Genomic DNA, 65,584 nt, shown 5'->3' with positions numbered 1-65,584 from the left:
GCTAGTCTAGTCTTACCTACCATGTGAAAGGGATATTTGAATCATTGGAACAGTTGAGCCCAAATTGACCATTGTGGCAATAAAAGATTAAGGGCATGTTAGGTTGGGAAAGTTAAACTCTAAAATGAAAATGGAATAAATAACTCCTATTCTAGTTGTTTGGTTGGAGAAAGTTCCGTTTCTATTTGGAGAGAGGGGAATGAGCTCTAATTCTCCCAAAATCTGATTCTAATTCCAGTTTCGATTTCGATCGTAAACCAAATGTGTTGAGGGATATGGACATTCTTATTTACACTCCAATCCATTTTGATTCTGATTCTGATTTTGATTCGGGCTGTGAACCAAATACATCTTAAAAGCTTTTCAATGATGGTATAAAAATAGTTATCTTGCCGGATCTAATTGTATATATAGGATCGTTAAATTCACATGCATTTCTCAAGCTATATGCATACACGTAGCGGTTGGCCTAGGCAACCACAATGGAACAAACAAATGCCATGAGAATTTCGCAAACTTTAAAATCAACCATTACATCCTTTTGATAACCAAAAAAAAAAAAACCGCCACATCATTTTTTGAATTGTTTTTGGTTTATTAAAGCAATCAGGAGATAGAAAGGGTGAGCGAGGGCGGGGGAACGGAAAAAAACTCCCACTAGTTGATGCACCATGGAAGGTCAATGCAAACAGGAGAAGCCTTTAAACCCAATTAAGACCAATAATCAAGTGTTACAAAGCATTGGCCTGTAACCCTGGTCTCCAACCCTAGTCACCAATATTGACTAAAACATTTACCTTCCAATCCTTGAGTCCATAACCCTAACAATCAATGTCTAGTAGTTCTATCTTATCCTATTTCTTTTTCTTCTTCTTCCTCCTCCTCGATGGTGACTTACAGTCAATATGAAGAAAATGTTATATTGTGATACGTTCTATCATGAGTCTAACTTGGCCTTAATCATTATTAAAGTTGCTAAAACACTTGGTAGAATAAATTTGATGAACACACAAAGACGCATATTCTAAACTTAGAACTTGTCTAAAATGATTGTGATGACCATGTATCTAAATTGTTGATTATAATACCATAACATGTCTACTTAGTTCATCATCCATTATAGTGGTCCTGGTTTCATATAACACTAATAGACTTCAATGCCGTGCTAAAATATTTTATTGAGCATCCCAGATACTGTTACTTAGTATCAATAATAGTCTGAAAAAATATCTAAAAAGATAAACTTTTAAATATTTTCTCCATGCATTTCTTCAGACAAAGATTCCATCTTTTCCGCTTTCTAGATGGTAAATATTTATTAAAACATAGGTGTAAATCAAACTCATATTTGAATTGAAATCGAGATACTAATACATGTTCTTCCATTCCAAATTAGATTGTTGCATATCTAAAAGAGGCTATAATAAGTTCTTTCAAAATCGACTACTTTTTTCAATACTTTGCTAGTGCCCATAAGCACTGATGAGATTATTGATAGTGTTTTTCTTAAGAATGCCAATAAATTCCAATATTCATTTCATCATCTAGTAATTAAAATAGTTTTTTTGGACCACTACCATAGCAGCTCTTTTGCTAGGAATTGAAGCAATATTATCTAATAATAAAGCTATAACTTTAGATTATTTTAAAACCAATTTAGCAATAATCTGCGTGTCTTGTGAGGATTCACTGTAAAGCAACTATTCTATGGGAAAATAATTTTATTATGATTCATGAGAAAAAGAAAGTAGAAACAATTCCTGCGGTAGTAGCAGGGAGTAAAATGGGAGTTCCCTATAAATCATTTAATAGGATTGTGGGAAAGCAATACAAGCATGGTGCTGTTAATGAAATAATGGAATGTTGCGCCATAGACGATGAAAGTCTAATAATCGACAACGTCACCTATGCTTTAACATATAGACTTTCAATGTCATTCTAAGATATGTTATATGGCATCCGACTTATGGATGGCTGACATTTCTGGCATTCATCAACAGGCTCAAACAAACTTTTATGTTTTAATGTGCTTCTCAAAATACGCCCCAACCCACTTGTCCTTTAGCCATGTTGATTAGTTTTTTAGAAAATGGTGACGATTTCGTACAAATAAAATGTACTCAAACAAGAAAAAAAATCAAGGAAAAAAAGAAAGAAAAGAGAAGACAAATAAAAAGTAACAAGAGGGAAACAGCAAACGCGAGCCAAAGCGAGAACCTACGACTCAAACCAGCCCAAGAGTCTGAAACATTTGTCGGTTGATACCCGCGCCTGATAACTGGCCCTTCTATTAGTATGACCATTTTGGAGCGTTTTATTTAGCACGGCCGGTGTACCTCGAAAGATGGTTTATTCAGAAATCGAAAGTTTAGATTTATTTATTTTTTAATAAAAAAATATTTTTTTGGATTTCAAAAAAAAGATCGTCAACAAGCATGATCCCTAATCGTGAAATTGGGACTTTCGCTCCTTTTCTGCCTCAGGCAGGATCAAAACTCTCCAATCTAGTTAATCAGCTCGGTCCAGTCGCAACGGACGCCAAACTTAGTCAAAGCCGCTGGTCCAAGTAATATTAGTTGTTAAAAAAAAATTAAACTATATATATTTTTATTAAAAAATATATATAATGTCAAGAAAACTTTATTTGGTTTGCGGAGAGAATTTTTTTTTACTGAAATAATTTTTTCTGCAAAATTATTGCTGGAAAAGTAGTTTTTTTCATATTTGATTGGCTATAAAAAATTGCACATTAAAAGTGACTTATATTTAGTTAAATATCTAAAAATTATGTAAAATACTTGCTATACTTTTAATAAAATTTATTTTATATTTTATTTAAAAGTTTAAAGAAATTTTTGGAAAAAAAATTAATTTTTAACCTCTAGAAATTGAACTTTTTTCCGTCTCATATGGATTTTGCTTTACCATAAAATTATTTTTTATTTTTTTAAAAAATCTAACTAAATATAAAATATTTTTTATTTTTTATTAATTATACATGTATATATAATTTCCAGCCAAACGAGTCCGAAAAGTGATTCAGAGCGGAGCGGTTAATGCGCCATAGCATCAACCATTTGTAATAATATAAGTTGGGTGAAGGACCGTCCCCCCAGTCTATTGAACACAGTGGACAGTGGTTGACTGGTGGAAGGGCCAACGTGAGGCCCCATAACCATCGAAAAAATACCCACTTTGATTCGCAGCACACCAAGCAGTACTTACGCACACCACCAACACCTTTGCCTCGCATGGTAACTTTTTTTTTTTTTTTCCTGCTTATGCGGGCGTCTCACAGTATGCGAGTATCGAAACGTGTAATAAAATCAGAAAACACTATATCACGGAGAGCCATAGGCAACTCTCCCTCATACATCCATATAGTGTCATCTGAGTGACTGGCCATATAAGAGGCCACCGAATCAACGGCCCCATTAGCCTCCTTATAAGCATGCTTAGCTAGAAAGACGTCCCCATCTCGACCCATAGCCCAAATATCTCGGAGTAGGGGATAATCCCACCCCGACACTTTCGGACCCTCCTGGATGCACCCTATAATAGTGGCCAAGTTGCCATCCATAATAATGGAGTGGGCCTGCAATACTCGCCGCGCATATCGAAGGCCCTCCCATGCAGCTTTCAGCTCGGCGCTGGGAACCGAGGTTTCTACTAGCTGACAGCTGCCAGCTGCCAGTATACAAGAGCTCGAGTCCCTAATGACAAACCCAGCGCTCCCTCTGCATCCACCATCCTGCACCGATCCGTCAAAGTTAACCTTGAGGAAGCTCGGGGGTAGGAGCTCCCAGATGAAGAACACCAAACAAGACACCGTGTGAGCGCAATGGGAGTCCCAGATATCTCGAACTGTGAAAGATCTATCTGACAAGATCCTATAACTAAGCTCCTCTGCCTGTACAGAAGCATACTCTATCACATATTTCGGCGACATACGGTGTCCGCATGGTAACTTTCAATTGTGCCCTTGTGGTTCAAACAATCCAATAATTCCTTCTCCTTCCACCTAGGCTTTGTAATTCCAACGAAGAATAGGGAATAAGTTAGTGAAGCTTTGGCTCAGAAAAAGTACATATTTGGATGGATAGAAAATGCTTGAGCTACTGGAAGCAAAGACATCCCTATTATCTTATTGCATTAGAGTGTATAAAGTAAACCATGTGGCTAAGAAGACAAGACATGCAAGCACTAAATCCCAGCAGCGAGAACTAAAGTGCTTCTAAAGGCAAAAGAAGGTGTACTTAGTGCCTATTTAAGAACTTAGTGCGTAGGTATGCGGATGAATAATTGGTAATTGTGAGTCCAAAGGACAATTCTACTTTTATGGGCCTGGCCCATCAACGTCAAAAGAATCATAAAAAAATCATGATGACGTACAGGTCGTACACAAGTCCTTGTCGAATTATTATCCAAGCTCTCGAATGGTTTCAATCAGGGAGGACGCAAAGAGTACTCCACAATCTAGGAATACTTTGGGAACAGGTGGGCGAATCCAAAAACTTTTTTTTGATACTAAAATCCAAAAACTTCAACAACACCCAGGTCTCCTCCGGAACCACTAATAACCACTGTTATTGATCCTGTCCAATCTTATTTTATTTTAATTATCTAAATAAGAGTCTTAAGACAGCTGCTGGTGGCTGTTACACTAATAATAGCTGTAATAATATAATTTATAATTGATTGCACCAAGTTTAATCGACTTTATCAAATTTTACCTTTATAATTGATTCTGACCATATATTTTGATTTTGATTATCTAAATAAGAGTCATATAACAGTTGCCAGTGGTTGTTATAGTAACAAGAATTAACTGGCTGCAATAATTTGTTGTATATGGACTAAAGAGATATTTTTTGAATTAATTTTTTAAATACATATTATTTTGTTGGGCAACCAGTAATCGAGTTTCATTCGTTAAAACGAGATAGCAGCTAACTATTTGCGACCATATGTTTTCATTTCTTTTTTTATTTTTTTTGATGAAACGATGTTGTTGATCACTAGCTTTTATTAATCGGCAAAGCAAGAAAGGTGATGGAATTAGATGCTCCAAAGCATCCCTCCCACCTCATTTGTTCTTTTCTTTAGAGTCGACTTGGAGGGACTTCACGGTGGTGCCATCGACCAATGCAGGCACAGAGCGGAAAGTGAATCGCACGTATGCATCACACTCCAGTCCGCCGTTGTGCACGATCTGGGAGACATCACACTTTCAGTAGCCACCGAATGTCTTCCAGAATTAGGTGGTCGAGCACTCCCGGCCACTCCTATAGAATTCATTCAATCATTTCTGCAGAGTCACCCTCTAGAATGATGCTTTAGGCCTCCAGAACTTGTCTTGTATAGAAGACTCCCTCCTAAAAGGCTTTGAACTCTATCGTGAAAACTGATGACTCAAAGGTGCGGCCCCCTCCTGCTGCAAACAATCTGAACTCATGATTTCTGATCACAAAGGCAATACCCATATATCCACCATCATCTAACAAACTATCATCAAAATTTACTTAAGATGGCCAGAAGTAGGGGTTCTCAAAGAATATACTTGGGCACTATAAAATTACTTTTTCGCAGAAAGAAAAAAACATGATGGGAAACCTACTCACATTCTCAGTGACCGCGGTCAAACGTGCGGCATGGAGCGGTGGGTAGACCTCGCACGTAACTCGAGCGATCCACGTTAAATCCTCTTTACAGCCCCCTCCCCGGGAAATAGGCAGTTTCCGCGCAAAACAATAGCAGAAGATCAAAGCGAAAACAAACGGGGAAAGCGGGTTGGCCGACGAGGTCGAAGGCGGTGGGACCGGGGAGCAGTTTCGATATATTGGGGTCAGGCCGGTGGCAGTTCCGTCCTCCTTGCCCGGTTCCATAAAATTTCAAAAATAAAGGGGGAATACCATACCACCGGGGGGCTTCACGGGGGAGCTTTTCTCCCTGCCTCTTCTGCACTCCCCTGCGGCATCTCTCACTCTTTTCCTTTCCTTCTCTTTCCTCTCTCTCTCTCTCTCTTTCTCCTTCCCTTTGGCAATCCTCTTTCTCTATCTCTCTTTTCTCACTGTCCACCTCTCTCTCTCTCTCGCTCTCTCCCACCCCCTTTTGTTTTGTGGTGGTGGAGGTGCCTGAGTAATGGCAGACATAAGCCACTTACCAATGGAGCAGCTCCAAGACCTGGAGTACTGCATAGACTCCAACCCGCCTTGGAGTAAGTTCTTCTGCATGTTCTCTCTCTTTCCTGCTTTGTACTTGCATTCTTTTGAAGCATCATGTTGGTTATGATTTCCTGTCAAGAAATGATTGGGAAACGAGAATGCTTTTTATCGGGTCTCCAGGTTGTTGTGTCTTGAATTGCTTTTGAATATATAGTTTTAATTCCAGTTTTAACTCACAAGAAAAAGAAAACAATCTATTATTTTTTTTTGTTTATTTATTTATTTTTTTCCTTTTTTTGGGTGGGGAGGGGAGGCACTAGATTGATACTTGAAGATTATTTATGAAAATTGTTAGTTTCTGGCTATTGGGTTGGGTGTGATCATTGATGGGTTTTCTATTGTATGTTGGGGGTTTGTACTTTTGTGAGGGTGCTTAGTGGCAGGTCTTTTGAATTTATCTTGTCCTTTTTGTGAAATCCTTTTTGTGCTACTATTAGGCTAGATTGATCCATGAGATTCAAGTTACTACCCTTTTGGAGGGAAAACTCAACAGCCTCTCAATCTTTCCTCCCTCTTCTTTGGTCAATTTCACATGGAGACAGGACAAGTTTTTATCTTCAGCTTATGTATGATCCTTTATATAACTAGGGAGGCACTTTTAAGATTGGAGCCTTGGGAAAGTAGGAAGTAAAAGTTTATAACTAGATAGCTTGGACGACTTGAGTTTTTGGTTTGGTTTGGGAACATTTCTTTCAAATTTTTAAATAATCTGTTATTTTGTAAATTTCCTTCCAATAACTTCACAGATGGCACGAGATTGTTGGATGAGTTATTTTTCTTTAGGTAGCGACTATTTTTTCATCTCGAGGGCAAAACCACACATATCAGTTTAAACAAAAAAAAAAAAAATCAACCTTGTGAATAATGAATCACTCATAAAAAAATACATTGCCAATGTGTCATAGCAGAACCTACATATATACATCTGTTACCCTAACGAATCGTTTACCTTGAAATTGTAAAGTAACATATGTATGTCTCTGTTTGCACGTACATGGCAACCACAATTTACATTTTCTTTCTCTTGCTTAGGTCCATTATGGCTTTATGAATTTGGGTTGTATTTTTCGTGTGCAGTTGAAACTATTTTGCTGGGATTTCAAAACTACGTCCTGATGCTTGGCACTACTGTGATGATTCCTTCACTTCTTGTTCCTCTGATGGGTGGAAATGATGTAAGTCTAAAAATTCATTTGAATTATGAAATTTATTTCATTGTATCATGTGGCATTTTCAGCTGGCTCTTTTTGTTTTATTGATATGCTGTTGTCATGTTCTCTTAATTATCCAACATAGGGTGAAAGGATCTGGGTCATACAAACGTCATTGTTTGTGTCTGGCATCAACACGCTTTTACAATCACTATTCGGCACACGTTTGCCAACTGTCATGGGTGGTTCTTTTGCTTATGTTATACCAATCCTTTATATAATGCGCGACTCATCACTGCAACGAATTCCTGATCCACATGAAGTGAGTTTCTATGATTTTATGTTTAAAATCTTGATCCAGGGTGAACTTTTTTTTTTTTTTGCCTCTTTAACATTGTATTAGTTAGTTATTTAATTGATCATAAAGATGGAAATGACAAGATAGGGCATTCCATCCAAATGTTTATTCAACTTTCAGAGATTCCTACATACCATGCGAGCTATTCAAGGAGCACTTATCTTAGCATCGACTTTGCAAATAATACTTGGCTACAGCCAGTTGTGGGGACTCTTTTCAAGGTATTCTTGCTATCATTTATTGAGATAATAACTGCACAGCACATCATTTGTGCGAGGATCTATGTGGGCATGTGTTTAGTCCCATAGTAGTTGTGCACTTAGGAGATCTTGGGTACTTATACAGGACCAATGAACCCGAACAATACCTTTCTTGTTAATCTTTTTGGGGGACGTCCTTAGTCGTTATAGTTATGTGCCATTTTTTGTTATTAAGTTTATCTCTGCAGGTTCTTCAGTCCTCTTGGTATGGCACCTGTGATTGGATTGGTTGGTTTGGGGCTGTTTGAACGAGGTTTTCCTGCGGTATGTCAGTTATGTTTTTAATTGTTTAATCTCTATGATAATTGTAGCAGCAGTTTTTGGGGGAAAAGGCATGTTGATATTGTTTGTCATTAGGTAGGAAACTGCGTGGAAATTGGTATACCGATGCTTCTAATGCTTGTTGGACTGTCACAGGTTCTTTTCTTTCCCTTCTATTACGATGTTACTGCCCTCACCCCTGGTCTTCTTTTTCTTTTTGATGTTCCATGAACTAAAAACTAACATTCTTATATGCAGTATTTGAAGCATTTTAGGCCATTCCGGGACATTCCCATCTTTGAGCGCTTACCAGTTCTTATATGTGTCACAGTCATTTGGATATATTCTCTTATTCTAACAGCAGGGGGTGCGTACAACCATAGACCCATCAAAACTCAAGACAGTTGTCGCACTGACAGAGCAAATTTCATATCATCTGCCCCTTGGTAGAGTATTGAGAATGCATGCTCTCCCATTGATTTGATCTTATAAATGACACACCTTCCTTACTATAAACTGATTCTACTTAGGTTCAAGTTTCCATATCCCTTACAGTGGGGGGCACCAACATTTGATGCTGGTCATACAGTTGCCATGATGGCTGCTATATTAGTGTCAGTTGCAGAGGTATGAGTTTATGATACTTTCTCCTATTCTTGAAAGTTCTTTTTGCACTCATATTTTTATTTAATCTTCAGTCAACTGGTGCATACAAGGCTGCCTCACGCCTAGCTATTGCCACTCCTCCTCCTGCTTATGTTTTGAGCCGAGGCATTGGCTGGCAGGTGAGCGGGTAATTTGTTTTGGTAAGCTGATGTTTCCATTTTGGTTTTTTGAGTTCTATAGCTTTAATTGTATCCTAGCACTGCGCTACTCTCTCTTTTGAGAGGGAGCCATAGTATCTGGCATTCTTGAATTAAAACAGTAAACTAAATGACCAACGCACACAGCATGCAAGCTGTTTGTAAGTCTCAAGTAAACTTCTACGAATAGTTAATAGAAAAGTAGTTTTTTGAGAAATTAGTTCTCCATTCAATTGGAGCAACAAACCATCGTAAGCATAAGCTCTATTCTAACAGGAAATTAAGCTAAGAGGCTTATGGAAAGCATGCTAGAGGGTTGAGGAAGGGTAGGAATTAATGTTCAAGAAGGTAGTGCCAACAAAGAAAACTAGCTATATACGTCAGCACACCTGTCATGCTTTCCTTACATTTCACTATTGGCAGTTTGAATAGCAAACTGGTTTGTAGAGAGGAGCTACATGAACAGGTAAAACTTTTTGTTGCTTCGTGTGCAAAGCCATTTTTGCTTGCAGAACCGTGTCATGATATTCCAGCATTCAGAAGAAGAATATCATCCTTTTAGCTTTTCCAAAACAAAATGTGGATATCAAGGAAGACACAATAGCAAGCTTGGTTTATATTTTTCATTTTGGTACTTTAAAGAACAAGCAATTACATAACTTGTTAGTTTGGAATCTAGGGGTTCACTTTTGTTTGACATATATGTGGAACCAGATGGTTTCAAAACAAAGTTGAAATCAATAGAACCAAACTCTGTAACTAAAATTGAATGCAGCTGGTGACTTGATAGGTAAACTTGATTTTCTGCATTGCGGCTACAAGGCTACAATTTCAGCTTTTTGACTTTTGACTAAAATTTTGCACCCCTTCAGCTAATTTTGACTGGCACTGAAGCTGAAACCTTAAACATTACTAGTAATAGAGAGATTTATGTGTTCCGTCTAATGATAGAGTAACTATGGACACGGAGAAGCAATAACTGCAAGGTGCCTGAGTGACTTAACATTGAAAAATAATGAAGAGGGTTCACTAGACTGCTGTTTACAAATTAGATGAGAATCATTGACTTAACCTTGACGTAATGCATGATCATCTGCCTACATGCTTAAGTATCTATACATATGGCACCATCATGTTTTTTATTCATAAGTATTTGGCCAGGTTGCATGGCTAAAAATTAAAAAAGGTGAAAATAGTTTGTAAGACTGACCATAAGGAACTCAACAAAGACTGCACAACCTGGTGATAAAATGTGGCATAGAGAGAATCCATTCTTTTCATCTGAGATAAACGACTGGGAACTGCCTCCAGATCACCATGGAAAGAAAGCCGATTATTCAAGTTTGGCACATAGAGAATCCAGTCTGTTCAGCTGAGATAAAATAAACAATGAACAGTGGTAAAGTTGCAGTAAGAGAAACTTTGTATAACGAGTCTGATGCTTATGACTAAGGCTGCATCTCTATGTTGTTCGGGTGAATTACCATAGTGAGACTTGGATCTAAAAGATTACTTATAATAGGAGCTAATATAATTGGCTCAAAAAATCAGTCTGATTTAGTTTACAAGCAACAAGATCCCTAGACATGGCATCAAAACCTGAGCAAAAATGATGTTCTTATGGTAACTCTAGGCCTCTTGATTTAGATGAGTATGTGCAAGAAACTTTTGTAGCTGAAAGAAAGGAATCAACTATGAGAATGCCTATAATGGAGGGAGGTGGGCCAAGAGTAGACAATATTAAGGAATCAATCTAACTCTGGTGAGAATGCCTATAAGGAATCAATGACAATGTTATAATCAATTTAACTCCGGTGTTCAGATACATCAGTGGTTTGGCTTTGGGAAGGGACATGCACAAGATGAGGTTGAATAAAGAGCATCTTAGGATAGGGCAAGATGGCAAATTAATATGATATCCGAAAGATCAGATTTGAAGTTAATAGCTTGTCCTTTTATATTAAAATAGCCTTTTTGTTATGGATTATTATGTCTAAAATTCTTGACAAAATCTCAAAATTGGTTTTTGTAAGAGCTTTGTTGGGAACCATGGTCTAGGTTGGATTAAATTCAAACATGCAGATCCCCATATCCACTTGCAATAATGACATGGTCCTATGCTTGAAAATATGGATCCTGACCAGCCTCCAAATGAATCGGAGATTATTATTGTAATAAAAAAGGAAAGTATTTTTTATGAAAATTTTGAATACGTCTCACATGTTTGTCTCCATTGAGCTTGGAAAATAATGATCTGCTGGATTAGCAGGTAGCCTAAGATGTGCCCTGATGTAATGCCATAAAGAGTTGTAGCACTTAGGCGGTAAGATCAAAATTATACAACATAAATGAGTAAGGCATAGAATGTTCTGATTCAACTTGTTGGATTGCTTATGCTTTTTGCTCGTCAAACTTTTAGAAATTCTTGATGCTTTAGTTTTCTACAGCGAACTTAGGAAATGTGGTTGAAACTGGCGCCAAAATTGTAACATGTCAGCACTAAAGGAATGAGAACTGAATAGGTTACTGGCAGCATGTCGTGAGTAAGGAAAAAAAAATGCAATGCAAGTGTGACAAGAAGTGAATAGATGCCATAGAGACTATCCAGTGATCTGATACAAGGTAATTTCGGTAATTTCAGCCGTGGCCATTATGCATTGATTTCACTTTGATGTCAGACACATGACCCACCTAACTACATACCAGTAATGGCTTCTATGTAGCTTTAGATTTGCATAAATTGTCCTCTCAAAATTTTCATGGTTCCTTCCATTTATAGATCCTAAACCTGTCTGCTTAAATATTTAGCCAGTTTTACTTTATATCTTATTTTTCAGTTTTACAGTTAATTATCTTGTAATTTCACAAGTCTCATGGTTTTGGTCACTGAAGTGTTTGTAATTGTTCGACCTATGAAGGGGATAGGTGTGCTGCTGGATGGTTTATTTGGAACAGGGACAGGCACTACTGTTTCTGTGTAAGAACTTCTGTTTCTAGCTTGCAGCTAGTGTATGAGCAACATGCTATCATTATATATAGATCTTCTTTATAACTGCATAAGCTTGAACATGTAAACAGTGAACAATGTGCATCTTACAGCTCCCTTGAGTCATGTGGGTCCCGCACCATGGGTCAGGTGGGATACACCTCCAAGGGGGCGTTTGGTAACCCCAACTGGATCACCACGGTGATCTAAGATCCCTAGTGATCCGAATGCTGGGGTGATTTGATCTCTGGTGATCTAAGATCAATGTGTTTGGTAGGCCATGGTCCAGTGATTAAAAATCTCCGGATATCCATGAGTAACTTATTTGGTATGGTACAGGGATCCAAGATCACTGACCACATAATACCACAAATACCCTTGATATATTTTAGATGGATTTTTTTATGTATTTTTAATTCTCATGAATTAAAAATGTAAGTCAATATACTAATTCCTATAATAGCTCCATAATTTTGTCACATATTCTATTTTTAGTAGCCCTTATCATATATTTATTAATCATATAAAATATATTATAATAAAATATTAATATATTTGTCAATATATTAATTATTAATATATTCTGTAAAAATATATTTATTACTCCTATAAATTATTAATATTATAAAAATATGTTATTTTTCATTATAAAATTAATATTTTTATTTATACTTATAATAGATTTTTTTAATACTAATAATTATTTTGATTAGAAAAATAAGGTAAATAAGAGTAATATAGTAATATATTAAATATTTTCATTATATAAATATAAAATATAATAATATATTTCTACTAGAATTTAAAATTATCCTTCAATAATAATAGGATAATAATATGATTAGTAATATATTATAATATAATATATATCATTAATATAATATATAATATCAACATAATAACTATATATATATATATATATATATAACATTGACATAATATATTGATGGTATATTGATATATCAATTTTTCTGCTAACTTGAGGGGTATTTTTGTCTTTAATTTTCAACCCAGGATCACTGCCCTAGGGTGATCTTGGATTTCCGACCTCAAGGACGGGTATTCCATCACCGAGTTGGGGGGTGATTTGAGGAGTGGAGGTGATTTAAGATCACTGCCACGTAGGATCACCGTGGTGCAACCAAACGCGGTGATCTCATCACCTCCACCCACATCACCTTTGATCCTAGGACGATCACCCCATACCAAACACCCCCCAAAGGGGGTCTGTGCGGTCCACAACATGTGTAGCTCCAATATACCTTTATATTATCTAGGATTCTAGATAATGATGGCAATGACGATGACAGCAATTGGTGTCAAATTTAAGGGAGAACGTGGGGCTTCTTGGACTAACTCGAGTTGGCAGCCGCAGAGTTGTTCAGATATCAGCTGGATTCATGATATTTTTTTCCACTTTAGGTATGTTATTTTACGGCACTGGCAGTGCTCGTGCTTTTCAGTTTGCTTGGCAAGAACAACTAATTGATATCATATTCTGTATTTTCAGGGAAGTTTGGAGCTGTCTTTGCATCAATTCCGTTCCCTATATTTGCTGCTCTGTATTGTGTACTTTTTGGCCTTGTCGGTATGTCTTCACTGTGATGGAAATGGTTGTCTCTTGCTTTGTCACTCCTAATTCACTGTCTTTCTGGATTTCTGCAGCATCTGTTGGGATATCATTTCTTCAGTTCACCAATATGAACTCTATGAGAAACCTCATCATTACTGGGCTCTCGCTTTTCCTTGGGATATCTGTTCCCCAGTATTTCAATGACACTCTGCTTTCTTCTGGACATGGCCCAGTACATACACGTGCAGGATGGGTTAGTTTATGTATCTTGAATCTTGTAGGATCTTCAAAGAATACAATCAGTCATCTGGGAACAAATAAGTCAGACTTTCAGTTGACCACTTGTAGGGAATAGTGTAACCTAATGGTTATCAGAATTTCCCAAGCCATATTCATTGGTCTATCTGTGATGATAGTGAGGTTTGCCACATCTGCTTATGGGCTATGGGCATAGAATGTGTGCTATTGGTGTCTACGTAATGCACTTGTGCATATGCATAATAATATGTACAGTATATGTTAGAGAAACTTTGTTAGGTCTTCATGTTAATTAATTTCTTCTATTCAATTTTTATAAAAATATCAAAGGATTTTCTCCTAACATCCCAACAACTGAGAAATCCCAAAACGTTTTCAGAAGATACTCATTTGATTAACCTGTTGGATGATATAAACTAGATATTTTTGCTGTAATGTCATGCTATCAAATTTATACTTATGGATCAATTTCTAATTTTCCTCTGACTTAATTCTTCTTTCAATTTCCGTGAAATTTTGGCATATAAATTCTAAGGCTTATTTTATCTATATATATGACTATGTGCAATTTACAGAAGCTGTAACGTACTCTGGTTAGGCAGAAGATGGTTACTTGTAGTTTAATATAATTTCTTTATGCATATGCTTCAAGAATTGAAGATTGTAAACAACTTATGATGACATATTACCTAGTTTTTTATTTTATTTTCATAAGTTGCTGATATAAAGTAGTCGGCAGAGTGCATTTAGATCCTGTGTATTTTTTTTTGTGCTGACAGTCAGGCATGATAAAGATATGTAATTGACAATTGGTTTGTCTGCCCTTGATGCTTGCTGCCCATGTATCATTCTTATTTTAATGATTCTGATTTATGCATTTCTTGTTTGTTCTTAAATAATATGAAGTCTGAAGAAATGGTATAGTATTGAGGATAATTTTTTGATTAATCAATTCGTTTGATATGTGAATCCAGACCAACAAGACATGGCATGCTGGGGGCATTTAAAATTTTGCTATTGTATAGACAGATTTTCTGTATTGAGGGCTCAACCCACCATCAAACTATGCATGAAGTACATTAATCATAAATGCTAATCTATCTTGGGATCATCTATTGGATGGCTTGCATCCACCACAATCACTTGAATATAGTTTAGAGAATGTGTATCTTACATTCCACCACACTCTCTTTGTTAGAATTGCTTGCTGTTTTCTTTTCAAGAAACAAAATTGCTTATCTTTTTCATGTTTGCAGTTCAATGAATTCTTGAATACCATATTTTTGTCACCGCCGACTGTGGGGTTGATTGTTAGTGTATTTTTGGACAACACATTGGAAGTTGAGAAGTATAAGAAGGATAGAGGTATGCCATGGTGGGTAAAATTCAGAACATTCAGAGGGGACAACCGGAATGAGGAGTTCTATACGCTTCCATTCAATCTCAACAAGTTCTTTCCTCCTACCTAGCAAGAGCTCGGCACTATTGGAAACTCTTAAGTCACTTCATTTTTGTGATGTAAAAATGAGCACCAGCATATTCCTCATCAACTAAGGCAGCTCATGATCCTCTTTTTTTTTTTGTTTGAGTCCCAAAGGTGGGGCCCAATGTATGTCTTGGATGCCTTCTTGGTTGGTATTATGCTGCACTAATCATCCTGCTTATGCAGCCAGCATTTGTCGTGCTTGTGGTATATGTATTGTCAGAACGACGATGTTGTAGGTCTTGATGTAATAAGATAGGGTGATAACACCGTTTCATATTTAAAATTCTTTCTTGTCACTTTCTTTTATTCTGTGATGTGGCTAAATTGAACTTCTATTTCAGCAAGCACAATAGCAAAATTTTTATAGTGGTGCTTACTTTGGTTGTGATAATTTGTAAGACTTTCTCCCAACATCTTCTGTCTTTTTCTCCACCATCTCTAAGATTCTTCCAAAAATTTTCCTCTTATTAGTGCTGCTTTTTTTTTTTTTCTATTTTTAATTTTGCAGATGGTTGGTGACAAATTAAAGTTGATTAGCTTCAATATTTGTGGAAATGTATAATTTCATGAATCTGGCTTTATTATTTCTGTACTATATGCGCCCTTTATTCCCAAACATATCTCTGAGGTTACCGCAGGAAAATCAATGTACCCCGTTTCAATTGTTCCATCTCAAGCTTTACTCACTGAAAATGCATTACGACCTGAAAAATTTTGTTGAATTGCAAACTTTATGGCTTATATATCTTATGGCCAGCAATTGCAGGCTTACTCTATCATGCCACGCTTTCTCTATTACTACTGGATGAGGATTAAAATTCCAACCAAGATTAAGACTTAAGAGTGTACTCATGAAGTTGTTTACACAGGATGCCCAGTGGCCACCTGGGGCATCCTGCGTCTCTAGCATTAGTGCATGGTAGACGGCCATCACACACAAACAGAATATACAGACACACACACACACACACACACACACACACACACACACACACACACACACACACACATATATATATATATATATATATATATATGATTGGACTGGTCATGATAACATTTGTGAGCATATGTCCCATTAAAAATGAATGCTGCAATTGCATTATTGCGGGATATTTGTATACAAAAAATTAATAAGTGCAAACAAATAAATGATCAGAAATCTTACCTATTCGCATGGCACCACCGCCTCGATTATTTTCTAAAGAGAGGCGGGTTCAAGGAGGTTGCGGATTGAGCGACTGTCTATATGGCTAGCTATGCTGGAAGCATCATATAGGACAGAAAGAACTAGCTGTTTCGAGCACTTTACGATTTTTTTATTTTCTAATTTTATTAAATATATTTTTGTACATACGAAATAGAAAAAAAAAAAACAAAAACAAAAACAAAAACAAAACAAACAGCAGCGAGGTGGGCTCAGGAGCCATCGAGGCATCGAGCTGGTTCTCTCTCTCCACCCGATGAACATTCTAGAATCTCTATTAGGGTTACGCTACAGAGGCCGCAACAGGGCTCCAGAACTTTTCCCACTAAACCCCTTCCGCCTCCGCCTCCATCCTGCATCTCCGTTTCTAAACGCCAATTCAACCCTCCTCTTCCTCATTACTCATCGAATTGCGACGAAAGAATTCGTCATAAAGAGGCTATACACTGCTCGCTTTTCTTTTCTCTTCTCTCTCTCATACACTTTGTGGATTGGAATTGTGGTGGACTCTCTTGTTAGTTAGGAGAAAGAATGGGGAAATCCGGTGGCCGGAAGAAGAAAGGCGGAGGTAATCCGGCCACCGGACAGCCCTCGCCCGCGGGAACGACCCCCGCGGCCGCGCCCAACGGCGGCGGTGCCCATGTTCCGGACGCGCCTGCCCTGCTGCGGCGCGCGCACGAGCTCAAGGAGGAAGGGAATCGGCTCTTCCAGGCGCGGGACTACGTGGGGGCGGTTCAGCAGTACGACCTGGCTCTGAAGCTGACACCGCGCGGCCACCCGGACCGTGCCATCTTCCACAGCAACCGGGCGGCGTGCCTCATGCAGATGCGGCCCGTCGACCACGAGGCCGTCGCCGCCGAGTGCTCCCTCGCCCTCCAGGCCCAGCCACGCTTCCCGCGCGCCCTCCTCCGCCGCGCCCGCGCCCTCGATGCCCTTCGCCGCCCCGAGCTCGCCCTCCAGGACGTCCAGACCCTCCTTGAGGTCGATCCCTCCAACAGCGACGCCCTCGACCTCGCCCGCCGCCTCCGCCCCGCCCTCTCCTCAGCCTCCGCCTCCGCCTCCCTTCCCCCCGACCTCCTCAGCCGCCCCTCCCCCGCCGCCCTCGGCGCCTCCGCCGTTCGCACCGCCGCTCCCATCGCCGGCCTCGGCCCCTGCCTCCCCGCCCGCCCAGTCCCCAAGAAGTCCTCCCCGCCCCCGACCCCCGCTAGACCCCCCGTCACGCCTTCTAATAACCACCACCAGCAGCAGCAGCGGCCGCCAAGCTCCTTGCTACTCCCCAATGGTCCTCGGCCCAAATCGCCTCCTAAGCCTGCTGCTGCTACAGAAGCCTCATCGGGTCTTGATAATAATTCAGGATCGCAGAAGCAGCTGCAGCGGAGCGTCGGGAAGGAGTCTTCTTTGGATTCAGCTGGTACTGCAGCAGCGGTGCTCACTCGCTGGAGGCCTCTGAAGCTTGTCTATGACCACGACATAAGGCTGGCCCGGATGCCAGCCAAGTGCAGCTTCAAGACATTGAGAGAAGTCGTGGCAAATCGGTTCCCGTCATCCAAATCGGTGCTGATCAAGTATAAGGATGCCGAAGGTGATCTTGTTACTATTACTAGCTCTGTAGAGCTTAGATTGGCTGAATCTTGTGCCGATCAGCTTGCTCCTCCAAAAGATAGCAAGGAAAGCCCTGAAATAAATAAGGATGAGAAGCTTCAGGCGTTGAGGCTTCACATTGTGGATGTGATCCCCGAGCAAGAACCTTCACTGCCACAAGAAGAAGATGAAGAAGAAGAAGAGAAGCCGGTGGAGGATGAGGGGTTGACAAAGGTGGATGAGAGCTTGTCTCATTCTTCCGCAGGGGATTCTGGGTTGGATGGTGTGGACAATGAGGTCATGAAGACGGACCAAGAGAAAGAGCTTCCAAAAGAAAGCGGTTTGGATGGAAAGAAGGAATGTGATCATGCTGAGTGCAAGGAAGTTGAGATTGATGATTGGTTGTTTGATTTTGCTCAGCTGTTCCGCAATCAGGTTGGCATTGATCCAGATGCTCATTTGGACTTGCATGAGCTTGGGATGGAGCTGTGTTCTGAGGCACTCGAGGAAACGGTGACGAGTGAGGAAGCACAACGCCTCTTTGAGATGGCTGCTGCTAAGTTCCAGGAGGTGGCTGCACTGGCTTTCTTCAATTGGGGGAATGTTCACATGTGTGCTGCAAGGAAACGCATCCCTCTGGATGAGTCTTCACCCAAAGAAGTCTTGGCGGCTCAGCTACAAACAGCTTATGATTGGGTCCGGGAGAGGTATGCTCTTGCTGGGCAGAAGTATGAGGAGGCCCTTCGAATCAAGCCTGACTTCTATGAAGGGTTGCTTGCCTTGGGGCAGCAGCATTTTGAGACTGCAAAGCTCCACTGGTCCTTTGCATTGGCTAATAAGATTGATCTGTCGACATGGGACCCTGGGGAGACAATCAATCTATTTAATAGTGCAGAAGAGAAGATGAAGGCTGCGACTGAGATGTGGGAGAAGGTGGAAGAGCAAAGGATTATTGAGCTTAAAGACCCTGGGATGAGCAAGAAAGATGAGCTGCTGAAGAGGAGGAAGAAACAAGGGGTGCTGGATGGCCAGGGGGAGTTGTCAGCTGATGAGGCAGCGGAGCAAGCTGCAGTAATGAGATCTCAGATACATTTGTTTTGGGGTAACATGCTTTTCGAGCGCTCGCAAGTGGAATTCAAGCTTGGGGTTGGTGATTGGAAGAAGAATCTTGATGCAGCTGTTGAGCGCTTTAAGCTAGCCGGGGCTTCAGAAGCTGAAATCTCTGTGGTTCTGAAAAACCATTCATCCAATGTAGCTGGTGTGGAGTCTGATGAAGGGAAAGGAAGAATATCGAGCAATGGTGCTTCTGAGACAAATGTCAAGGATGAAGATAATAGTGTGCTTGAAAATTAACTTGAAACAAGTTTCCATGTGGGCTGAGTACCGGAAAGCTCATTTGATGTGGTAAATCTTCTTGGCTTGAATGAATTTGTAACCATGGAACTGTGGAAGACCTGCCGTTTTGAGCAGCTCATCTGAGTTGCTAGGGCTGCAATGTAGACCTTTCCTTGTGCTTCAATTGTTCCTTTGTGTGGAAGACTCTTGGTGCTTTGTTGACCCAGGTGTGTATTTTCTGAAATATTTTACATCAAACAATTTCTTGAGCAACTTTGAAGGAGAAGTTTTGATATAAACTTGTCCAATGTCTTTGATGATTTCAATATGCGCATTTCTAATTTAATCCCATGTGTTGCTCTTTCTTATGGTGCAAAGTCAAAAAATTGATGATTTTTAATATTACAAAGAGGTGCACTTATGATGGAAATGGCTATTCGTTATATCCTGCTGCATGTGTTGGTGGTATTCCATGATTGTAGTGATGATAGTGCTTGTTACTGAAGACCTTTTTTATGCTTCTGATAATGTTACTTGTAATCTGGCTTATTGAATCACTCTTTCTATCCTAATTTAGTTGAAGATGTTCACTCTGAGCTGCAACACAAATTTGGTTTCACGATTCCCCTTATTATATTTTGTACACTATAATTCTCATGACTTTTCTGTTTAGTAACAGTCATATAAACTGATACATATGAATTGAGACATCTCCTAACTCCATCTTTCTGCCTCATATATTTTGTAAGTGATGCATATGTTCATAGTATTGCTTGACATAGTTTCTATGTTGCATATCCTAAGTATGAAAAATACAAATAAGGATTGATAGTGGCACAAAAACCTTGTAAATTTTTCTGCAACGTGCACCAAATCTCTTTTGTCACATAACCATTTTTTCTCACTCAAATGGTACATAATTCATCTTCCAAACCCTTCATGCCTTGGGTATGGTAATAGTTGTGTATGCGCTCAGTTGATTACCTTTTTCTCGTTCTCCATCCATTAAAGTTGTTATGCCTCGAATCCGACACGTAGGTCGACCACGTGATACAGCCACATGAACCTTAGAGTGATGCTCTAGAGATTATGTTAGGCCTATAAAATGAGCAAAATCTACAATAATACAGGAATAATCATATCAATCATAAAATTCAACTATATTAATCTAACTAAATAGATCCATCATTATTGAATAATAGAGCTTGCTAAATTACAAAATTCAAATGTTCATTTGGTATCGAAAAATCAATTATTTAATCAGTAACTCTATTGAACGAACTCAATGCCGAACCCATCCGAAACTACGCATCTTTTGACTTTGGAAAAAAATTGCAACAAATGGATATGAGCTTTCCAACCCAGTAAGAATCTCCAACCGCCACACCAATATAAATAAAATAAAATTTATGATAAAGATAATCAGATAAATAATATTGGATGAAATAAATACCAAAACAGTATTCATAATGCTCATTCAAAACAACATATACATATGCAATCAATACCTATCTTATCAAAAGAAATATATATCATAAATACCAACAAATTATGCTGTTTATTCAGCAATAATTCATGTCTTATCAATTCCAGTTTGATAACAATTTTTTTTTCTGCTTTAGACTATCCAAGATCATGCCCCCCTTCATGATTGAGAAATAAAATTTTCACGTGTAAACCTGTGGCGGCTATCCTATGTGTAAGCATGTGGCAGCTATCCTACATGTAAGCCTGTGAAGGCTATTCCATGAGTAAGCTTGTAGAGGCTACCCCATGCATAAGCCCATTGAGGCTATCTACATGACGAGGTTATTCCAAACCATTTTTTATCTATCTGATTATTATAGATTATTCTTGTCAAATTGATTCCAAATAATTAGTGTACTCCTTGCAATTTCAAGATAAATAGAATTATAGTTCATAATATTTTCAATAGTGGATCCCCGCATAAATATGCTCATACCAAAAATCATATAAAACCATATCATCTCATGCAAAATCGAATCCATCGATACAAATCTCATGATATAGATCCAGTGGTACAAATCAATAAACATATATATACTAGTGATCGAGTACATGAATTCTTACCTCTATTGAGGACAGACACAACACAGTAGGTATAATCCCACATCGTGATCTACAATCTAGGATGTTGTGTACCTTGCTCAAAGCCTTCTTGCGTAGATGACTTCTCCCCTACATAATCAAATCCAATCATCAAAAGAAAATCATTGTGGATTTTAAAAACCTAGACCTTCTACCAGTGTCCACCAGGGGTCCATCACTAGGTCCCTCGAATCTCTTCTACCAATCACTTGGATCAACTAGAGAGAGAAAAGAGAGAGAAAGGAAGAGTGAGAGTAAAGAGGAGAGAGAAAAGAGAAAAATGGTGGAGAGAGGAGAGAGAGGAAACAAGAGAGCTTTGAAAGCTCTTTCTTCCTCAAAATAGAAGCAGGCACAGCAGCCAAGGGCGAGACAGTCCAAGTGGCAGCGGTAGGGCTGGAAGTGGGCTCGGGCCGGCCCGAAGCCCATCGGGTCGGACCGCCCGCGGGCCGGGCTATGGGCTAGGCTCACTGCATTTCGGGCCAGGCTCGGGCTTCATCATTCAGCCCATTTCTATTTCGGGCCAGGCTCAGGTATTTCATTGGCCCGGCCCGGGCCCGTCCAAGCCCGAGCCCATTTCCAAGCCCGAGCCCATCAGTCTGCCGAATGCCTTAATGGCCCGAATCGCGGCCGAGTAACCCGAGTTGCCATTAGGGATTTGCAGCCCGAGGGATTTGCAGAGGCGTCGCGGACGAGCGGTGGAGGCAACGAGGCGTGGTTCGCCTGGAGCTAGGGTTTCTCCGGTCGTCGTCGACGTCGACCGTCCAAGCTCGGCGAAGTGGTGAAGAGGAGTCCTGACCACCCTATTGTCGGCGAAGCTAGGTTTTGAGGTACGATTACGAATGATCTTCTTCGTTTTGGTTCGGATTTGCAGAGGCGCAGGGCGGACGAGCGGCGGAGGCGTGGAGCAGCTGGAGCTAGGGTTTCTCCGCTTCTTCTTGTAGGCTCGTCGCCGGTCGCCAGCCGTCGTCGTCAACCGTCCAAACTCAGCGAAGCGGTGAAACCCTAGATCTGAGGGCTCTTCGACCGTCCAAGCTCGTCGACCGACGACCATACTCGACCGTTCTCACCCATTTTAGATCTGAGCTAGAAGATTTTTTTTACTTTTTAATTCAACAAATATTTATCCTTGGCTTCAGATGTGTAATGCACGGTTTGTCTGCTGCCTATTTGCACATAGTTTGATAGTATTGATATGAATCCAGTCCATTTTTGCATTTGGATATGTCAACAAGTATTTCTATTTGAACTTACATTGCTACTGGTTCTTTTAGTGGTGACTCCTTTTTGTTGCATCATATTATCTGTATGTCTCTTTACTTTGTTTAGAGAACTAAAGATTTTCAGCGAGGAGAAATGACTTATAACTGCTGGGTAGAAGACCTGGTTGGAGTTCATGACTTTGAAGATGATTAATATCATTAAACTTCTTATCCCTTGCAAGTTAGGTATGCGGGTCCTGAGGAGACACCAGCAATTTGCTCATGGAAAGAGAGGTTTAATGCAAGGGCTGGCCCAAACGGGCTCGGGCCTCGTTCCTTTAAAATTGTTCGGGCCTCAGCCCGGAAAAAAATTTCGGGCCGGGCTTGTGTAGGGGTGTGGCCCGGCCCGGCCCGGCCCACTTCCAGCCCTAGGCAGCGGCCAACGGCAGCTCAGCCATGGGCATCATCGGGCGATGGCGGTTGGCCGGTGTAGAGAAGATGAGAGGAAGAACAAGAAGAAAATAAGGGATGAATGAAAATCATCCTTGCTAATAGCCAGCTCAATGATCGACGACCAATATATTGCCATGCGGCCAAGGAGCAATGAGGGGGTAGTGGTGGCTGCGACAACAAGTAGCGATCACTGATGGTGGAAATAACAAAAGAAAAATTGGGAATATAAGCCGAAACAGTGGAGCCCTATTCAACAATATTATGGCGACTCACCGGTTCACATTAGCGGGCAATAGCAGCATTGGAATCAAGAAAATGGAGAAGGTATAAGAATGATTAGCTCGGTCCAGCAAGGTCTTAAAGGCCACATCTCGAGAAGGCTTACCAGAAAGGAAAACTCAAGGAAACAACGGAAACTAGTGGCAATTGCTCAGGGATTAATGGTGGAGTTTGTAGGAGGAAGAGGGAGCTCTTTAAATAGATGAGATCTTAGGGTTTAGCCTAAATTTAATTTGCCCTAGGACTCTCGAAGTTCGTTGGAGTCGGGAGGGAAGAAAACTCCCAGCCGGAGTCTTCTCCACCCAGCACGTGCAAGGCACATGCATCAAAAGGGGGTCCAAGCCCAATTAACTTGGGCTCGAACCGGTTCTAGTTAGGCCGAGTCTTTACAAAAACACTCGTCAATCGTGATAAGAAATGTTAATATAAAACTAAACATAGTAAGGTTTGTCGAATCAATGGGTTCCGGGATACCGAATACCGAATTGGACTGGTCGAGGACTAGCACTGTTCAGGCCAAGGTCAGAGGAAGCAGTACCGGATCTCCGGCGGAACGGCTCGATACGGGCCCGTGTCGGGCCCGTACTGACACAGCAAATAGACATGCGGGGGAGAGGCCAATCAAGAGAGGAAAAGAGAGAGAGAGAGAGAGAGAGAGAGAGAGAGAGAGAGAGCAGGGGAGGGAAGGAGAGGACGTCGGTAGAGGACCGGCGGAGGATGTGAGGGGCCCGACATCCCTCGCCGCTCTCTCTCTCTCTCTCTTTCTCTCTCGTTCTGCCTCTCCCAGGGTTCCTTCTTCCTCGGCGCTGGCCCCCTCGCAGCCTCCGTCGGGTTGCACTGGCCCTCCGCTGGTGTCCTCTCCCTCTCTCTCCTAGGGATGGCATCCCGTTTTCTGAGTCGGAACCGTACTGGTGAACTAGGAGTACAGTTTCGCCAATGTTGGTTCAGGCAATTAATCAAGATGGCCTGCTCACGAGTCAATTCCCTCCCCCACCCTCTACCCCTGCTTGTGTTCGAGGGTCAAGTAAATCCCTCCCCCTCCCTCCCTCTTTCTCTCACTCGGGTTAGGATTAGTGTTTCCCTCATCCCCCCCCTTCCTCTGTACTTCCCTCTCTCTCTCTCTCTCTCTCTCTCTCCCCCCTTGGTTAAGGTTAGGTTTTACTTCACCCTCCCTCCTCTCACTCGGGTTAGGGTTTCTCTCAACCTTCCCTCTTCCTCCCTCTCCCCATCCCTCCCTATTTCTCTCTTCCTCCTCCTTTTCTCTCCCTCCCTCCTTTTCTCTCCCTCCCCCTCCCGCATTATCTCTCTCTGTTTCGGTATGTCCCAGAACGACACATAATGATCTGTATTGTGGCAAACCGCTCACTGGCCGGTATGCCCTCCAGTACCAGTTCAACGAACCTTGAAATATAGATATATGAAATTGATTAATTCCGAAAGAAATGCCTTTCTCTTTCTCTCTCCTCGCTTGACCTTAACCATCAATGCAATTACACTAGTCATTGATCATACTTGTGGTGCAAATTCCTATTCCTTTCCTCTTTAGCTGATCTTAGTCATGAGGGGTGGCAGTTGGGTCTGGTCGGACAAGGTCTGTGTCGGGTTGGTATTGATAAATCAAAAATATGTCAATCCAAACTTGATACTTTTATTAAGTGGGTGAAAAATTCAAACTTGAACTTGATCATTTTATTAAATAGGTAACCTAATCTACAATGGGTTGAATGGGCGAAGCATTGCCGCCCCTGTAACTTGATTGGATCAATACTCACAACTGTAGTGCCTATTCCTAGGAGCATGACATGTAAGACCTGCCCGATGATCTAGGAGAATCATGTGGATCATGGGAGGATCAGTTGGACTACTTTGGGCAGGTTTGGATTAGGTGTAGGATGAAACACACAAGCACACAGTCAACACTCTATGATGAACTAAAACTTTTTAGGGATGAACTTCCTCATGTATCATTTCTTTTTGATGATCCAGGTGTCAAAACATGTTAACAAGCATTACAGTAGTTCCAGCTTGGCATATTTGAATGCATTTGTTGCCTTGAAATGACCAATCAATTAAACTTGCGATATAAAGTAAATTTGGTTTTAGTAATCCATGAGTCAAATGGGATAAATAGTCACATTTGTAATACACATGCCAAAATAAGAACTAAATAACATGGTTCGCCTAGTGAGTTCAGATTTGGTAAGATTGCCTGGGCTATTGTGGATTGGGTGGACCACTTTTGGCAAGGGTTGGATTAGGTTCAGGAGCAATATGTGATGTATTTCGTGCTTAACCTCATTTTAGAATCTTATGGATCTTAAGGTATATATTCAACAGTCTCAATGTCAAAATATTAGGCTGGATGAGCACTATGATTGCAACCAGGCTCTACGTCCTTGAGCACCATTTTTTCCATAATTTGTCTTCATGTCCACTAATTTACCATGGAAATAAAGTTTGTCCGTCATATTTTTCCACCTAGAAGGAATCTAAGAGTGCCACTATGGCGGATTGGATGCCGACATTTGTCTAGCTTTGAAGTTGATTTCTGCTTGTTACTGTACTTCTTACCATTTGTAGCAAATCTGACTCTTTTGACTGCAAGAGGATTCAGACTCTTATTACAGTTAGCTCTTAATAATATAAGAAACCAGAGTCTAAGCAATGGTTGGCATGGTCAATATGGGCATAATTCATACCATGCCAGTGCCTTATCCGCATGCAGCAACATCATGGTATCAGCCACACTGTGGTGCTAGTGTGTGCCATGTACTGGCATGATAAGGCATGGTATGTATGATGCCAGGGCTGCCTGACACCACACTGGAACGCAGTACCTTAATACTTGAGAAAAGTGCATCGCAGATTAGAGGGTTTGAGAAAATGAAAACAGGGGAATTCTGTTTTGGTTTCCTCTGAAAATCTTATAATTATTATTTTTTAATTGCAGTTGATTGCTAGAAATTCAAGTCGAACAGGTTGGAGATAAATGGCCTCTTTTATAATCTGATCATCTGATCTTTCAGACTTTCACAGCCTACATGTGTCTGTTCTCTCGATCAAATCACAGCCATAATCCTCAAGACTTTTTTGTGTGGATCGCCTTAGAACTGGACTTAAACTGAAAATGCATTAATATAAACTTGAGTCCGGCACTGTTATAAGATGACCGTCTCGGTACCGGACTCTATACCAGTACCACACTAGTATAGTATCGGTACGGTACTGTATGAAATTTTTTTGACGTACCGAGTGTCGGTACAATACATTCCGTATTGCCTAGTTCGGGCTGGTATGGTATACCTTGTATAAGATTGTTTTGGACTGGAGGATCCGGTTCAATCATGGCCGGGTGTTAGATGGATTGGAAGGTATCCAACTCTATATCAGATTCGTAGATGCTGTCACCTTAGGGCCGTTTCTCTTAAAGTTGGATTTGTAAAGGGTATTTAGTGCTGCACCATCCAGTGATGGATATATCTCATTTGGACATGGGAGTTAATTTGAAACAGATCTCCTTGAGTTGGCCGTTGCCAAACCTGACGACAATATCCAATTCCGCAGGTGGATCCATCAGATCATTCTGATGAAGTCTCCACGTACATTGGATCCTCGAGCCCAACTAGCGGGCCTGTAGGTATATTTGGCGGCAGAAGGACGAGTCTGAGGTCCTGCTAGTGCATTTTGTGGCCTCGAGCAAGTGCTTGTTGTGCGCCTGCTTGTGTGCTGTGGTTCCATTTAGGTATAGGCAGCAGAAACTTGTTTTAGAATACAACTGCATCCGATATTGGTATGCATAATTTTGGCATGCTTAAAGAACTTGATCCTTATTTCTGTAATACTAGGAGCTTGCTCGTTGGAAAAGAAATGTTTCTAATGGACAAGGGACTCGTTTTGTATAGGGCACAAGATTGGTTCTTCAAAAATGATATATCATCTGGTTAATGATTCATGTTCTTTTATTTTGGGAGTGTCATATGTCTTGAAGCTTTACTGCAAGTTGTAAGCAAGGGAATGAGAATGCTGATTAATGGAGCCCTATGATTTATATGTTTTTTTTTGGTACTTGCCTGTGGAGGCTTATATTCCCATAATCATCTTGATCAAGGAAGTAGAAACCGTTTTTGTGGTTTTTTCTCTTTCTTCATGGTCACTCATGTCTTCTTTCTAGTTTCAAATAGCATGCATACAGTTGAATATAGATGAAAAGAGGGCTGTCGAATAAAGGTGCACTAGATGCTGTATAATGAGTCACATGCATGACACCGTTAATTTCACCCAATAGATCATTGCCTAGGACAGTCTCTTTCCTAAGGCAACTATATATTATTGTTATACCTACAATATGCTTATATTAAATCAATACATTGCACTGCACCATATCAACATCATCGCATGAACTAGGCCATTTCCAAAACATTTTCCTCTAGATTATTAACATCTGTATGTCAATCACACCTTACCATTTTTCGCATAGAAGTTGACTGGTTTATTTGGCATCAATAATAGAACAAAAATATATGTTAGGGCCAGCTTCTTCTGACCATTCAACCATGTTATGTGGGTGTGTTCATTTCATTTTCTTGTTTAGCTTTTTCCACCAAATTGTATGCAGCATAAATGATGCTTCATCCAGAATATCTTAGATTATTTCCCCCATTTGGTTACCAAACTGAACTGGAAGACAGAGCAGTAATGCCTTTGCCTCTGTTTTTGTAGGGTATCTAGACAAAACCAGCCTTGTTTTTCCGATGAGAACTTGGTTTTCAGTGATAATGAGAGAAACTTAATGATAGGTATATCTGTCATGGCCTGGTAATCATAGTCCTCTGCTGCAAAGTAATGTCAATAGCTGCGATTGTAGTTAGTGTGGCATATAACTTTTAATTGATGAAGTGCACGCTACCTTGATTGAGTATATAAATAGTCAAGGTACACATAAGCGCTAACAATCTTATGCATGAACATGCCTTAAAGTATCCTTCTTCTATCTAAATATCCAATGATATCCAAGGAATTATTTTAAGCATAAATATTTTCTGCATGTTTAATCTGGCAGGTTAGGGATATATGAACTGAAATTCTTAGATTTTGATCTCTAACAGTACAAAATGTGTGAGTATTAAAACCTTATGCTTAGTTTAGCTATTCAAAATTGATGATGTCCAACGATGACACTAAAACTATTGCTTATTTTATATGTTTCTCTCTTAGTCAGCTCTTTGTTGATTTGCTGTAAATAGAAAAAGAGAACAAGCTTAGGATGGAGGGAATGAATGATGGAGATTTGATTTCATTAGGTGGGTAAGTCTAGAACTGGCTTTTGGTTGAAACGGGAATTTGAAACAAATTGAGGTCACAACTTCTTAGGATGGTCATGTACCTCGTGCTCTTTAGATTGATCCTTCAGTTTATTGGTAAACCCTCTACCCATATTCTCTTTCTCTCGAAAGAATACAATCAAAAGTAAGACTTTTATATTACCTTCAAGCTCTTTTTGCTAACTTGTCATACGTAAAAACTATGCTGTTCCTATTCTGCAGAAATCCAAAAAGACTGACCTGTAATGATACAGAGTACCACTAGTTCCCCTTTCCCTTCCAATTCCTCCAGACTCTAACCATCCCAATTCATTAACCCAACCCCATCTTGGATTACATGATAAAGTGGTACCAGTTCCTGTTCATTCCTGCTTGTAGCAGTTCATACTATCCACACGTAACGCAACAATTCGAAAAATCTTTAGAGACGACGAGGCAAAAGGATTAAATCTTGAAGAACCTCCATGTGTGCACCACCATGCTTGTATTTGCAGTCTTAAGGTGCATCTTGCCGGAACTGGGGTCAGTTGTTTTTTCCCCATGCCCTCTCCATTGTGTTCTGATCAGAATTTAGGGAATGGAAAACTGTTCATCGAGAGCAAGAAATGGGTACTTCTCCTGTGGATAAAGTTTTAAACATGATATTTTAGAATTTCATTGCATGAGACCCTGACATAAATTCATAAAACACCAAGGTGGGGGAGTACACTTTAACTTCTACTGTTGATTAACGTATCCAGTCCATGCTGGCTAAGAAAGCGCCCTACAGATTGGTGGCATATATGCAGGACTCTGGAAACATGTTCTAAAGGTATGCCTTGTTATTTGAAGAAATCCTTTTGCTTGCTTTATGGTGACAGGTGAATGTCCTTTGAACACGCAAGCATGAAAGTTGATGTGTGCAATCCAGTCTAAAAGCTTGTTTAGTCTCAGTTTTATGCTAAAAGCTTGTTCGAGATCATATCAAAAACCTTAAAACAATAGAAGAACTTGGCAGTTTTTTTAATTTTGTCAACCACATTAGCCCGGTTAAGGCTCGTATGCAGCCCATTTACTAGGCTTGGGCCAGCGGGTTGGAGCAGATCCATTATGATCCAAGCGTGCCCATTGGCACCTCCATCCCCCCAAGTCTTATATTACTGCTAGCGCGGCACACGGCGGAACAAGGATGCGTGGCTTTAACTCGCCGGATTCAGTAATTTTTCTGCACTTCTCTTTTCAATGTACGTATAGAGCTATACAAGAATGAACAACTCCATCGAAACAAGAAAAAGAATGAGCAATCCAGCAGCCCAGTAAAGTTACACCTCGCTTCTATAGCTAACCAACCATATATCTAAAGAGATAAATGGAACTACGGACTGGATGGCTTAACATGGGCCAATCACTCTAAAGGCATCATTGAATTGGGGAGGGAGAGTTACCTCGGAATTTGTTGTTTTCTCACTTTATTATTTATATTTGAATTTGATTTTTATGTATCATCCATTTTAGCAAAAAAAAAAAAAAGGTTTTAGCTTCATACGGTAATAAATTCTGAGTAATTGCCTGGAAAAGTTACAAATAGTTTACTGTCATTTTGAAATAAAATTTTCCTTTTGTATTTTTCTGCACTTCTCTTTTCAATATACGTATAGAGCTATACAAGAATGAACAACTTCTCCATGGAAACAAGAAAAAGAATGAACAATCAAGCACCCCATGTTCAGACTGTAAAGTTTGCATAGTTGGCAGACATCTCGCTTCTAAGGCTAACTATATATTCAAAGAGATAAACGGAACTGCGGACTAGATAGCTTCGTATGAAGCAGTCCCTCTCAAAGCATCCTTGAATTAGAAAGGGAGAGTTACCAAAACTACTTCGAAACTTCTTGTCTTCTGACCTTATTATTTATATATGTATTTGATTTTTATGCATCATTCATTTTAGCAAAAAAAAAAAAAAAAAAGCCTTAGCTTCGTACGGTAATAAATTCCGAGCAATTGCTCGAAAAAGTTACAAATAGTTTACCGTCATTTTGAAATAAAATTTTCCTTTTGAATTTTATATGATGTGGTTGTTCCCTGCCACGTTCGGGCTCGTGCATTCCAAAGTTGAACTGTTCATGAGCATTACTTTGGTACTTACTTTGTCGGCTCGTACGTTGCCGCGCTGTCGATGCATCGTAGTTTGGTGGGATTGGCCCCTACTTGGGGAATTCGAGCTATGAGTGATCTGAATCCGTGAAGAAACAGTACTTAGTCATCGCCTGTCAGATGTGAAGATCTACTTCTTGTGCTATGGTTCTCAAAGGACGTCTAAATGGATCGATTATTGAAGAAAAAGTGGTCGGGAAAGGAAGAAACGAACCTATTAAATATTGTGCCTAGTGTCAATAATTGTGACAATCCAATTTCTTTTAGTTTGGGCCAGGTCCGGCTGGGTTGGGCCGGACCAGCCATTGGGCCGCAAGCACGTGCCTTGCACGTGGTGACGGGGAAGAATAACTCTCACTCTCTTTCCCGACACCGGCGAACTCCGGGTGTCCTAGGGTCAGGAGCGGCCCAATGTATTTGGGGGCCTAAGGCCATTTTGTCTTTGAGGCCTTTTCTACAGTGGGCCGGCCTAAGGCGAATTCACAAGGGGCCTTTTTTTTCATTTTATCTTTGAGGCATTTTCTACGGTGGGCCTTTTTTGGGCTGGGGCCTTAGGCGACCGCCTCAGTTGCCTAAGGGTTGAGCCGCCCCTGCCTAGGGTAAGTCAAAATCGGCCTAAAACCCTAGCATCTCGTCTATAAAAAGGCGTCCACCACCTCCTATGAGCTCGACCGTTGAAGATCTGAGCAATCGCCGCCGGTTTCCGTCGATTTCTTGAGTTTTATTTTTGTTGATCCTTCTCCAGGCTTGAATTTTTAAGACCTCGCCGGACCGAGGTAATCCTCCTTATAACTTCTTCTCCTTGTTCCGATTCCAGTCGATGTGTCGGTGGATGTGAACCCACAAGCCGCCGGAAAGACCAGTTGAAACTGTTTTGGTCCCTTTTCCTTGTTCATTACTGCGGGCAGCTGGTTGGCGCCGGTCTCCGCCAGTCTGCGCTATTGTCCGAAGCTCCTGAAGCCTCTCATCGAGGTAGTGGCGGCCGACCGTGCACTTAAAGGAAAGGGAAGGAGGAGAAGAATCGAACCCTTTCTATTTTGTTTCGTGTTCTTCCTCTCAACTTCCGTACGCCGGCCGGCCACCGTCGCCGCTGATGCCGCAGTTGAAGGCCGCCGTCACGGGACTGGGCCGCCTTGACCGCCGCCACCCTTGATCCGACGAAGGAACGAGAGATGAACTCTCCCTATTTTGGGGAAAAAAAAATCTCTCTCATCTCTGGATTTTTCTCTCCCTAGTTGAACCAGAGGGCTGGGGGGTAGGGATTCACGAGATTCAATGGTCGACCCCTCGTGAACCCTAGTAAAAGGTTCTAGACACTTGTTTTTTATTTTATGGCTTTAATTTGGATGTTGGATTTGACATTATAGGAGACCACTTCTTTGGGCAAGAAGATGTCACGGGCGCATCACGGACAAGTGATTAACGATTAAGATAAGTAAGATATTTTGATCATAGTATGATAGACGCATATATTAGTGTGACAGTTATTTATATAATTGAATTAATGAATATGGTACTCTGAACTAACAAGTAATAATGTACTATAGATTGCTTTGTCATGGACGAAAATTGTGGCACTTATTGATTGCCCCGTTACGAGTGAGAAATATTACCGTGATTAGTCTAAATCTAAAAATAAAGATTGAAATGAACCTATGTGGACTCTGAGCTAATTTCGTTACTATCGATTGCTCCATCACGAACGGGCGAAAAACTTGGCGGTTATAAATTGTTCCATCATGAGCAAGCAATGTGACTGGAATTTGGCCTAAAGTCAAAAAATATGGAGCTTGGACCAGAATCAGATTGCAAATTATTTATTTTGAATACTATTGATAATTGGAGCATGATTTTGTAATATTTATATTTATTTCGATAATATTTTTTGTTATTTTTAAAATTTATATTATTATAGTGGTGTAGGTGTGTATGAAGATTTTTACTAGGCTATATAGCTCATATCCATCTATTGCATTTTTTTTGGAATCATAACATGCATAGTTTTGGATTGCTAGTTTATTTTTTTGGTACCAATAAAGTTGAAAATTTTGTAATTGAATGAATCAATTATTTAATTGTAGTAATTTATTTAGTTATATCATTTTAGTTATTAACTATTAATTCAATTTATAGAAATACCAGAATTCGTTCGTCTTAAGCCTCGATATTTAGGGCACTGTTTTAGAGTTTATGCGACTGTATCAGATCCGACAACAAAAGCGACTCATGATTAATACTCGCAGTATCATTTCTTAAACCAAGAAAGCATGGACGAACATCATATATTCTTGGGAACCTTCAAGCCAGGACCTGAAACACTCACGAGTCCTACGCTACTTAGAGCAAATAGCACCCGTCCTGCAAAACATAAAACTACAGCCTCTCTACGTACGGACACCAGATGAGAAGTCTCTTGTGAAGAGACATGTAGTTATACCGGTTCAAGTTCTTGGGAGGTGCGGATAGGAAAGGCTTTCATGGCTTCAAACCTGGGCTCCTTGGCCTGAAACTTGTGTCTCACATACAGCTTCATGTAATCCTCAAACACAAACTTGGGGTAAACCTCACTCTTCTTCTTCTCTGCCTCTTTCCCCAGCAAGGAAGGTGCTGGAAAGATGACAGCGTCGCTTCCGGGGTTGTAGAAGGAGGCGATCGACATCCTATTCCCATCCGTCCGAGCCAACACCCGGTGCATCACGCTCTTGTACTTGCCGTTGGTAATGACCTGCACGCATGGATTAGCAACACAAGAAAGTGCGAGAAGTAATGTTAGAGTTAGGAGATCATCGCACGGACCTCGAGCTGATCTCCGAGGTTGACGACGATGGAGTGGCGCAGAGGCGGCACGTCGAGCCACTGCCCGTCCTTGAGCAACTGGAGGCCACTGACGCGATCATCCTGGAAGAGAAGGATGATGCCGCCGGCGTCGGTGTGCGCCCTCAGGCCCTTGATCAGCTCCGGGCGCGGGCAGGGTGGGTAGCTGCTGATTTTGGTGCCGAAGGTCGGTCCCTTGGACCCGCAGAAGGCCTTCTTCAGGTACCCCTTCTCGAGCCCCAGATTCTCACAGAGCAAATCTAATAACCTCTCCGCCAGTTTCTCTATCTCTGCTGCGAATTCCTTCATCGCCTTCCTGCGTTGCTCATTATGGTAAGATTCCAATTAGTATTTCGAGGAGCTAGCCGAGCCCGGCTGGTTATGGTCATGTTGTTTCTTTCTTTTAAGAATTCGTAGTCGCCATGCAGGATGAGGATATATACCGGTATTGGTCGTCCATGTCGGGGATCTCGGACATGTTGGACTCGGGGAGATGGCGAAGGAAAAAGGTGCTCTCCCAGTCGATGTTGTTGGCGGCGTCAGATTGTTTCCCTTCCTCGAGGGCTTTGCTCGCGAATTCCTTGAACCTTTGCTCCTTGCATTGCCTGTAATGGCCTTTGGTTAGCCGCTCCACCTCGTCCATGAGCTCATGGGAGATTCCGTGGTTCAGCAGCTGCATTTGTAAACCAGCGAAGTTCGTATTACAATATTTCTCATAACAAATTAAGAACAGAAAAAAAGAAATAAATTTCTATCATAGTAAGGATGCTGATACGGAGAGTTGAAGACGACACCTCAAAGAAACCACAGTTCTCGCAAGCATCTCGCAGTAGCTCCATCGTCTCTCCCCTCTCCTCTCCCTTCAGTTTCTCCATGCTGATAACCGGGAAGGAGTTCTCCATCTCTCTCTCTCTCTCTCTCTCGCTTGTCTTCCTCTCTGATTTGCGGTTATTGAGCGGCGTTCTATTTATAGCAGAGAATGTAATTGGAGCCCTGTCCCTCTTGGGACATTTCGGCAAGGAGCCACTGAGCCTGCTCCCTATCTTTTCTACCAAGCGTCGTGGGCGGGGCCGCGGGGGGCCGGGTGGCCGGGTGCTTTCTCTAGCGTTGCTTTCTTTTGACGAGACTTTACCGTGGATGTGACCATTAATGCGATTGGTCTGCTGTTGGAACTTGATAGGTATGCGATAGCCATGGTTCATTTGACATTGCCCGGAAGCTTCCTATGTCATGAGGGGTCATGGCGGTGCAAGAAAACAAACAGGAAAACAATGAAACGCATAAACCAGGAATGGAGGAGCAGAGATCTTGCAGTCGTAGCTGGATGGATAATCTCCGTCATTAGATTTTGCTCAGATTTCCTGCAATGAAAGCTGTCTCGCTCCATTATGAGAGACTGAAGATAAAGGCAGGAGAACACCAGAAATTTTCCTCCCTCTTTAGGGAGGTCTTGTTATTTGATCACTGGCAAAGAAGTATAAGTATATCCAAACATTTGATTTGTTGGGACAGGGCAACGTACACATATGGAGCCCAGGTGGTCTATTTAACTTTGTTCGCACAGAAGGTTCTTATGAAAGCATCAAAGGGTGAAGTGGAGTAGATTAAGTGCTCGTCTTGCCTTTTTGCTGATATGATACCCTGGTGGTCGCACATCACACATCAAGATGCGAGGCCTGTGCTGCATCCGAACATCAAGATGGTTAGACGAAAATCAAACCTTACTACAATACCAAATACTCTCACTTATAAGCTGAATGTGATTAGGTGTGCAACTAATGGTATTAGCACTTGATTCCTGTATTTTTTTTACTGAATGTGATTGGGTTCTTAAGAACTCATTTTAAAATCCATTAGTGATCAGTCTGTGGCATAAGGTGAAGGGGTCCTGAGAGATTCAGTGGAGTAGATATTGTTTTGAGATGAGAAATGAACTCATTTCTCCATAAATTTTATCAAGGTGCGTGGCTGTTCAATAGATATCGAATTTTTTTAAGAATAATTTCATGAGTAATTTAGATTTCTTGTATCTCAGGATTTAGGTATGTTTTCTGATCTCCTTATTAACCTATAATATACGTACGTATTTGAATAATAGTGCTGTTCTCAGGCATTCTCACGAGGTGTTCCAAGTGGACGTGGTTGGCTCATTTGGACCACCATTCCAAGGAGGAGATGATTTTTCTGTTTAGAGTCTCGGAGATGTAGCTACATAAGGTGGAATTTGGATGTTGTGTTGGATAATGAAGAGGATGACTTCTCACTTCATTCTCAGAGAATGTTTTTTTTTTTTTGACAGTCATAAGTATTAGGCCATGCAATGAGGGATAGCTTTTACCAGAATATCTAGACCCTGGTGAAGGTGGGATTTGATTCTGTATGACTTTGGAACCATCGATGCATCTCGTTGGATAATTGAAAGAAAAATATTGGCAATTTGGCTACTGCAATCTAAACTAGATTCTATGACTTCTCTCTTGATTCTCAGAGAATGTTTTGTTTTTTGTTTTTTGACAGTCATAAGTATTGGGCCAAACAATGAGGGATAGCTTTTCCCAGAATATCTAGACCCTGGTGAAGGTGGGATTTGATTCTGTATGACTTTGGAACCATCGATGCATCTCGTTGGAGAATTGAAAGAAAAATATTGGCAATTTGGTTACTGCAATCTAAACTAGATTTTATGTTCGGTATTGCTTAGAAAATGTACTTTGACTCTGAACCATTTTTTTTTAAAAAAAGACTAAGTGTCTAGTAATAATGTCTAAAAGGTATTTCTACAAGAAGAAAATCATAAAGTTTGTTTTAGGAGAAGCTAAAGTTCTAACTTCCAATTGTTACAAGGCAGAGGCAATACCAAATTCGCTCTAGTTTAAACCATAGTACCATCTATAGGATGCTGATTTTAATGGCTAAAATGATAGTCCAATATGGTAGCAAAGCCTAGTGATGTTAGGCAGATTGATCCAAGTTGGGCACTGAGCAACCAATAGGTGGTTGTTTCATCAAGACTCAAGACCTAATGCCTGGTTGTACCTTAAAAATAACATATATATATATATATATATATAAAGATAACATTGATTAAGTACCTAGATGCTTAGATTATATACATACATATATATATATTGGAAAAAGGAAGAGGTACTATTTGCATAGAATGCTTAATTAATAGTTCTATTTGAGAGTTCTTTAGGCTAAAACTAAGACTACTTGCTTAATTTTTGCTTGAGCACAGATCGATGCAACCAATTCAAGACGAGTATTGTGTAGATAACAATGATCAGATCACAGACCATGCACTCGAATGATGTGCAAAAAATAAGTATTTTTAATACCTCACTTGATGAATGGATGATGCAAGTGGAAGGAATAATTCGTTGTTACCTGTGATGCCTGCATCGGTCAATAATATGTAACGCAATTTTTTTTCTCCTTTTTTTCCTCTTATTTTTGAGAAAAGGGTGGATTAGTTGAGATAATGAAGGAGAGATTAGTTGGCAAACGCGTAATCTTATGGGTATTGCGTGCTTATTTGGTCCATGACAACCTTGGCACAATCCAATGCTTTTTAAATGCAGGTATTTGAGCTTATAACAGTATGCATGGCTTTTCGCTTATATTTCCAGCTGGGCTCCCCAGGTGCAAATGGCATGCATCCATTGGACCATATCCCATCTCTTCGATATATCATTTCTTTTCAGTAGATAAATAAATGAGGAATTCAAGCCAAGGCCCCTATTAAAAGATATTTCTTTTCCTACAACAATCAGGGATTCTATTTTGCTGTAGGAAAAAAAATTTCTTGTGGATATGAATTGTCGCTGGAAAGTGGACCCAGGTGACCGCTCGGCTGAGAAGGAGTTCCGGCGGGCGGCGTGGTGCGTCGGTGCACTGCGTCCTTCGGAGGACCTGCAAAAAGTTGGTGGCCGGGGTTTCCGGCGCCGGCCCTCCGATGCTTAAGTCAGAGGGGGCTAAGGAAGAGAATGGCCAGTATATTGACCCTGGAAATTGACGAGGGGAAGAAGACCTTTTTTAGGGGAGAGAAGTCCTCCTTTTATAGGTGGATATGGAGTTACCTGAGATGTGACTGGGCGAGTTACCGTTATAGATCCGCATGATCGTGTGCATTAATGAGTTGCCGTGTATGGCCTGAGATTTTGAGTAGGTCGGAGGTCTACAGAGCTCGTGTGCATTAATTGTTGAGTAAGCCGAAAATCTGCAGAGGCCATGTACATTGATTATTGAGTAAGCCGAAGATCTGCAGGGGCTATGCACATTAATTGCTGACAGTCGCTCAGGGCATGATCCCTGATACGTCGTAGCATGGTCGGCGGGTGGAGCGTGACGTGGTGAGGTCGTCGCAGGGTGTGGCCTCAGCGTGTAAACGGCCAGATCGGTTTTCTGAGGTCGGCTCGGTGTTTTAAAGTCGGAGACACCGAGATCGGGCTCCTTCAGGTCGGCCACCTTCAGGTCGGGCGCCTTTGTCACGGGCCGGCGATGCGATCATGTGTTTTAGGGCAATCCATTTTTTCTCCAACACTACCTTCCGATTTCCGAGTCCAAGCCGCTTACGAGCTCGGGCAAAGGAAGTAGTTACATTTATTATGCTAGCGGGGCCAGGTGGCTTTGGATTATTCCGTTGTTTTGCGCGCTTCGGGGCACCTTTAATGAGAGGAGATGGGGCGATGCTTTTTCGCCTTTCGAGGCTGCTTCGCGTTGTGGGCTCATGACTGGGCTTCGGGATCCGATGGGACGCCGCCCTGATTCTGTATTCAAAGCGTCGATCCAGACTAGTGGTCGCTTCGATTCTTGGGGCCGACACGTGGCAGAATCTGGGCGGAGGGCGGGGTCTGAACCTGCCGATCTGGGCCGTTGGGAGGTTCTATGTAAACCCCCTGAGTTACCCTAGAAAGATTTTGTTTAGCCGTTGCAGTTGCTGTTTTTCTCTCTTCCCTTTGTTTCCTTTCTTCTTCCATTGTCGCGACCGAGCCTTCCCGACGGTGCCCTGAGACGATTCCCGGCGACTCCACAGTAGGTTATTTTCCCATGTTGGCTCGGGGGACCCTTCTTCTTCTTCTTCTTTTCCTTTATTCCTTGTTTTCTCCTTCATTTTTCTTGTTCTGGGATGGGTCGTGGTCTTGGTGAGGTCGGGTCTACCCTGACCGAAGAGGAACTGGAGTTAGTCCGTTTCCGATTTTTCTTCCGGCCCGGGTTTCATCTCGAGCTCGCGGGTTCGGAGGACCGGATGACGAAACCTCCTCCAGATCGGATCGGGGTGTACATTGAGACACTCTGGGCCGGTTTGCGGTTTCCTCTTCACGAGTTCATGAACGAGTTGCTGGTAGAGTACCAGCTCGTCCCAGCCCAACTCGCTCCGAACTCATAGAGGACCATCATCAGGTTCCTATCCCTTTGCCTTGCGCACGGAATTCCGACCTTGGTGAATGTCTTCCGCCGGTGCTTCTTGTTGAAGTCGAACCCGGCGGACGGAGAGTGGCTTTACTTCACCTTTCGGGGCGGTATGTCACTCTTCCGAGGTGCCCCTTCCTCTATTCATGAGTGGAAGGGAAATTTTTCTTCCTTTCCTCTGAGCTCTCGTGGAGATTTGACCCGAGGTGGGGGCATCCCCGGCTGAAGGCCCTCAACAGGCTCACCCAACTTTCGGCGGACAAGCAGAGGGTTCTTGATGCTCTGCATAGCCTCGGGGGGTATCCGTCTGACCGACCTCCTGAGCGAGGAGGCTCTCTCAGTACCTGGGTCAGGCTCAACAGATCTTGTTGGGTCAGGAGATCCTAGTGATTCGGAAGGAGAAGAAGAAGGCTCGAAAGCAGGCGTGGAACGTCGGCTTGAACTCGGCGCGCCACGAGGGTAAGAGCAGTCGCGCTGCTCCTTCTTCATTTTGATGTCCTTTGTCTTATTCGTTTCTTTCTTTCTCTGATCTGATACTCAGAGATTTTTTCTTCTTTTCAAATATTTCCAACATGGTGACCAGCAACACCGCGCTTTTCGCCCGGTTGAAGAGGACGGTGGTCGAGGCTGGCGGGGCTTTTTCCGAGCCCAGGAAGAAGGCCAGGTCGGCCTCAACTTCTGCTCCTGCCGAGGCGAGGGGCTTTGGGGCCGGAACATCCGGGTCTGTCCGAGAAAGGGCCCCAGCCGCCGAGCACGCGAGCTCGGGTCCCAAGGGGCGTCAAACTCGGCGCCTCTAGCCTGCCCTGCCCCCGTCTCTCAATGGGCAGGTTGACCGGTCGTCCATCTGCGGCGCTCGGGCCCCAAGCTGAGCAGGGGCCCTGGGGTCCCGAGCGCATCCCGTCCTGCCGTTGTGAGCCCGGGCGGGCCGAGCTCATCGGAGGTCGGAGATCGCTCCGAGAGGGGATTTGACGACCCAGAGTCTCCAATCCGTGAGGGCAGTTCGGCCCTCCGCAATAGCGATGTCGCGCGCGAGGTATTTCGTCGCGCATTGCTCCCAGCTGACCGGGCCGAGTTCGGAGCCATCAATCTCGGAAATTTTGTCGATCAGACATACTACAATGCTGTCCGGGTAAGTCGCCTTCTCATTTTTTGCTTTGGTTATTGGCATTTCCTCCACTTTCACTTATCGTTGTTTTTTCTGCAGCATCTCCATGAGATCGACACGCTGGTATTCATAGCTTCGGGATGTCAGAATGAGGCTCGGAGATTCCAAAGGCAGCTGAAGATGGCCGAGAAGAGGCTTGCCGACTCTGAGGCCGCGCGGGCGGAGGCCATCACGCGGATGGAGGCTGAGAAGGTCGAGCGTCAATCAGCGGTCGACCAGCTCGAGGAGGAGAGCGCCTTGCATACTCTGGCGAGGTCGGAGTTGCGCGCCTCCTAGACGCATCTAGTCAAGGCCCACATCGAGGCCGCCGGCCACAAATATGAGGGCGGGGTTCTCCGCCTGAAGGTTGAGCAGCTTGAGGCCCGAAAGAAGAGGGCGCTGGAGCAGGCCCAGAACGCGGTGGAACTCTTCAAGGGGTTGGAAAGGTTTCGTGACCTGATGGAGGAGGAGGCCGTGGACGGGTTCCTCCGCGGCTTCGAGAATTTTTGGAGGCAGATGCAACGGTTCTGCCCCCAGCTCGAGCTTACAGGCATTCGGCCGAGGATGGGGGTCGGTGCGGAGAGCGAGCTTGATATCCCCGCGATTCTCGAGGCCGAGCAAAAGGCCGCCGAGGCCGAGACTGATGCGGCTGAGCAGGCGGCTCGAGAGACTCCCTCTGGGGAAGTTGCCGGGGGCGTTCCCGAGGCCACTAGCGAAGCCCCGTCTGAGGCCGCCACGGAAGGTCCCGAGCCAATTCTTGCCGAGAACCCCCAAGTGATCATCGTGGACGACCCCGAAGTCGGTGCCGATGAAGCCGCAGCCTCTTAGGACTTAGCCTCCTCTTTTTCTTTGTTCTCTTTTTTGTAAGTAAGGTCGGCCTCTGAATTATTGTACGACCAAACCTTGATTTTGTACTTGGCCTTCGTGCCTCTATTAATGAAGAACTTTCTTTTTCTAGACTTGTGCTCGCTTCCATTTGCGTAATTGATAAACTTTTGTTCTTGGCTGCTTAAGTTGGATTCTTTTTGGCAAATTCCTCCAAGTTTTCGATCTCGGCTAAGTCTTTAGACCTAGATTCCGGCAGCATTTGCTAAGTTGTTAGGCTTAGCTCTGAGAGGGATCACGTTAAGGCTCTGAGTTTAGACTTTAGGAGAACTCACTAAGTCTTTGAGCTCGGACTCCGAAGAAGTTTCGCTAGGCCTTTAGATTTATCTTCTGGAAATATTTCGCCAAGTCCTTGGGCTCGGCTTCCAGATTGCCTAAGCTTTGAGCTCGGACTCCGAAGAAGTTCCGCTAGGCCTTTAGGTTTATCTTCTGAAAAAATTTCGCCAAGTCCTTGGGCTCGGCTTCCAGGTTGCCGAAGCTTTGAGCTCAGACTCCGAAGATAACATAGGCCGAGGTCGGAATATCGTTGGAGCTTTCATTCTTTTGATATCGAACTTGGTCAGGGCGCCAGCAGGTAGGATTAGGCCTCATGGTGAGTGACTTGGCGCTTCGGAGATCGGCTAGAGCATCATCCGGCGGAGCTCGAGGTCATCGTTACAGGCCGTCTCGGCTTGAGTCAACGTTCAAACTTGGCAAAGCCCTTGTCTAGGGGGGTCCGGTGCAAGATTGAGCTGGAGATTGATGATGAGGAGCTCCCCACACTCGGTCAGGAGATTCTGTGCGAGGTCAAGGGAACCTCGGCTCGTGATCGATTCAGAAGAGCATCCCGGCCTTAGTCGGGGTTTCGTTGACCGTCCTGTGATATAAGCAAGTAAGCACAATGATGTAGGTGTTGAGTAGGATATACCTTTCGCACCATCGGAGCCGGGCATCTCATGTTGAGGTAAGCGACTCCGCTCTGAAGTTGGCTTTCAACGATGCTCTTTGACCTGTAGTCCACTTTGGGTGCGCCTGCACACCGGGGGGTCCGCATAGGTACTACCCCTGGGTCGTGCACTACGGAGGTCCGCGTAGGTACTACCCCGTTGTTGAATATCTTGGGGGTCCGCGTAGATACTACCCCGTCGTTGAAGGCCTCGGAGGTCCGTGTAGGTACTACCCCGTCGTTGAAGGCCTCGGGGGTCCGCGTAGGTACTACCTGTTGTTGAATATCTCGGGGGTCCGCGTAGGTACTACCCCATTGTTGAATATCTCGGGGGTCCGCGTAGGTACTACCCCGTCGTTGAAGGCCTCGGGGGTCCGCATAGGTACTACCCTGTTGTTGAAGGCTTCGGGGGTCCGCGTAGGTACTGCCCCGTTGTTGAAGATCTCGGGGGTCCGCGTAGGTACTACCTCTTTTTTGTCCGCCACGGGGGGCCGCGTAGGTACTACCCCGTTGTTGAATGTCTTTCCGAGGTCGAGGGAGTTTGGGTTCACTGTCGACTCAGCAGGGTATCCCGATCTTAGTCGAGAAATCGAGCACGAGGCCGAGAGAGTTTGGGCTCGTTGTCGACCTGGTGACGCTTTCCGAGGTCGAGGGAGCTTGGGCTCACTGTCGAACAACGGAGCATCCTGATCTTGGTCGGAGTCTGTGAGGGAGATCGAGACCGAGCTCGACGTCGACGTGGCGAGGCGTTCCAGACTTGGCTGGAGCATCCGAGCTTGGTCGGGCATCCGAGCTCTATCCGTTCCTTCCGGAGATCGTCCCGCACCTCCAAGGTTTCAATGGGCAACGTCTGATCTGATGTTTTGGTTGACGCCTCGGCCGGTTGCTCCTCTTGGCTTGGTGCTTTGGCCGGTTGCTTTGCTTTGTGAGTCGCCATATAGCACCGCTTAGCTATTGACTGGTCCCCATGAACTTCGCCTACTCCTTGGTCGGTGGGGAACCGCATGAGCAGGTGATAAGTCGAGACCACAACTCGGAGGGCATTAAGCCTTGGTCGTCCAAGAATGGCGTTGTAGGCCGAAGGCAGACAGACCACAAGAAAATCCGTCCTCACAGTACTTTCTCGGAGGGTGAGCCCGACCGTGACCAGAAGGCTGACCTCGCCCTCAACCGGGACCGAATCCCCGGTGAATCCAACCAGTGGAGCATTCATTCTCCGGAGTTGGCTTTCTGTTATCCCCATCTTTTGGTAGGCATCATAGTACAAAATATTTGCCGAGCTTCCATTATCGACTAAGATGCGTTTTACATCAAACTTATTTACAATCATGGGGATGACCACAGCGTCATCATGAGGAGTCTCAACTCCTTCCAAGTCCTTGTCCGAGAATGAGATGGCTTTGGAGGTGCACGGGCGCTTCGGGGGAATCCTTCCCCCGGCTGGTTCTTCAACTGAGCTTCCTCCGCCGATGGTGTTGATGGTGGCGGCGATAGGCCTATTGTCATTTGGATCTTCGTGCAGTGCGGCGTTTTCTACTGGCCTCCTTTCCTCGTGCCGGTTCCGCACAAACCGGTTGAGTACTCCGCGGTGGATGAGCTTCTCGATCTCATCCCAGAGCTGGAAGCAATCCTCCATGTCATGGCCTTGGTCATGGTGGAAGTGGCAGAACTTCCTAGGATTGCGCCGAGCTCCTGTATCCCGCTTCGGGGGTGTAGGTCGGAAGTAGTCTCGGCCTTCTATCTCCATTAGGATTTCCGCCCGGGGAACATTGAGGAGAGTGTAGTTCTCGTACTTCCCCGAGGGCATTCGTGGCCGCGGCGGAGATCTCGGTCAAGGCGGAGATGTTGGTCGAAGCTGTCCCCGCTGTGGGGGTGGACTTCTTAGCCGAGGCAGGTTCTTGTCTCGGCGGGGGGACGGGCTTTTCGGACGGCCGTGCTCCTCGTGGCGTCTTTTCTGCTTCTTTGAGGATACTGCCCGCCGAGCTGCTCAAAAGAGGATACTGTGCTCGGCTTCAGTCTAGAGAACCAGAGCCGAGCCGTTCCCCAAAGAGTCACTGGGAAGGCCGTGTAGAGCACAGCCTTCGAGAACCCTTGCAATGCCATAAGGGCTCGGTAACTCTCTAAATAGTCGAGGGGGTCGGTAGTTCAATTGTAGGGCTCCACTTGGAGCATTTTGAACCTCGGTGGGACCAGCTTATCCTCAATCTGGCGGGAAAAGAAGGACTTAGTGGTAAACTCAAAGTCACCCTTGCGCCTTGCCTTCTTGCTGTGGCGCGCCTCAATCTGGCGTTCGAGCTTCTCGACCTTCCTGTCGAGTTTTCCATCCTGGGGGATCGCTACGGTAGTCTACTCTGGTGCGAGCTGCCCCAGGGCTGACTCAGCTTTCGATAGCTACGGCCCATTGCCTAGGCCCCTCCTTGGTGGCTCTCTCCGGGGAGACGCTCGAGTTAAACCTTGACAGCAGTATCGTTCCTTGTTGTTGGCCCTCGAGGAGCCATGGAGGTTTTGGCCTTGGGGTACCAGTCTGTCTGGGGGGAGTACTGACTGGACCTAGACTTGCGGAGGCGGTAAGGGCTCCACACGTTGCAGGCCTTGGACCGCCGTGGCCAAGGCTTGAACTTGTTGCACCATAATGTTGAACTGTTCTGGCTGGACTTGGAGGACTGGGTCCGTCGGAGGTCTTGGCGGTGAGTTCTGGACAGAGTGCCCAGGGCTTGGCGGGGGACGCCGGGAGGCGTTGAAGGCTCCTTTGCTTCTCAACTTCATGGCCACAACTCGGTCCCTTCCTCTAGCGCCAATTATTGCTGGAAAGTGGACCCGGGGGAGACCGCTCGGTTGAGAAGGAGGAGTTCCTACGGGTGGCGTGGTGCGTCGGTGCACCTCCGGAGGACCTGCAAAAAGCCGGTGGTCGGGGTTTCCAGCGCCGGCCCTCCGATGCTTAAGTTAGAGGGGGCTAAGGAGGAGAATGGCCAGTATATTGACCCTGAAAATTGACGGAGGGAAGAAGACCCTTTTTAGGGGAGAGTAGTCCTCCTTTTATAGGTGGATATGGAGTTACCTGAGATGTGACTGAGCGAGTTACCGTCATAATTCCGCATGATCGTGTGCATTAATGAGTTGTCGTGTATGACCTGAGATTTTGAGTAGGTCGGAGGTCTGCAGAGCTCGTGCGCATTAATTGTTGAGTAAGCCGGAGATCTGCAGGGGTCATGCGCATTCATTGCTGACAGTCGCTCAGGGCATGGTCGGCGGGTGGAGCGTGACGTGGTGAGGTCGTCGCAGGGTGTGGCCTCAGCGTGTAAACGGCCAAATCAGCCTTCTGAGGTCGGCTCGGCGTTTTAAAGTCGGAGACATCGAGATCGGGCGCCTTCAGGACGGGCGCCTTCAGGTTGGGTGCCTTTGTCACGTGCCGGCGATGCGTTTATGTGCTTTGGGGCAATCCATTTTCCCCCCAACATGAATAATAACCATAACCATTGGAATACATTAGTAGTGCGGCCAAAGTTGAAATTTCTTTGACCTAGAAAAGCTATGGGCATTTTTTCTCGAACACAGCCACTATTTTAATTTAAGCCTTAAGCCTCAAGTAGCACAGAGGCCTGTCGCCAACGCTGCAAGATGGTTTGTGGGGGTTGGATCATTGGTTTCCATTTAAGTACCAACCTCGGCCTAACCCAACTAGCAAAAGTTCCTACCCAATCCAATAATAGAACCTGAAGTGTCAATACCTAGAGCCAAATCCAAACTGATAAGAAAATGTTCAACTAAAAGAAAGCTTTACCTAGATCTAGGGGGGCATTGGTGGCACGGATAGGCGCCACCCCCTACTTCAGGAGATCTGAGCTAATGTGAGGGTGATGTTGTGTGGAGTGATTGATTATAACCCTATTTGATTTTGATGAGCTCAAAGCATTTGAGTATATCTTATGTTATACTAATAAATTCAATCTAGTGTTTCAGTCAAATACTTGTAAATTTATGGTTAAGTGTCTCTAGATTTGGTTCAATACATTTTGGATAAGTAAAGAATTCAATTTGAACCAAAGTCTGAGACTCGAGTCGACTCCGGGAGATTACGAGTCGACTCCAAGCGTATCAGAAGTACTGGCACAGGCTCGAGTCGACTCCTGTACATTACGAGTCGACTCCGACTGAGAACAGACAGACGGACAGAAAGATTCATCTCAGAACCTGTCAACGAGTCGACTCCTGAATAGCGCGAGTCGACTCCGATGCTTGCCGAGTCGACTCCAGCATAGTACGAGTCGACTCCAGGGAGTAACAGACAGAAACACAGAGAAGCTATTTTGGACTATGAGAGCCGAGTCGACTCCCGAAGAACTCGAGTCGACTCCGATGGTTAGCAGGTCGACTTCTAAGGAAGCGAGAGTCGACTCCCAGAGAGAAGCAAGGCAAAAAGTCAGAGAGCCAATTTTGGACACTGAGAGCCGAGTCGACTCCCGCAAAGTTCGAGTCGACTCCAAGGCAGCGCGACCCCAAAAGACAGAAGACGGTATTTTCGTCTCTGAGAGGCGAGTCGACTCGAAGACAGTTCGAGTCAACTCCAAGGCAGTGCGACCCCAAAAGACAGAAGACTGTTTTTCGGATACTGAGAGCCGAGTCGACTCCGAGACAGTTTAAGTCGACTCCGAGACGGCACAAGTCAACAGACAGAAGATCGGTAGTTCGGGCTCTGAGTGCCGAGTCGACTCCCAGAATTTTTGAGTCGACTCGAGTGAGCAAACTTGAAAAATACACCTCAAGATTCCTTGGAACGAGTCGACTCCAAAAGTGCGAGGTCAGCTCCAGACATTGGGGAGTCGACTCCAGGTTCAGGCGAGTCGACTCTAAGTCGAGACAGCACTTTAATTCAAATCCAGAACAGTTGCCGAGCCGTCCCCTGAAAAGCATGAGTCGACTCCTGCAACAGGCGAGTCGACTCTAGATCGCGCGAGTCGACTCCGATCCCAACGGAAACATTGTCAGGAGTTGCAGAATGTGCAGAACGGCTAGATCTTTGGGTCTAATGGCTAGTTTCTGTGGGGAATGGCTTAAATAGCCAAAGAGAACTGTAGCAAGGTAGAGAAGTGACATTCCATTCAAAAAAAACAAGTAATCTCCACCTACCAAAGGATTTCAAGCAAATACAAGTGAAAGAAGGAAGAGGGGCATTAAACTCCAACCAACCAACTCTTTCCAGCATTCAAGAAGTCTCTATCAGTCATCAAGTCTTCGAGACATTCAAGAGGAGATCCTGAGTTCAAGAAGCCCTCCTCTACATCTTCATAAATTTGTTTGAGGGCTCTTAACTTCTCTCTTATTAATATCGCTGAATATCTGCTTGTTAAGAAGCTTCTTTCTTTTTCTGTTTGTTTTCAAACCTCTTGTTCCTTACTTGATTCAATCAGGGGATTGAATCAAGGGTGTTAAGATTTGTTGGTGAGCCTAGGTTGAAACCAACGGTGTAAAGGTTTGATTGTGATCCCGGAAAAACAATCGGATGGTTCTAGTCGGTGAGCCTGGAAAAACCGACCGAGTTCGTTGTGATCTCGTAAAACAACAAGTTGGGTTGTGAACTTGTAAAACAACCGGCTGTAATCCGTGGGGTTATAGTAAATTCCCAAGTGAGTCTTGGGGAGTGGACGTAGGAGCAAGGGTTAGCTCCGAACCACTATAAATTTGCTTGTGTTCGTGATTGCTTTATTGTCTCTTACTTTCCCTTCATCCACTGCATATAGCATCTAATTAATCTACTCGAAAAAAGATTTAATTAGTTACTCACAAAGCATTTAATTGCAATAATTATTTAAAAATCCAATTCACCCCCCCTCTTGGGTTGTCTATCTGGGCAACAAGTGGTATCAGAGCCGGAACTCTTTTACCAAAAGAGTAAAAGATCAAAATGACAACCCCATTTGGATCTTCTCATATTGAGGGCCAGTCCACCCATAGACCTCCATTCTTTAATGGATCCGACTACTCATATTGGAAGGCTAGGATGAGAATATTTATCCAAGCACAAGACTATGAGATGTGGACCACTATACTTAATGGACCATACATCCCATCAATTTTTGTAGAGGGTGTTACTATACCCAAACTTGAAAAGGATTGGGATGACAATGATATAAGGAAAGCACAACTAAATGCCAAAGCAATGAATGTGCTTTATTGTGCTTTAGATAGAAATGAATTCAATAGAGTCTCTACTTGCAATTCTACAAAAGAGATTTGGGATAGACTTGAAGTGACCCACGAGGGCACAAATCAAGTAAAAGAGTCTAAAATAAATATATTAGTTCATAAGTATGAATTATTTAAGATGGATTCCAATGAAACAATCACTTGCATGTTTACTAGATTTACTGACATTGTCAACGGCCTAAAAAGCCTTGGCAAAAATTATACTAACAGTGACCTTGTCAGGAAGATTCTTCGTTGTTTGCCAAGGTAACGGCAATCCAACAAGCCAAGAACTTAAACAAGCTGCCACTCGAGGAGCTACTTAGATCCCTCATGACGCATGAGCTAATAATGAAACAACACATTGAAGAAGAGTCCTCTCACAAGAAAAAGGTAATAGCCCTCAAATCTGTTTCTACTAACAAAGATTTATTTTGCAGCAGCAGCAGTGAAGAGGAAGACAATGAGAGAGAGGATGATGAGACTCTTCTTGTAAGAAAATTCCGTAGATTCATCAACCGGAAGAAGTCCTTTTATCAAAGGAGAGGCCCCTCAAGTTCCTATCACAAGGATAAAGGTAAGGAAAGGAAAAATGAGGGAATCGGATGCTACGAATGTAAGAAGCCGGGACACTTCAGAGCAGAATGTCCTTTGCTCAAGAAGGCCAGCAAGTACAAGAAAAAGAAGATCCTCGTCTCCACCCTATCGAACTCCGATACATCATCATCATCATCGGATGAGGAACAAGAAGAAAAGGCCAATCTATGCTTTATGGCAAACGAAAATGAGGTAACATCTGAAACGCATTTAGATTTTACCTTTGATGAGTTATATGATGCGTTTAATGAATTAATGGATGAATATAAGACAATAAGTGATGAGAGCACAAAAGTGCGATCTAAATACCCATTAACTTAGCCTAATGCTAGCAAAATAATGATAAATAATAGGTGTTAACATTTGCATGATTAAATATTTTATCCTTAGCACTTATTATAATTTTTATCATTATTTTATATAAATTCATCTTAAAAGAATGCATCTTCCTAACTGCAGAACAGAGCCCAGATTCAGCCATCCACAATGCATCTCGAGCATTTCCACGTCCGCATCCGTGAGCCACATCAGCCCTCTCAAGACCCGTCCGCGTCTCAGGATCCGTGATCAAATCATGCCGCGATCAGCCTTTCTCCCAGCTCTTGGAACCTGCGATCAAGTGTTTCTCTCGTGCGTCCACGAAGCATTCAGCGTCCCGAGTCCAACATCCGGCCGTCCGTGGCGATTCCGCCGCGTCCCAGCGCGTGTGATCAGCTCCAGCATCCACCACGATTTTCAGCCTTCACCAGATCCCGAAGGAGTCCCAGATCTCAGCTTCCTTCCGCTTCTCCCGCAAGTCAGAGCATACATCCCAGTTCTCCCACGCATCTCAGCATCTGCGATCCTCCGCGTCCGAACCAGCTTCCGTTCAAGCTTCTTCGGAGTTCTAGCTCCATCTCAAGCTCATCCGTTCGCTACCCAACCTCCCAACATCCTGCAGCCGTCCGCGTTCGAAGATCCCGCATCCCAGCAAAGTCCCGGCCGTCCGCGTGCAAAAATCCACCGCGATCCAGCCTCTCCCAGACATCCCGCGTCCGTGATCTCAGCGTATGCGTCCCAGGTTCTCCCAGTTCTCAGCAGTCCACGCATCCCAGGTCCTCTCGAATCTCCAACGATCCACCCGCGAAGCTCCCAGCGTCCGCGTGCATCCCGCGAAGATCGCGATCCATCCACGTCCGAGCTTCTCGCGTCCGGGATACTCGGCATCTCCACGTATTCCGGGAGATCAGGGACTCATCGCATTTTAAAAGGAGGGCTCTCTCGGCTGGGAGGAGGTATCCCTCATTCGGAAGAAAAGAAGAAACAGAGGAGGGCCCTCTGTCAAAAGAAAAAAAAAAGAGAAAGGGAAACAGGGCCTCCCCTGTTTCCGAAAAGAAAAAAGAAAGAAAGGAAAAGGGGAAAATGAAAGGGGGACTAATTTTTAAAATGGGTGGCTGAATTCTTAGGGAGGGAGATGGAGGAACCTTTGATGTATTACTCTTTGAAGTAAACTCTAAACTTTTGCCTTGAATGAATTATATTTACTGATATGTTTTTGATCCATGCATAGTTATTTCGTAGATAGCTCTTTAATGGATTATGATTATTGATATATGGATTGCTTTAGTATTTGATTCGTCGTAGACGTAGAAAGCACGACGAATGCTTAGAAATTGAGTTCATATGTTCATGAAACATATACCATGATTAGATCTATCCTACCATTCATTTTTAATCAAGAACCATAGAGTTTATTTCTTGGATGCAATATCGTCAAGGGGGATTCCAGATCCCTACCATCTTTATTTTATTAAACTTTGTTTATTGCTATATTGTTCTCCAATTTTAATTTCTGAAAATCAAAACTTATTTTTAATCCACAAATTTATTAAATTAATTAATCTAAAATTATATTAAATAATCTCATATACATTTCTTCCCTGAGGATTCGACCTCGGACTTCCGAGAATTTACTACTTGTGCGATTCTCCTGCACTTGGGAGAACAATTTTATTTTTGCATCAATAAGCCTTAAGAATAAAGAGCTAAAACTAACCAATCAATCTCACCTCCATAAATACGATAAATTAGTTAAGATAAGGATTTTATTACTAAAGAAAATTTAGAACTTAAGACAAACAACCAAATGTTAATTCAAAAAACTAATACCTTAATTAAAGATAACGAAAAACTAACCAAGAAAATTTCTGAACTTAAAAAGGATAAACAAACTATTGGAGGTAATTTCACAAAAGACTTAAATGCACTAAAGACAGAAAAACAAAAGTTGGCACTAGAACTTGAAAAGTACAAACCTTTTGTAGAAAAGTTTACATATAGCTCTGAAAAATTGGAAATGATACTTAATAGTCAACGAGCAGTGTTCAATAGAGCTGGTTTAGGGTATAAACCTAAAAATAAGCAAAAGCTCCTTAGTAATTTCTTTGTAAAAGCAGGAGAAAGCAAAACTAAGAAAATAATCTGTTTTTGCTGTGGAACAATAGGACATAAAGCTAAGGTGTGTGATCATAGAAAAAGAAAAACTAAAGAAAAAATTAAAAGAGTTTGGGTTTCAAAAGGAACCAACATTACTAACCATGAAGGACCCAAGAAAACTTGGGTACCTAAAATTGTATGATTTCCTTGTGTAGGAGTGTCTTGCAGCCAAGGTCGACAAAAACTGTTGGTACTTGGATAGTGGCTGCTCAAGACACATGACGGGTGACAAAGACCAATTCTTCACCCTTGAGCCTAAGAAGGGAGGTACTGTGACATTTGGAGACAATAACCAAGGTCACATCATTGGTATAGGTAAAGTACAAATCACCCCTTCAACCTTTATTGATAATGTTCGATATGTTGATGGTCTTAAGCATAACCTACTTAGCATTAGTCAATTGTGTGATAGAGGTTTTGATGTTCTGTTCAAACCATCTTTATGCATCATAACCAACTCAATTGACAATAGTTTAGTATTTAAAGGAATTAGACATGGCAATGTGTACGTAGTAGATTTTGAGGATCTTGCCAAACATAACCCCTGTTTAGTTGTTAATGATACTAAGGATAATGATGCAAGTTGGTTATGGCACCGTAAGTTAGGTCATGCAAGTATGGATACAATATCAAAACTAGTTAAAAGAGATTCCGTGATAGGTTTGCCAAAACTAAAATTTGAGAAAAATAAAATTTGTGAAGCTTGTCAATATGGCAAACAATCTAAGAGTTCTTTTAAATCAATAAAGTGTGTCTCTACCTCTAGACCTCTTGAACTTCTACACATGGATCTATTCGGACCAACTAGAACCACAAGTCTAGGTGGAAACAAATATTGTCTTGTTATTGTAGATGATTTTTCTAGATATACTTGGGTCATGTTTTTAACTCATAAAGATCAAGCATTTTCAGTATTTAAGAAATTTCATAAGGAAGTAACTAATGCTAGAAATGCTTCAGTCATAGCTATTAGAAGTGACCATGGAACAGAATTTGAAAATCATCTATTTGATAAATTTTGTAGTAAAAAGGGGATAACTCATAATTTTTCTGCACCTAGGACACCACAACAAAATGGAGTTGTAGAAAGGAAGAATAGAACCCTAGAGGAAATGGCTAGAACCATGCTATGTGAAAGTAACCTCCCTAAGTATTTTTGGGGAGAAGCCATTAATACCTCATGTCATATATTAAATAGAGTTTTATTGAGACCTATTATAAAGAAAACACCTTATGAACTTTGGAAAAATAGAAAGCCCAAAGTAAACTATTTTCATGTTTTTGGATGTAGGTGTTTCGTTCATAATAATGAGAAGGATAACTTAGGTAAATTTGATTCTAAATTTGATGAGGGTATATTTTTGGGGTATTCTACGACAAGTAAAGCCTATAGAGTTTTTAATAAAAGAACCCTTGTTATTGAAGAGTCTATACATGTTGTTTTTGATGATACTAGCGATATCTCTTCTAGCAAGAGAGTTGTTCTTGATGATGATGCTGAAATTCTTGAAGAAAAGATTGATGAGATGACATTACAAGAAGATGAACAAAAACTAATTGGAAATGCATCATCAAGCCAAGAGGCAATTGTGGATCATGGGCTGACTAAGGCTTGGAGGTATGCTCATGGGCATCCTAAGGAATTAATTTTAGATGATCCATCTCAACCTATTAGGACTAGGGCATCTCTTAGGAATTTGAATAATCATCCAGCATTTGTCTCACATTTTGAACCTCAACACATAGAAGAAGCTGAAAAGGATGTAAATTGGATAAATGCAATGCAAGAAGAACTAAACCAATTTACTAGAAACAAGATATGGAACCTAGTTGAACGACCCTCTGAATATTCAATAATAGGTACCAAATGGATTTATAAAAATAAACTTGATGAAAATGAAATTGTAATTAGGAACAAGGCTAGACTAGTAGCAAAGGGATATAATCAAGAAGAAGGTATAGACTTTGATGAAACCTTTACTCCTGTAGCTAGACTTGAGGCAATTAGATTGTTACTAGCATTTGCATGCTCTAAGGATTTCAAATTATTTCAAATGGATGTAAAAAGTGCATTTTTAAATGGGTATATTAATGAGAAGGTGTATGTAGAACAACCTCCTGGTTTTGAAAATCATCAATACCCCAATCATGTGTATAAATTAAACAAAGCACTTTATGGGTTGAAACAAGCACCTAGAGCATGGTATGAAAGACTTTGCAAATTTCTACTAGATCATGAGTTCTCTAGAGGAAATGTAGATACAACACTATTTTTAAAAAAGAAAAACAAAGAAATGTTAGTAGTGCAGATTTATGTTGATGATATTATTTTCGGTGCTACTAACAATCGCCTCTGCGAAGAATTTGCTGACTTGATGCAGAGTGAATTTGAAATGAGCATGATGGGAGAGCTGAACTATTTTTTCGGGCTCCAAATCAAACAATCTGAAGAAGGAATCTTCATCAATCAAGCTAAATACATCAAGGAGATGCTTAAGAAGTTTGATATGGAAGGAAACAAGTCAATCAGCACACCCATGAGCTCATCACGCAAACTAGACCAAGATGAATCAGGTAAATCAGTAGATCAAAAGATGTATAAAGGTATGATAGGATCTTTATTATATCTCACTGCAAGTAGACCTGATATCATGTTTAGTGTATGCATGTGTGCTAGATATCAATCTAATCCTAAGGAATCACATTTAATTGCAGTTAAGAGAATATTTAAATACCTAATAGGAACAAAAAATATAAGTTTATGGTATTCTAAAGAATCTAGCCTAAACTTAATAGGATATACAGATTCAGATTTTGCTGGTTGTAAACTTGATAGAAAAAGCACCAGCGGATCATATCAATTCTTAGGAGAAAATTTAATCTCATGGTTTAGCAAGAAACAAAACTCGGTTGCATTATCTACAGCTGAAGCCGAATATGTTGCTGCCGGAAGTTGTTGTGCTCAAATCATGTGGATTAAACAACAACTTGAAGATTATGGCATTAAACAAGATAAAATTCCCATTAATTGTGATAATACAAGTGCCATTAATCTAACTAAAAATCCAATTCAGCACTCAAGAACTAAACATATTGAGATAAGACATCACTTCATAAGAGATCATGTACTGAATGGTGATGTGACACTTCAATTTGTTTGCACTGATAATCAATTAGCTGATATCTTCACAAAACCCTTGAGTGAAGAGCAATTCTGTGTACTTAGGAGAGGATTAGGAGTGATTGATCCATCCTAGTGATATTCTCTTCTCTAATTAATTGATTTTGATGATTAGCTTGTGTTAAATATAGAGTTTCTCATCTATGATCATCAATTCAGATCACAAACTTTTTGATTATCCCTTGTTTGGCACAAAAATAACATGATTTTTGGGTGCGTGCCAGAGTTCGAGTCGACTCGGATACATTTTAGAGTCGGCTCATGGAGGAGTCGACTCGCACAAAGATAGGAGTCGACTCGAGGTCGATGGCAGCATAGGGCGAGTCGACTCGCGCATATTTTGGAGTCGACTCGAGGTCGAGTCGACTCGCGACTTACTGGAGTCGACTCGAGGTCGGGAATCCGATGTTTTAACCCTAATCGAAGCGTTCAATCGACACTTCTATTCACCGCCTCCACTGTTCAAAAAATCCTAGAGTCGTCTCCGACCTCGTCTCCAACCTTGTCTAGGGCATTTCCGTCGAGTTTCCCTCCATTCCTCGTGTCCTTTCCCCCTCCTTAGGTCTAGGATGCCTCGAAAAGTTGTTGTCCCGAGCCGGAAAAGGCCCCAACCCGCTAGCGGCACCGAGCGACGGTCAAAGGCTCAGAATGATCCCGTGAGGCCACAACCTCCGGTTCCTTCCCCGCCGAGGCCGGTTCCCTCGCGTCTGTGCGTCGGAAAGGCGGTCTCCACCGGGAGGTATGTCAACTTTGACTTCCTCTCCCGGGAAGGCTTTACCCTAGGGCATAGGTTAAGGGCTCAAGGGTTAGAGATGTTTTGTTCCCTAGATCTCCCTACTTACCCGGGGTTAGTTAGGGAGTTTTACGGTACAATAGCTAGGGGTCATGGTGGGATACAGGAAATCGTAGCGGGTGTCCCTTTATTTATTTCGGAGGATTTCATTGCTCAAGTCCTCCATCTTCCCCAAGTAGGAGTGTTTCCCTCTCACCCAGCAGATAGGACTGAGGCCCTTACGGCCATACTAGGGAGTCCTCCTCAGTCCCCCCTAGAAGAGGTGTCTGCAAATCAGCTATCAGCTGAAATGCGGCTCCTCTTGAGTATCATTTCTTGGACCCTTTTTCCTAAGACAGGCCGTTTTGATTTTGTATCTGAGAGGGACCTAGCCCTGATGTTCTACATTCTTCAAGATACCCCAATCAACTTCCCAAAACTCATCTATAGATACCTATGTGAGCCTCTAGACAAACCAAGGCTTACTCTTCCCTATGGCATGCTCTATACTTTGATCTTTAGGAAGTTAGAGGTCCCCATTCCTGAGGGGGAACCCTCTCGCTCACTGCGATACACCGATCGCATGGGTGAGGGGACTCTACACAGGATGGGTTTCCATAAGATTGAGAGAGTCTGGGTCCGGAAACCATCCTCTTCCACACCTTCTGACCCTACTACTCGTCACTCCCCCAGCCCTGATCATGACTCCGATTTTCCCACCTATCCCTCCACTTCAGCACCATCTACTTCAGCCGGACCCTCCACTGCACCACCTACTCAGCCACTAGAGGTCCGGATATCACCTGAGCAGCTCCGGGAGTTGCGACAGGAGATCGTGAGGGATCTCCGAGACGACCTACTGCGGGAGCTCCGAGGTCCAACGACTACTCCCTCCACTGCTCTGGTTCCATCATTGGCAGCTGTGACCGAGATGACGGCTCATCTGAGGGAAGAAATCTACAATGTAAGAAGCCTAATTCAAGCCCAATTTTCAAATATGAGCGATGTCACGAGTAACACAAGAAAGATGCGAGATGACATCCGACAGGACTTAGGCAGCCAGAGTCAGGGGGCCGAGCGTCTAGCCAATGTACTGATCTTCAAGTTGGATACCCTCCAGGAGAATCTGACTGAGCTTACCTCAATCCAGAGTAGGACCACCTCGGAGATCATAAAGCAGCTAGGAAACATTACAGATGGGATCAGTCTAATTATGCAACAATCTAGACTGAGCAAGGGAGCCACATCCTCCACAAAGAAATCCTAGTGTAGCTTGTTTTCTCTTTTTGATATGTACTTACTGCTATACTTTTTGATGTATCTACAAGTGTACTTGAATTTACATCAATACAATGAGTAGACATTTCTCTTCAAATTGTGCAAATTTGATCTCTAATTGCTTTTGTGATGTGCTTTCTTCCTTTTTGCTATGATGACAAAAAGGGGGAGAAAATATATTGAATAGACATGTAAAGGGAATCAATAAAAAGAAAATTTTTAAAACACAAAATAATTTGTTCTAAGTGGATTCGATACCTCGAGGCTCATTATCTCTCTGTTGGGGCTCCTAAAGGAGTAATCTCCAGAATCTATTCAAGGAATATTCGGAGATTAGTTGAATCATACTCAAGAACAAATTGGCAGATTTTTCCTCTAAAACCAAAAATTTAAGTTCAAAAGCTTCAATACACTAAAAGAAAATTCAGAGAATCTAAACAAAGTTGAATGCATGTGTTGAGGGGGAGAATCTGAAATTTTAAGAAAGCAAACTCACTAAATATATATAAGCCAAACAATTGATTGCATGACATGAAGACTTATATAATTCCAAATGAAAGGGGGAGCTTTAACTTCAGAATTTACTGTTTCACACCTTTCAGTTTTGGATAAATTAAATGACTAGACACTTGAATTCATTTTAAAACTTTACTATAAATCTCCTTTTTGGTTGAGCAATTCACTTTACAAATACTCAATGTTTTGTCATCATCAAAAAGGAGGAGATTGTGGAGTGATTGATTATAACCCTATTTGATTTTGATGAGCTCAAAGCATTTGAGTATATCTTATGTTATACTAATAAATTCAATCTAGTGTTTCAGTCAAATACTTGTAAATTTATGGTTAAGTGTCTCTAGATTTGGTTCAATACATTTTGGATAAGTAAAGAATTCAATTTGAACCAAAGTCTGAGACTCGAGTCGACTCCGGGAGATTACGAGTCGACTCCAAGCGTATCAGAAGCACTGGCACAGGCTCGAGTCGACTCCTGTACATTACGAATCGACTCCGACTGAGAAAAGACAGACGGACAGAAAGATTCATCTCAGAACCTGTCAACGAGTCGACTCCTGAATAGCGCGAGTCGACTCCGATGCTTGCCGAGTCGACTCCAGCATAGTACGAGTCGACTCCAGGGAGTAACAGACAGAAACACAGAGAAGCTATTTTGGACTCTGAGAGCCGAGTCGACTCCCGAAGAACTCGAGTCGACTCCGATGGTTGGCAGGTCGACTCCTAAGGAAGCGAGAGTCGACTCCCAGAGAGAAGCAAGGCAAAAAGTCAGAGAGCCAATTTCGGACACTGAGAGCCGAGTCGACTCCCGCAAAGTTCGAGTCGACTCCAAGGCAGCGCGACCCCAAAAGACAGAAGACTGTTTTTCGGATACTGAGAGCCGAGTCGACTCCGAGACAGTTCGAGTCGACTCCGAGACGGCACAAGTCAACAGACAGAAGATCGGTAGTTCGGGCTTTGAGTGCCGAGTCGACTCCCAGAATTTCCGAGTCGACTCGAGTGAGCAAACTTGAAAAATACACCTCAGGATTCCTTGGAACGAGTCGACTACAAAAGTGCGAGGTCAGCTCCAGACATTGGGGAGTCGACTCCAGGTTCAGGCGAGTCGACTCCAAGTCGAGACAGCACTTTAATTCAAATCCAGAACAGTTGCCGAGCCGTCTTCTGAAAAGCATGAGTCGACTCCTGCAACAGGCGAGTCGACTCCAGATCGCGCGAGTCGACTCCGATCCCAACGGAAACATTGTCAGGAGTTGCAGAATGTGCAGAACGGCTAGATCTTTGGGTCTAACGGCTAGTTTCCGTAGGGAATGGCTTAAATAGCCAAAGAGAACTGTAGCAAGGTAGAGAAGTGACATTCCATTCAAAGAAAACAAGTAATCTCCACCTACCAAAGGATTTCAAGCAAATACAAGTGAAAGAAGGAAGAGGGGCATTAAACTCCAACCAACCAACTCTTTCCAGCATTCAAGAAGTCTCTATCAGTCATCAAGTCTTCGAGACATTCAAGAGGAGACCCCGAGTTCGAGAAGCCCTCCTCTACATCTTCATAAATTTGTTTGAGGGCTCTTAACTTCTTCCTTATTAATATCGCTGAATATCTGCTTGTTAAGAAGCTTCTTTCTTTTTCTGTTTGTTTTCAAACCTCTTGTTCCTTACTTGATTCAATCAGGGGATTGAATCAAGGATGTTAAGGTTTGTTGGTGAGCCTAGGTTGAAACCAACGGTGTAAGGGTTTGATTGTGATCCCGGAAAAACAATCGGGTGGTTCTAGTCGGTGAGCCTGGGAAAGCCAACCGAGTTCGTTGTGATCTCGTAAAACAACAAGTTGGGTTGTGAACTTGTAAAACAACCGGCTGTAATCCGTGGGGTTATAGTGAATTCCTAAGTGAGGCTTGGGGAGTGGACGTAGGAGCAAGGGTTAGCTCCGAACCACTATAAATTTGCTTGTGTTCGTGATTGCTTTATTGTCTCTTACTTTCCCTTCATCCACTGCATATAGCATCTAATTAATCTACTCGAAAAAAGATTTAATTAGTTACTCACAAAGCGTTTAATTGCAATAATTATTTAAAAATCCAATTCACCCCCCCTCTTGGGTTGTCTATCTGGGCAACATGTTGTGTTCCAGGCCGGGCATATTTATAAAGAGGCTAATATGTTCGCAGATTGGATGATCTCGTATGTGGTTGATCACTCTGGGGGGACTCTATGGGTCAAAAAAAGGGAGCTGCCTATAGCACTCTATGATGTGTTGTTTTTTTGACTTTTTGGATGTATCTATACTAGAAGTATATGAGCCATCCACTGTAGCAAAAAAAAAAAAAAAAAATTACTGTAGGTATTGCTATGTTTAGCGAGCAAAGCTAAACATTATGAACTCGGTCGGGTATGGATCTAGAAGGTTCAATCGAGCCTCAATCCTACTTAGCTTGGCTCAATACATTTGGGGGCCTAAGGCGAACTCACTAAGAGAGGCCTTTTTTTTCTTTCCGTTTTGTCTTTGAGACCCTCCCTGCAATGGGTCGGTTTAAGGTGAACTCACTAATGGAAGCCTTTTTTCTTTCTATTTTGTTTTGGAGGCCTTTCCTGTGGTGGGCTTTTTTTGGGCTGGGGCCTTAGACGAACGCCTCAATCGTCTAAGGGTTGGGCCGGCCTTGCTTGTTGGTCCAATCCAACCCAAATTATGGGCCATGTTTTCCATGGTTCAGTTGCTTGATTCCAATAGATTGCATGTAACCGAGGGAATTCAAGAACTTTTCGGTATGGTCCAAACGTATGGTTCAGAAAGAAAGGAAGAAGTAAGAACATGCGCACCATTTTATCTTCCAACTTTACCTCTGACTAAATTGAATGATTTGGCCAGTAGCATCGACCGCAGCCTGAAAAATATTCCTTCCGGAATGACTTCATTTTCCCAAAACTTTCTGCACTGTGAAATCCACTTCAATCACAACGTCTGAATTATTCTACCTGGCTTTTCTCATTGTCAAAGCATCTAGATTTTTTTTTTTTTTTTTGCTTTTCACTGCTTCGTGCGTAGTTTTTCTTATGACTTGCTTGAATGGGGAAGTCTATTACTATGATGAATCATTTCTACCAAGAACATACATAGAGAAGTTCAGTCTTTGTTTTCTTCCAGTACTTACGTGTATAAATTTCCTTATGCCGACTTGGGGCATGCATTGAGTTTGACGATCCTCGTTTTAATCCTTTGATGAGTATCCTTCAGACAAAAAGTTGATGAAATAATAAGTGTGACGACGTAGCCCGGACCACGGCCGCCCTCGTGAAGAACTGGACAGTTGATGTCGCCAACCCGATCAACCTCTTGCATGAGAGAGTACGATCATTTTATATTTTTCAGCTGTGTTTAGTGGAAGTTTAGATTCGCCACCTTGAATTGACCACAATTTTATATTTAATCATCATTGACTAGAAATTTTTTGTCCCCCTTTTTGATTCCGATGGCTGTTTTATATTCAGTCTGCAGTCCGTTTTCATATGGTGCACAAGAAACTAGTATAATTAATTATCAATAAATATTAAATGTAAAATGTCAACTGTGCAAAGACTATATGTAGAATGGCATGCAAGGAAAGGTTGAGGTGTTAGGCTGGAATTTTAAACCTTAAATATAGTTTTGTTGATCTTGTTTTACCAAGAATTTGCCTTTCATTTTAAATTATTGGGAGTAGGATGGATGTCTCAACTTTTCACTTACAATATATATATATATATATATATCCTCGATAATATCCTGTTATTGAAATATATGATGCATCACAAATCAACTAAGAAATCATTAAATAGAGGAATGTTAGCTACATGATCAATCAATGCATTTGGCATTCCAACCCCATAAATGGTGTATATCTGTAGTTTCATTATTTTATTGCAAACCAGGTGGAGTTGAAGTTGGTTTCGAGGCCAAACCATTCTTTTTTTTGTTACTCCCAATAGCATGCTGAAATATTCAGTCTTCATATTCCGTAAGACCAATTTTTTCTTTTCATGATTTTTTTTGGAAAACCAAATTTATCAAACTAACCTAAAATCAATACACCCATGATGATTTGAAAATAAAATATATAACAACTCAAAAAAATAGGTATTATAGTCGTCCACAAAATAGAACCTATATGATTTGCAATATATGATACACCATCTAATCTACTGCATTATTAGCTTTTCTGTAGATACGTTTAATCTCATAATAATGAAGAGTTGCATCCATTTTTTAACAGTTTTGTCTCAAAAGATGAATTTAAGCATTTCAAGTTCACGACTTTCTGCGATAGACGAATTTGGTACCATAGGCTAAGTTGGTGCCTACTGAATTCAAATTTATGTTTTTCTCTATGCTCATGCCCATGCATCGGCAATGAGCAAATTCTGCTTAAATTCACTGCATGTGGTTCCTATGGGCCTTCATCCTCTTGGCCAGAAAAGCTGCAATAATCCAACGAAAAGAACAAACAACTAAATGGTAGCTTGAGGGGACCAGATTTTGTCCTTGAATCTGCTTGTCAAGTGGTTAAAAAGCTATGCATTAGATGGAATTCATGAAAACCGCTTCTAATGAGACTTTAGTAACACCTTTATGGGACCATATGGATCTTTTTATAGAGAAATTATATCCTACACTATATGCATCACATTAGCAATGCATAATAACAGACAAAAATGAGGTGTGTGGGGCGGCAATTTGAGACAAGTGCATTATAAATAAGACCTACAGGTATCGAGATGCTGGATTAATCTCATAAACAAAACAAATTTGCGTGCGTGCGTGCCAAAACTTCACACGTACATGGCATTGTGAGTTGGGTCTCGTTTTGGGCACGATATTGTGTGCCTTTAGCATATTTTCTCCTTACTTAAAAAATAGTTTGGCCACGAGTGGGTACGTGGCGGAGAGAGGAAGCGTGAAAGAATTCCCTTTGGACAGCATATTCCATGGGATGTTCCTTTATCCTCTTTAAGAAACTGATCGCTCACCTGAACTTTAAAACAACTCGGATAACGACCCTTTTGATATCAAAAAGAGACAACGGTTGTTTTTTTTTTGGCTACAATAACTCAATTAGAGAAAACGGTTGGAAAATATTTTCTAAAGAAAGAGAATATGAAGTTATTAAAGTGAAGAAAGACCCTGCATTTCACATGAATATTTTTCCAGTCCAGATGACAAGGTCTCACCCCGGCATCTGATTATTATTACATCAGGGATGAGCTCGATTACGTACGAAGCAGTTATATCGTATACAAATTATGGCATGTGTATGATAAAGTTTGAAGAAATTAGAAGTCAAAGATGGCGAGTAAAAGCTAACACAACTTTAGTTACAACTTTAGCTACAAATAAGCATGTTGCTATTGGCATTCAAGAGGCTCATTTTCTTCTTCTTCTTTTTTTTCTTTTTTTTATGGGGCGATGGGACGGGATGTGGTTCAACCGACCGAATCAAAAAAAAATAAATTATAATAGCATACAAAACCAAAAGTTGCATGACTTGCTTGCTTGAAGGTGCATTCCAATAGTCTCAAAAAACTTAATTTTGGTTCCTTGCAATATTTTCTCCGTTGAACGACTTATTGGGTTGTAAAATGGGACAATAACTTCAAAAACGATCCAAACACAACTGAAATTTGATATACATGCCAGAAAAAATAATGTTAGAAGGGTTGAGATCTTGCCAAAAATGAACAAAAAAAGAAAAAAAAAATCATATCTATGTTGAAATGGAAAGTTTCCTTCACAAGTTGGCAAACTATGTATCTTCTACTTTATTTTACATTTATCACTGAATTAGGTAGGGAAAAAACATGGACAATATTATTAGAAGTTTTTTGTTGGAAAGAATATTTCTTAAATTTTGTTCATCAAATTAGGAATTTTTTTTTTTTTTTATGTAGGAGCAATTTCTTTTTAAAATCATGAGAGGCTAATCCCCCGTCCACTATTCTATACCTCCTTCACTCCACTTAGGTCGAAGCCTCAGCCGCCGAGGCACAGAAAGCCACTGCTCGTAAAACAAAAGCTTGGAACGGGAGGAGGTGCCATCCAAATTAAGTTCAGTAGTTACGTACGTAGCAGCAATTTATGACATGTTAAACATTATTGTGAGAAAATCTTCTTATAGATATGCATGCATAATGCGAGGCAATATCAAAGCTGTAGTAGTGTTATGTTCTTGTATGAACAACTTTTTTCTCTTGTTTAACAGTCAGCATTTCTCACCAAGAAAGCTATATACTAATTGAAACTCTGGGAATTGTAATATACTCCAACAGTATATGCTCATAGCCAAATTATTATTATTATTTTTCCTTCCGGAGAAAGTTACGTACTTTTTAACTTGCATATTGTAAAAGACTGGGAAAATGTAATCCATAGGAGGCTGCTCTCAGACCTGTTTCCTCGAAACTTCTTTCCATAGACTCTCTCTACGATGACTTTGAAACCAGTCTAGGAGAGCCATTCAAAAGTTCATTCAACCGTCCAACGTTGGCAGTACAAGAAGCTGTGCCGTTTGACCCAAGAAAGCTTTCCCTCATTATTATATCCCATCTCCATGCCTCAAAAGTCATTTGCTTGCCACCCCCAGGTCCCTCCCACCGTGAAAGGTGTCACAAAGCAAAACGAAAGAAACCCCTTTGTCGCTACGCTTTCCCAACCCTTCCCCCTTCTTTTACTTGCCGTCTCCCTCTTTCTCTTCCCCCCAGGGACCTTTTCTCAGTTCCCTCTTTGCTCGCTCTTTTTTGGTCATCCCATCTTTCCCCCCCAGCCGAAGAAAATTACACCTTATTATTTGGTATTGCTATATGTTTAAAAAGGACCAAAATATCAAGAGAAATAATAAAAACATATTTTTCTTTTATGAATGTCCTCCTAAAATTTTAAATTTGCGTGAACATCTCCTTAAAATTTATATTTATTTTATAACAATTAATTAAAAATAAAATAAAATTTTAAAACTACTTTTTTTATTTTATTATGATTGTTTTATAAATATTTTTTTAAGCTATCTATTAAGAATATTTTAGTTATTTTAATATGAACCATTAATTTTTTAACGGCGTTAGATGGTATGAGTATATATGCACAAAAAAAAAAGAAAAGTAAAATAAGTGTTTTACGGTGGTATTTAGGTAAATATAAATTTGGAGAGGATATTTATATAAATTTGATATTGAGAAGGGTATTTATGCAAAATATCTTAAAAATATTATTAAAACAGTTAAGAGCGGAAGGAAATACTTTGGCGGTTTATAAATAACCAAAGTGTCTCGGCGCTCTTTTTATACCCGATTCCAAAGCTCCGTGCCCTTTAGACTGTTCATCCCGAGAAGAAGATCTTGGAAGATTCCGTGACTGAGAGAGGAGGAGCGAGAAGGAATATACCCTCAGGGATGAAACTGGAGATGGGAAAGCGAGCCGTCGCCACCGCCGAGGAGGACGAGGCGGAGGAGGTGGTGGTGCAGGCGGCGGCGGAGACCCGGCCGTGCTTTTACTCTTTGTTCTCCAATGTCGGCGGCGAGGCCCCGGACGCGGCCTCTGCCGCAGCGGCGGCGGCGATGAGGGAGGGAGGGGAGGAGCTGTTCGTGCCGCCGCTGAACTTCGCGATGGTGGACCACGGCGTCTTCCGCTCGGGGTTTCCGGACACCGCCAATTTCAGCTTCTTGGAGACCCTCAAACTCCGCTCCATATTGTGAGTGATCTCGGAAGTTTTCGTTTCCCCCCTCCCTTCTCATACCGTTTTATTTTCGTGAAGCCCTTTGGCATTGCTCATCTCGCGTTCTTTCCGGTGGTTCTTGTGTGGATTTTTAGGTGTCTTTGCCCGGAGCCCTACCCGGAGGCCAATACGGAGTTTCTCCGGTCGCATGGGATTAAGCTATTCCAGTTTGGAATCGATGGTTGTAAGGTATAGCATTTGTTCTTTTGGCTTTCTATAGTTCTTGTATATGATAAAATAAAGGGCGTTTCTTGGAGTTGTTTCTGTGCCGCGACTAGCAGTAGATGATGATAACCAGAACTATCAGCATCAAGCCTTGTTGCCACTATTTTGGGTCGGCTTTCTGAATCCTTGCTCTTTGCCAATTATGAGCCTAGTTCTTATCCTCGTCATGATTCACCTTTTGATACAGATCAGGAACTCGTTCTAATTGGGGCTTGCGAGTTGTTGTCATCTCGTCTTGTTTCCCCAAATATTACAAGTTGTTGTTCATATATAATGATTCCTTTCTACATGGGCCTTGGGGGCATGGTTTGCCATTGACAGGCCAAATATGACCTCTCTTCTGTGTTGATATGAATTCCTGATTGAGTGGTTTAGGTTCTGTATTTAGCTGGGACTGTTTCTTTTGAGCAAAGATCTCTGTGGATTCTCCGTGGTGCACCGAATCTTATATGACTGCA

At 42.3% G+C, this 65,584-nt stretch overlaps 4 protein-coding genes across 4 annotated transcripts in view; 3 read left to right on the top strand and 1 right to left on the bottom strand.

The window, feature by feature from the left end:
- Positions 1-5,944: 5,944 nt before the first annotated feature.
- On the top strand, positions 5,945-15,656 carry LOC103717063 (nucleobase-ascorbate transporter 1-like). Its single transcript, XM_008805302.4, has 14 exons — positions 5,945-6,217; positions 7,302-7,399; positions 7,521-7,697; positions 7,854-7,954; positions 8,182-8,257; positions 8,351-8,410; positions 8,513-8,700; positions 8,785-8,881; positions 8,953-9,039; positions 11,976-12,034; positions 13,374-13,465; positions 13,554-13,631; positions 13,709-13,869; positions 15,131-15,656. Exons 1-14 carry the CDS (start codon positions 6,142-6,144, stop codon positions 15,341-15,343), a joined length of 1,563 nt encoding a protein of 520 aa, XP_008803524.2. The 5' UTR covers positions 5,945-6,141; the 3' UTR covers positions 15,344-15,656.
- A 1,172-nt stretch (positions 15,657-16,828) lies between these two features.
- On the top strand, positions 16,829-19,851 carry LOC103717061 (protein CLMP1). The gene has a single exon (XM_008805298.4). The coding sequence runs from the start codon at positions 17,099-17,101 to the stop codon at positions 19,499-19,501; it is 2,403 nt and encodes an 800-aa protein (XP_008803520.2). The 5' UTR covers positions 16,829-17,098; the 3' UTR covers positions 19,502-19,851.
- Positions 19,852-33,228: 13,377 nt separating this feature from the next.
- Positions 33,229-34,753, bottom strand: LOC103717060 (1-aminocyclopropane-1-carboxylate oxidase-like). The gene is made up of 4 exons (XM_008805297.2): positions 34,589-34,753; positions 34,238-34,467; positions 33,777-34,110; positions 33,229-33,705 (listed from the first exon to the last, which is right to left on the bottom strand). The coding sequence occupies exons 1-4, from the start codon at positions 34,694-34,696 to the stop codon at positions 33,412-33,414; spliced, it is 966 nt and encodes a 321-aa protein (XP_008803519.1). The 5' UTR covers positions 34,697-34,753; the 3' UTR covers positions 33,229-33,411.
- Positions 34,754-64,459: 29,706 nt separating this feature from the next.
- The window catches only part of LOC103717058 (probable tyrosine-protein phosphatase DSP4), an 8,159-nt gene continuing 7,034 nt past the window's right edge, over positions 64,460-65,584 (top strand). Inside the window, exons 1-2 of the mRNA XM_008805296.4 lie at positions 64,460-64,877; positions 64,997-65,090. Of these exons, the coding sequence (XP_008803518.1) occupies positions 64,579-64,877; positions 64,997-65,090 (393 nt within the window). The 5' untranslated portion in view covers positions 64,460-64,578. The remainder of the gene's footprint in view (positions 64,878-64,996; positions 65,091-65,584) is intronic.

The sequence above is a fragment of the Phoenix dactylifera genome, chromosome 1 (genome assembly GCF_009389715.1).
Source record: "Phoenix dactylifera cultivar Barhee BC4 chromosome 1, palm_55x_up_171113_PBpolish2nd_filt_p, whole genome shotgun sequence".
Classification (NCBI taxonomy): domain Eukaryota; kingdom Viridiplantae; phylum Streptophyta; class Magnoliopsida; order Arecales; family Arecaceae; genus Phoenix; species Phoenix dactylifera.
This window is presented reverse-complemented; position numbering and strand designations above follow the sequence as displayed.

Excerpts from the sequence above, each read along its gene's own strand:
- LOC103717061 (XM_008805298.4), top strand. The coding sequence starts at position 17,099 with ATGGGGAAATCCGGTGGCCGGAAGAAGAAAGGCGGAGGTAATCCGGCC.
- LOC103717063 (XM_008805302.4), top strand. The coding sequence starts at position 6,142 with ATGGCAGACATAAGCCACTTACCAATGGAGCAGCTCCAAGACCTGGAG. Across the intron at positions 7,698-7,853 it reads GAATTCCTGATCCACATGAA|AGATTCCTACATACCATGCG; the intron begins GTGAGTTTCTAT and ends TTCAACTTTCAG. Across the intron at positions 8,882-8,952 it reads TATTAGTGTCAGTTGCAGAG|TCAACTGGTGCATACAAGGC; the intron begins GTATGAGTTTAT and ends TTTAATCTTCAG.
- LOC103717060 (XM_008805297.2), bottom strand. The coding sequence starts at position 34,696 with ATGGAGAACTCCTTCCCGGTTATCAGCATGGAGAAACTGAAGGGAGAG. Across the intron at positions 34,111-34,237 it reads GACATGGACGACCAATACCG|GAAGGCGATGAAGGAATTCG; the intron begins GTATATATCCTC and ends TGAGCAACGCAG. Across the intron at positions 33,706-33,776 it reads ACCTCGGAGATCAGCTCGAG|GTCATTACCAACGGCAAGTA; the intron begins GTCCGTGCGATG and ends CCATGCGTGCAG.